Source organism: Myotis daubentonii, chromosome X (genome assembly GCF_963259705.1).
Source record: "Myotis daubentonii chromosome X, mMyoDau2.1, whole genome shotgun sequence".
NCBI classification, from domain to species: domain Eukaryota; kingdom Metazoa; phylum Chordata; class Mammalia; order Chiroptera; family Vespertilionidae; genus Myotis; species Myotis daubentonii.
The window spans coordinates 4,139,750-4,203,518 of record NC_081861.1 but is presented as its reverse complement, the minus strand read 5'-3'; the positions used below and the strand labels follow the sequence as shown (position 1 = coordinate 4,203,518).

General features: G+C 43.6%; 3 protein-coding genes and 1 pseudogene across 6 annotated transcripts in view; 1 reads left to right on the top strand and 3 right to left on the bottom strand.

Moving 5' to 3' along the window:
• Positions 1–3,304: 3,304 nt before the first annotated feature.
• On the bottom strand, positions 3,305–18,506 carry RGN (regucalcin). 4 transcript variants are annotated; one of them, XM_059678894.1, is made up of 7 exons: positions 18,262–18,506; positions 15,311–15,568; positions 13,673–13,855; positions 8,946–9,161; positions 7,203–7,334; positions 5,810–5,997; positions 3,305–4,878 (listed from the first exon to the last, which is right to left on the bottom strand). In XM_059678894.1, exons 2-7 carry the CDS (start codon positions 15,516–15,518, stop codon positions 4,828–4,830), a joined length of 978 nt encoding a protein of 325 aa, XP_059534877.1. In that variant the 5' UTR covers positions 15,519–15,568; positions 18,262–18,506; the 3' UTR covers positions 3,305–4,827. The 4 variants fall into 4 exon arrangements, with proteins under 4 accessions (XP_059534877.1, XP_059534879.1, XP_059534880.1 ...); XM_059678896.1 differs by having other exon boundaries at positions 15,311–15,489; XM_059678897.1 differs by having other exon boundaries at positions 15,311–15,486.
• On the bottom strand, positions 16,586–16,692 carry LOC132225467 (U2 spliceosomal RNA; annotated as a pseudogene).
• A 1,556-nt stretch (positions 18,507–20,062) lies between the features above and the next one.
• Positions 20,063–32,680, top strand: LOC132223865 (F-box/WD repeat-containing protein 12-like). Its single transcript, XM_059678902.1, has 10 exons — positions 20,063–20,500; positions 21,111–21,148; positions 21,395–21,546; positions 24,539–24,654; positions 25,750–25,959; positions 27,696–27,854; positions 29,441–29,651; positions 30,341–30,519; positions 30,602–30,735; positions 32,520–32,680. The coding sequence occupies exons 1-10, from the start codon at positions 20,411–20,413 to the stop codon at positions 32,617–32,619; spliced, it is 1,389 nt and encodes a 462-aa protein (XP_059534885.1). The 5' UTR covers positions 20,063–20,410; the 3' UTR covers positions 32,620–32,680.
• An 11,429-nt stretch (positions 32,681–44,109) lies between these two features.
• JADE3 (jade family PHD finger 3) overlaps positions 44,110–63,769 on the bottom strand; it is a 103,252-nt gene continuing 83,592 nt past the window's right edge. The window contains exons 5-11 of the mRNA XM_059678943.1: positions 63,366–63,556; positions 59,601–59,812; positions 54,442–54,609; positions 51,576–51,692; positions 48,662–49,132; positions 47,025–47,142; positions 44,110–45,152 (exon numbers count right to left, since the gene is read on the bottom strand). Coding sequence (XP_059534926.1) covers positions 44,239–45,152; positions 47,025–47,142; positions 48,662–49,132; positions 51,576–51,692; positions 54,442–54,609; positions 59,601–59,812; positions 63,366–63,556 — 2,191 coding nt within the window. The 3' untranslated portion in view covers positions 44,110–44,238. The remainder of the gene's footprint in view (positions 45,153–47,024; positions 47,143–48,661; positions 49,133–51,575; positions 51,693–54,441; positions 54,610–59,600; positions 59,813–63,365; positions 63,557–63,769) is intronic.

The window sequence follows — 63,769 nt, the reverse complement described above, 5'->3', positions numbered from 1 at the left end:
AGTACAACGATTGAAATTTCTTTGGAGAGCCACATTTTTAAAACTTAAACTATATAGGTAGGTACATTGTTATTAACTTAATTAGGGTACTCCTAAGGCTTAGGAAGAGCCACACTCAAGGGGCCAAAGAGCCGCATGTGGCTCGCGAGCCGCAGTTTGCCAACCACTGCCCTAGATTGAGCACTACATCCTGATAAAAAAATCATATGGTCTCCCAGAGTCAAGCAGCAGGTGCGGCCTGCAGTCTGACCTGAATATAGGTTGGTCATCACTTCTTTGGAATGAAAACCACAGAAAAACTCATGTGAACGTGGCAGACATAAAATATTCTGCTGTGCCTGATGCCATACATGTCAGCTCCTGAACACGGACCTCCCTCATGCCTGTACAAACACATGGGCCAGCATGACCTTGTTTAGATCTGACTGATATAACTCATCTGCTTCTGACACCTGAATGGCCTCGGATTATGGCATGTTTAGCAATTGGGCTACAAGCCTTGGTGAAACCACCCATGGGATTTAACCAAACCAAGTAATGATGATCCTAGTCAAGTTGAACAACAAATTCTGAAATGAAATGAATCAGGTCGCTTTGGGTTACATATTTGTATATGGGGAAAGACTGATGAACAAAACGTCTCTCTATTGGGGAAGGGTTTGCTTGTGGACCCACGTATTGCTCCTTGTCATTACTGACAGTGACACCAAATATTTGCAAGTCAGTCTAAATTATTTTGTGTGGGTTGCAGTATAATAGCCTGGCCTTAGACTACTTTCTGGCTAAGAATACATAGTCCTGACCCTACATTACCTTGGCCACTTCTCAGGGTTGTGTGGACAGCAAGCAACCTTAAGGGATGAGATAATGCTTCCCTCTAGGACAAAGAGCAGGCTGAATTTCTCAAGCTCAGCATTTCTTGGCTGTGATGTAAACCGACTGCATGTCCAGCATTCATCATGGCCCCTCTGTGTCATCCCTGTGGGACTTAAAGGACATGGGGAGTCAACATGCTGTACATGTTGCTGCTGTGCCGTGAGAGACACATCCTTTGTCTCTGCTCCCAGAGTCTTGTGTCTTCTATCAGCATCTATAACACTTGTTAGCTTCTAAGAGGGTAATAGCTCAGACCCTTCACAGACCCTGACAATCAAGAATTAAGGGATTAAAAAAAAAGAATTAAGGGATTGCCCAGCCGGCATGGCTCAGTGGTTGAGTGTTGACCTATGAATCAGGAGGTCAAGGTTAGGAGACTAGCCAGCTGTAGTGGTGGGAGTGTGTGTATGGTGGGGGGGAGGGGGGGAAGGTGCCCTATAGTGTGCCTTAGAGCATCCCTGGGTGAAAAAAATATTCATGAGATCACATATGCAGGCTGTATAAGAGGACCAGTCATCCAAGATTGGGGGTTCCCTGAAATGTGGGACTTTTAAAAAAGCAGACTGAATTTTTTAAAAAAGAAACTCACTTCAAATATAATTATACTAGAGGCTTGGTGCACAGATTCGTGCACTGGTGGGATCCCTTGCCCTGGCTTACACCCTCTCACAATCCGGGACCCCTTGGGGAATGTCAAACTGCCAGTTTCGGCTCGATCCCCGCAGACCAGACAGAGGGACCCCACCGGTGGATGGAATTCATGCACCGGGCCTCTAGTATGCATATAAGATCTTTGGTTAGTCTCTTCCGCCCCCCCGCCCCATTCCTCTGAGATTCATCAGTCTGTTCCATGTTTCCATGCCTGTGCATTGAGTGTCTGCCCTCTGGTGGTCAGTGCATGTCATAGCTACCAGTCAAACGGTTGAATGGTTGAACGGTTGCTTAGGCCAGTGGTCGGCAAACTGCGGCTCACGAGCCACATGCGGCTCTTTGGCCCCTTGAGTGTGGCTCTTCCACAAAATACCGACTTCTGTGCATGGGCCACGAAGTTTCAATCACACTGTACGTGCGCGCCCGCACGTGGTATTTTGTGGAAGAGCCACACTCAAGGGGCCAAAGAGCCGCATGTGGCTCGCCAGCTGCAGTTTTCCAACCACCGGCTTAGGCTTTTATATATAGATAGGTACTTTAAAAGTAAGGGGATGAAAAAAGATATACCATACAAACATGAACTAAAAGAAAACTGGACAAACTAGACTTTAGAGCAGCGGTTCTCAACCTGTGGGTCAAGACCCCTTTGGGGGTCGAACGACCCTTTCACAGGGGTCGCCTAAGACCATCGGAAAACACATATATAATTACGTATTGTTTTGTGATTAATCACTATGCTTTAATTATGTTCAATTTGTAACAATGAAATTGGGGGTCACCACAACATAAGGACCTGTATTAAAGGATCGCGGCATCAGGAAGGTTGAGAACCACTGCTTTAGAGTAAAAATATAACCTGAGTAGCCCCATAATTACTAAGGAAAGTTTTAAAACTTTCTGAAAAAGAAATATCTAGGTCCAAATGGTTTCACTGGTGAATTTTGCCAAATATTTAAAGAATAAATAACAATAAATATACATTATCTTTTCCAGAGAATAGAAGAGGAGGAAAAACTTCCTAACTCATATTATACTGATGTCAACACCAAAGATAATAGAAATAAACAAAACTAGACACCAATATCTCTGATAAACATAGATGCAAAAACCCTCAACAAAAATGTTAGAAGTCTGAATCCAGAAATATATAAAAAGAGTAATATACCATCACCAAGGGGGGTTTATTCCAGGAATGCAAAAATCTATCATAATAACACCTAAAGAAGAAAAACCACAAAACCATATCAATAAATAAAGAAAAAAGCATTTAAAAGACATCCAAAATAATAATTAAAAAAAACTCAGCAAATTAGACTAGAGGAGAACTTTCCCAACCTTAGAAAGGGCATCTACAAACAGACTTACAGCTAACATCATATTTTTTTTTTGTTTTGTTTTTTTTGTTTTTTTTTTTTAATATATTTTATTGATTTTTTACAGAGAGGAAAGGAGAGAGACAGAGAGTCAGAAACATCGATGAAAGAGAACCATCGATCAGTCGCCTCCTGCACATCCCCCACTGGGGATGTGCCCGCAACCCAGGTACATGCCCTTGACCAGAATCGAACCCGGGACCCCTCAGTCCGCAGGCCGACGCTCCATCCACTGATCCAAACCGGCTTCGGCCAGCTAACATCATATTTAATGAAGAAAGACTGCATGCTTTTCTCCTAAGATTAGGAACAAGGCAAGGATATCTACTTTTACTATTCATATTCAACATAGTACTAACAGTCTTAGCACAATAAGGCAAGAAAAAGAAATAAAAATATACAAGTTTTAAAGGAAGAAATATAGCTGTCTTTATTCACATAAGACAAATTTATAGAGCCAAAGAATTCCAGAGAAGCTACAGAAATACTCTTAGAACTAATGAGTTTAGCAAAGTCAGATACTAGGTCAATTTACAAACACCAATCATACATTCATAAATGAGCAATGAACAATTGGAAACAATTTTTAAATAATCATATCTACAATAGTTCCAAATAATGAAATATTTGGATATAAATCTAACAAAACATGTCTAAGATCTGCATGTTGAAACTTACAAAATGCTGATGAAAGAAATCGAAGAATGTATGTCAACTATAGCTAAAAAAAAATCAAAGAAAACTAAATCATTGGAAAGACATGTTGTGTCAAAATAGTAAAGATGCCAATTCTCTCCAAATTATTCTACAGATTTAAAACAATTTCAATTAAAATTGCAGCAGAATATTTTGTGTAGTCAAGCTGATTCTAAAATTTATATGGAATGCTAAAAGAACTAAAATATCTAAAACATTTTTTAAAAAGAACAAATAAGCCCTAACCGGTTTGGCTCAGTGGATAGAGCACTGGCCTGCAGACTGAAGGATCCCAGGTTTGATTCCGGTCAAGGTTATGTACCTTGGTTGCAGGCACATCCCCAATAGGGGGTGTGCAGGAGGCAGCTGTTCGATGTTTCTCTCTCATCGATGTTTCTAACTCTCTATCCTTCTCCCTTCCTCTATGTAAAGAATCAATAAAATATATTTTTTAAAAAAGAAATAAATTTTAAGGCTAATGTATAGTGACATAGATCAGATCAATGATTTCTTTGGGATGGGAGCAGGCATACAGAGGAACCAAAGGAAAGGGGGTAGTGGATAGATTCATTATCTTGCTTGTGGGAATGAACTTATCAAATTGTGTACTTTAAGTATGTATAGGTCAATTATAACTCAATAAAGCTATTTTAAAAATATTCTTTCCAAAGTAATATATTACTTTTATATCTATGAGGTGGCAGTTGGGACCATGGATGTTGCCAAAGTATTTAATTCACATCCTCTAGCATTATTTAATTTTTAAAATAATATATAGGAAGAGTAAAATGAAGGTAGGTTACCATTGCAGCACATTTTATAAGATTATGATGAAAATAAAAAGAAACATAATTGTGGTAGATCTTTAGCAGATTGCTATTTATTAGTTCGAAGCTTTAGGCATAGTAAGTATGAACTGCAGAATAAAGAACAGGTACAGTTTCTTCCCTCTGCCCCTGTCCACCAGCAATTTGTAAAGAATCAAGAGGCTGGTTGACAGTTGAACAATTCTTGACATTTTTGTAGTACCTTTGCAGAAGGCCTTATAGTATGTTATCAAACCCACCTGCCACTCCTTGTTAACAATCTCTACATTTAAAAAATAGTAAATAAAAATGTAATTCTCTTATAACATCATTGCTTCAGTTTTTGGTAACTAGATAGAAATTTCAGCTCCAGCATTTTCTAGCTGTCTGCAAAGTTTCCCCCAGTAGGAAAGAAGGCCTGTCACTTAGCCTACAAAAGGATAGGGAGGAATTCCTTTGACCCCCAGGCCAGTTATCTGTTAAAAAAAGAAAAGAGAGAAACTGTGATAAAAAGTAATCCACAGGCATTTTTCAAAAGCACTTTTATGATTCACATTATATATTTAACCACCTATTATTCTTATTTTATTCCCTATCATAAAAAGGAATTACTTGATTAGGTATTTATGATCTAACCCAATTTTTCACACAGATAATAATCTAAACAGCAACCATTTACAACTAACTGGGATTTAAAGCTGAATTTATTTCTATAATTTCACAACTATTAAAGGGATTTGAACCAAATGATTTCTAAATTTCTTTTCAGCTCAAAAAGTCTATACTTTTTATCAGTATTTGTTTTGTTGTAAAAAATTAAAAACCTGAAAATATTCTTGTGACATCAAAACAATCAACTAATCTTATTTATTTATTCATTATATATTTTTATTGATTTCAGAGAGGAAGGGAGAGGGAGAGATAGAAACATCAATGATGCAAGAGAATCATTGATTGGTTGCCTCCTGCACGCCCCACCCCCACCGGGGTTTGAGCCCATGAGCTGGGTTTGTGCCCTGAGGGCATGTGCCCTGACTGGGAATCAAACCCTGAATCAAACTGGGAATCCAACCGTGACCTCCTGGTTCATAGGTTGACGCTCAACCACTGAGTCACGCTGGCCGGGCCAATCAACTGATCTTATAAACATGTTTCAAATACTGGTTTTCCAAGCCCATTCTACTGATTTATAGAATTTCAGCCAACACTACTGAAGTAAAAATTATTTTTAAGAACTGTAAAAGGCATCTAAAAATGTCCCGGACTTCAGATAACTTTCAGTCTAGAGAATCTAAGTAAAACGTTTTTAAGTGTAGCATGCTGAGCTTAAAATGCTAACTGGAATAATGTCTTGGAAGTATGAAAAAGCACCGATCACTTGATTATACTTAACTGAGGATCTCCCACCTCATCCTCAATGAAAAGAAATAGCCAGATCACCTTGAAAATTCCACCCGCTTTAGGTTGCCGCAAAAGATCCTCAGGGCCTATTCCATCCCGGGCACAGGTCACGTACATTTCAGAGTAATCCTTCCCTCCAAAGCAACAGGAGGTGGTATTATCCACAGGCAACTTCACAGTTTGTAGTCTTTTCCCTAGAGCAGTGGTCGGCAAACTCATTAGTCAACAGAGCCAAATATCAACAGTACAACGATTGAAATTTCTTTTGAGAGCCACATTTTTTAAACTTAAACTATATAGGCAGGTACATTGTTAGTAACTTCATTAGGGTGCTCCTAAGCTGGCCTTTGCTAAAAACGTCCTCAGTCTGATTCTGAGGTCAACCCCTTCCACCTCTCCCATCCTCAACTCCTGCACATGAATCGCGCGCTGCGTACCCCGGGTCCTCCCGCGCAGCGTCTCCGGTCGCCCAACCAACCAACACCCCCCTACTTCTTCTAACGCCACTTCTTCAAAATAGACTCGCCCAGGCCGAAAACCGACTTCTGCGCATGGGCCACGAAGTTTCAATCGCACTGTACGTGTGCGCCCGCATGTGGTATTTTGTGGAAGAGCCACACTCAAGGGGCCAACGGGCCGCATGTGGCTCGTGAGCCGCGGTTTGCTGACCACTGCCCTAGAGCACCAAATACTTTATTTAAAGTCTATTTCTAGCAAATTCCCAACCTGCAAAAGCTTTCAGGACCCTTTCCAGAATAATCAAAAAGTTTAAAGAAGATGGTGGAGGTCACATTTCAACCACGTATAGCACCTACCTTCCCTGACAATTTATTTGTTTTGAACAAAAAGACTTATCTGCAAAGGAAAAGAAGTTTTGACTATAAATTGGAGGCTATCTATTTGGCCTTGATTTCTAAAATCATCCAATTGACACCTTTGAATATAGGGTGCCCCCCCAAAATGTATACACACACTTTGAATAATTATAAAGGCAGTGTTTATTAAAATGTATTTTATTTTCAAAATTGAGCTATCAGGCCCTAGCTGGTTTTTCTCAGTGGATAGAGCGTTGGCCTGCGGACTGAAGGGTCCCAGGTTCGATTCCGGTCAAGGGCACATGCCCGGGTTGCAGGCTCAATCCCCAGTAGGGGGCATGCAGGAGGCAACCAACCAATGATTCTCTTTCATCACTGATGTTTCTATTTTTCTCTCCCTCCCTTTCTGAAATTAATAAAAATATATTTTAAAAAACTGAGCTATCAGCTGTTATAGTATGTATTCATTTGGAGGGATACCCTGTATATTGCTGTCTAACTTTATTAATAATGAATTTTCTCCAGTCCCTAGTGTCTGGTGTTTCTAGACATGACAGGGATTTTCCATTGTGTTGTGAGCCTACCTGTCTCAGGATCTAAACGAATCACTCTTCCTCCATTGTAACAGGCCACCCAGAGCTTCCCCTCGGCATCGACACACATTCCATCTGGGATTTGTTCGTCTTTCTCCAGCTTGTAAACACTTCTGCGGTTGGCTACGGTTTGAAAAAAAGCACCCCCCCCCCCAAACAACAAGCTACTCAATACTAAGCACCAAACAATGAGCAATCAAATGATTATAAATACTGACCACTTCTGCTTATCTGGGTTCTGGTGTATGGGAACCACAGGCGGGATGGTTCAAAAGGATTCCTAACTCTAAACAATGACCACAAATCTGATGGGTACCCCTCAACAAAGGATTTTCACCACATGATTTGGGGTGGATTCATCCTTTAGGTTGGGTACACACATGTCTGTCGAAGCTTTCAGAGGAGCAGAATTCTTTTTAAAAAATTGATTTCAGAGAGGAAGGGAGAGGGAGAGAGATAGAAACATCCATGATGAGAGAGAATCATTGATCAGCTGCCTCCTGCACGCCCCCTACTGTGGATCGAGCCCTCAACCCAGGCATTTGCCCTTGACCAGGAATCAAACCGTGACCTCCTGGTTCATGGGTCAATGCTCAACCACTGAGCCACATCAGCCAGGCAGGAAGTAGAATTCTTAATAAAATACCAATAGGCCCTGGCCAGTTTTGCTCAATGGATAGAGCATCGGCCTGTGGACTGAAGGGTCCTAGGTTTGATTCCAGTCAAGGGCACATGCCCGGGTTGCTGGCTTGATCCCCAGTAGGGGGCTTGCAGGAGGCAGCCAGTCAATGATTCTCTCTCATCATTGATGTTTCTATCTCTCTCTCCCTCTCCCTTCCTCTCTGAAATCAATAAAAAAATATAAAATAAAATAAAATACCAATATATCTTTTTGAGGCTGAACTGAATTCCCTCATGACCACCTCAGATATATAGGGTGTCCCAAAAAATGTATACAGGCACTCTGAATAATTATAAAGGCAGTGTTTATTAAAATACAATTCATTTACAAAATTGAGCGATTAGCTAGCTGTTTAAATGTGTATACATTTTTTTGGGACACCCTGTACTTCAGCCTGTGGTTAGACCTTTGTAGTTTTACTTACAAAAATGCCTACTTTTGATTAACCTCAAGATCTAGAAGACAACTCAATGGTGCCATGTGACCAATTCATTCACAAAAACTAGTACAATGTATGAGTTCTGTTTCTGCCTAATGCTTCATAATCACCTTATCAAAATGAAATATTACAAGAGTTTCTTTCGCCCTAACTGGTTTGGCTCAGTGGATAGAGCATCGGCCTGCGGACTGAAAGGTCCCAGATTCGATTCCGGTCAAGGGCATGTACCTTGGCTGCGGGCACATCCCCAGTAGGAGATGTGCAGGAGGCAGCTGATCAATGTTTCTCTCTCATCAATATTTCTAACTCTATCCATCTCTCTTCCTCTCTGTAAAAAATCAATAAAATATATTTTTTTTGAAAAGAAAGAGGATTAAAGATCTATCCATATTATGCCACCTGTGGCCACATTTAGTTGTGTTAAGAGCCATGATCAACTGCATTATAGTCAAGTGTGTGTAATCATTACCATACTAGGATAATATCATTGGACAGCTCTCTATTTGACGAAGTAAGGATCTTTACACATGGGTGGAGGGACAGGCAGCTTACTAATGATATACATAAGAAAAAATATGAGCAGTATTAAGAAAAATAATGAAAAAGTACGTACAGATCTTTCCTGTGTGCAAGTCATAGTCAAAAGCATCCACGGAGTAGGACAGGCTGTCTATGTAATAGAAGATTTTGTGGTCCAGGGACCAATCCAAGCCATTGGAGATGTCCACCTGGTCAAAGTACTTTTCCACATGGTGGTCAGGAAAGAGGCAGTACAGGGACCCTTGGTGCCGCTCCAGAACTCCTGGGGCTGTTTCTTCAGCCATGGTGCCTACAAAAACCAAAGACCACTTAGCTCAGCCCCACAGCATCTTGCCCATGGTGGCACTATCTTTCTTACCAGGGTTCCTTCTCACAATTAAATCAAGGAATTTATACAATCCCAATCTGGGTCCTATATTTTTAAAAAATGACAACTACTGCCCAGCTGGCGTGGCTCAGTGGTTGAGCGTTGACCTATGAACCAGAAGGTCACGGTCAGGGCACATGCCCATGCTGCAGGCTCAATGCCCAGTAGGGAGTGTGCAGAAAGCAGCTGAACTGCGATTCTCATCATTGATGTTTCTCTGTCTCCCTCTCCCTTCCTCTCTGAAATCAATAGAAATATATGAAAATAAAAATGACAACTACCTTGCTTGTAATGCAAATCAAAACTACACAGGTTCTAGTTCCAGATAACAAGGAGTCCATGTGCACCAATATCATTTTCTCCCACTGAGCACAGCTATACAACTTGGTCAAAATGCAAGGCATAGCTGTTTGGGAACTCAGAAAGTAAATGTCAGGAAGTTCAGAGAAGAACACCATTTTGAAGTACCACTTAGTTGGTGTTGAGTTTTCCATTTTATCCTCCAGGATGCCCCAGCATCCTGCAACTGAACTTAGCACAGCCTGAACTTGAAGTGAGTACTGCGGTGCAGACAGAGATCCAAGAGAAACCCTCAAGTTGTGGCTCCAGGAGCAGAAAAGAAAACTCCTGAGGTTCAGAGGAGTAGAAGAAATACCCTGGTTATTTTTCCAATTGGATTTATTGGGGTGACATTGGCTAATACAATCATACAGGTTTCATGTATACAATTCTGCAACACATCATGTGTATATTGTACTGTGTGTTCACCACCCCAAGTCAAGTCTCCTTCCATCACCATTTATCCCCACTTTCCCTTCTTCTAGCTCCTCCTCCTCCTCTCCTTCTGGCAATTTCCACTCCCTTTTCTCCATTCTCTCACGCATCGGTCCCCAGGCAATTCTGCAGCAAGGGTAGCAACAGTAGAGTGTGTCCAGCAACAGAAAACTACAGGAATCAAATCTCTGAGGGGAAGGAACATTCTGGTCCATTTGGTGAAGTCACAGCTCCAAAGGGCAGAGCCGAACACGGTTGCTTTTATGTTCGCTCTCTCTGTCCTCCTGCCATTTGACCTTGGAGGGAGCACAATCATAGATATGGGTGGTTTCAGGCTGGAGGAATGAAAGGAGAGTTCTAGCAAGCTGAACGTACCCAGAGAGTGAAGAGGGTGTTGCACAGGAATGCAACCCCATAAAATGATCTGTGATCTGGACTCATTCTACTTGTACATGCATGGATATGATTCCAATTAGCATATCAAACAGACAGCGGTGCTGTGGATAGAATTCATTCTAAGTCTCAGACTGACTACCAAGTGGCATGCATGTGGGACAAAATCTAATGGCACCTAAGAGAAAGCAGGTTGGAACTTGTGGTCTGAGGTCTGAGCCTAAACATACAGATTACTTACTAAAACTAATATATAAACATTCTTCATAGGATTTAAACAAGACTCAGGGTCTCGTAACATAATAGTAAAAATGGTCAGGATACTGTTCAAAATTACTTGGCAACACAAAGAAGCATACAATCTCAATTTGTATAGGAAAAGCAGCAACAGACGCAGAGAGCAAAATGGCACAGATGTTGGAATTATTTAATAAAGATTAAAACAGCTCTTATGAGCAATTTGTAAACCATCTTGAAATAAAACTCAAAATAGAAAATATCAGCAAAGAAATAGAAGATATAAAGGATAATCAAATGAAAATTTTAGAAGTGAAAAAATAACTGAACTTAAAAAATCTTACTGGATGGACCTGACAGAAGAAAAAAGATGACAGAGGAAAGAGTCGGCATACATATGTTAGGTCAATAGAAATTTATTTGAATCTGACCAACAGAGATAATAAATGAACAGAGCTTTAGGGACCTGTAGGACAACAATAAAAGAGATAACATACTGGATTCCTAGAGAAGAGGAAAAAGAATACCAGGCCAAAAAATATTTTAAGAAGTAATGGCTCAAAACTCCTCAAATTTGGTGAAAAGCACAAAACTATAGATCCAAGGAGCTGAGCAAACCCAAAACAGGATAAGCCCAAAGAAACCTATACCTAGATACATCATAGTCAAATTTCTGAAAACTAAAGTAAAATAGAAATTCTTGAGATTAATGAAAGAAAAATCACATATTAAATATGGGGGAATAATGAGTTCAATGACCATAAATTTTTCATGAGAATCCATGGAGGTCAGAAGGAAGTGACACATTTTAAATTTGCTGAAAGAAAAAAAAGTGTCAACCTGAAATTCTATCTTCACTGAAAATATCCTTTAAGAATGAGTGTGAAAGTTTGTTCTAGGTCTGTGAAATATGCCAAACTTTCCAAAAATTCATCTGGAATAAAAAAAAGACCCCGAATAGCTGCAGCGATCCTGAGAAAGAAGAACGAAGTGGGAGAGATCTCAATACCAGATATCAAGCTGTATTACAAAGCCACTGTTCTCAAAACTGCCTGGTACTAGCACAAGAACAGACATATAGATCAATGGAATGGAATAGGGAACCCAGAAATTGACCCAAGCCACTATGCTCAATTAATATTTGATAAAGGAGGCATGAACATACAATGGAGTCAAGACAGTCTCTTCAATAAATGGTGTTGGGAAAATTGGACAGATACATGCAAAATAATGAAATTAGACCACCAACTTATACCATACACAAAAATAAACTTAAAATGGATAAAGGACTTAAACGTAAGAGGGGAAACCATAAAAATACTAGAGGAATCCACAGGCAGCAAAATCTCAGACATATGCCGAAGCAATTTCTTCACCGATACAGCTCCTAGGGCAATGGAAACTAAAGCGTTAATAAACAAATGGGACTACATCAAAATAAAAAGTTTTTGCATAGCAAAAGAAACTATCAACAAAACAACGAGAAAGCCCACTGCCTGGGAAAACATATTTGCCAATGTTATCACCGATAAGGGTTTAATCTCCAACATTTACAGGGAACTCATACAACTTAACAAAAGGAAGATAAACAATCCAATCAAAAAATGGGCAAAGGACCTAAATAGACACTTCTCCAAATAGTACATACAGAAGGCCAAGAGACATATGAAAACATGCTCAAAGTTACTAATCATCTGAGAGATGCAAATCAAAATAGCAATGAGGTATCATCTCCCACCTGTCAGACTGGCTATCATCAACAAATCAACAAACGACAAGTGCTGGAGAGGATGCAGAGAAAAAGGAACCCTTGTGCACTGCTGGTGGGAATGCAGACTGGTGCAGCCACTGTGGAGAACAGTATGGAGTTTCCTCAAAAAACTAAAAACGGAACTCCCATTTGACCCAGTGATCCCACTTCTAGGAATATATCCCAAGAAACTAGAAACACCAATCAGAAAGGATATATGCATCCCTATGTTCATAGCAGCACAATTCACCATAGCTAAGATTTGGAAACAGCCTAAATGCCCATCAGCAGATGAGTGGATTAGAAAACAGTGGTACATCTACACGATGGAATACTATACTGCAGTAAAAAAGAAGGAATTCTTACCATTTGCAACAGCATGGATGGAACCGGAGAGCATTATGCTAAGTGAAATAAGCCAGTCAGAGAAAGATAAATACCACATGATCTCACTCATTTATGGAAAATAATGAACAACATAAACCGATGAACAAAAACAGACCCAGAGACAGAGAAGCACCGATCAGACCATCAAACCTCAGAGGGAAGGTAGGGGAGGGTGGGGGGAAGGGGGAAAGATCAACCAAAGGACTTGTATGCATGCATATAAGCCTAACCAATGGACACAGACACCAGGGGGGTGAGGACATGAGTGGGGGGGTGGGGGAGCAATGGGGAGATAAGGACACATATATAATACCTTAATCAATAAAGAAATTTAAAAAAAGAATGAGGGTGAAATAAAGACATTCTCACTTAAAGTAAAACTAAGAGAATGCATAGCCAGTAGACCCGCTAAAGGAACTTCTTTAGACAGAAGGGAAATGATACCAAAAGGAAGCATGAAACACAAGAGGTATTTTAGTAGTAAAGGCACATGATATATGCAACTTACTTTCAAGTGATTCTGGAGAAAAATTTATACATGTAGAGAGATAAATGGAGCAAAGTGTTGACAATAGGTACATTCAGATAAAGGGTACACAGGTGTTCGTACAATTCTTACTTCTTTCTGTAAATTTGAAATTATTTCTAATGTAAACATCAACAACAAAGCTTATATATTTAAAACTTATTTAAATTTGGTCTCGTCAGAGACAGAAGCTGAAAGAACATCTGAAGTTTTTCTCATGGGATTTTTTTTTTTTTTAGTGGTACAAATTACTCAAGTTAATAACAAAGAACCCAAGACATTTTTACCACTAAAGCAGTGAGACTTTTATCAGTGTTGTGTGTTTTTTGCCAAGCTCAGTAAGTAGGTGCTAAAGATAAACCATACCAGCAAAGTATCTCCCAGCGGGATCCACCTTCCCATCATTGAATCGATTGTTTTTCTTGTCTTGATCTATGGTGGCCAGGACAATGGCTGACTGATCTTCCCAGTCCAAAGCACAAAACTTTGTTCCAATGGTGGCGACATAGCCTCCCAACTGGCGGAGGGCCACGGAGCTGACTGGGGCGTCTGCAGAGGCAAAAGCCACAATCAGGATGCAGCACGCAGCCCAGGGGCCGAGCAGCGCGCTGAGCCTATCATGCCACCTGCCGTCGCCAAGAGGATTGCAGCCCTTTCGACAATGGTGTGCTTGCTTCCTTCTGTTGTCGAATGAAGGCTAGAATTAAGGCTACATAAGCCGAGGATACTTGATAATAAACTCCAGGCACTGTTCTGGACAGCAGGCACAGAAAGGTGAGTGAAATCCAACCCTATTGGAAGCTCCCAGTCTAGCAGAGAAGTAGAACCCCAGCAGCCACCACACACTGGGGCAGGCGCCACATCAAGTTCTCTGGGATTCCTAAGTGTGTGTGTGTGTGTGTGTGTGTGTGTGTGTGTGTGTGTGTGTGTGTGTGTGTGTGTGTGTGTGTGATGGTGGTGGTGGTGGTGGTGGTGGTGGTGGGTGGGCACCAAAGCAGTTGTCACAGAACAAGAGATGCTAAATTTGTCTGCTCTCCAGGAAATTCAGAGACACGCTGTTTAGTTTCAGCAACTAGGCTTTGTGACATTCTCTCCCTCCAGTACAGGACTGTCCTTTTTAAGCGGCCCTATTTAATTAAAAATTACATAAAAATTTAAAATTTATTTCAGCCCTAGCTGGTTTGGCTCAATGGATAGAGCGTCAGCCTGTGGACTGAAGGATCCTGGGTTTGATTCTGGTCAAGGGCACATGCCTGGGTTGTGGGCTCCATCCCTAGTAGGGGGTGTGCAGGAGGCGGCCGGTCAATGATTCTCTGTCATCATGGATGTTTCTATCTCTCTCTCCCTCTCTCTTCCTCTCTGAAATAAATAAAATATATTAAAAAATTCTTTAAAAATAAAATTTATTTCAATTACATAATTTAGATAGCAGTCTCCAGCTTCCAATGCTCTGAAGGTGTGAAGGAAAGATCCGATAGCACGTCATTATTGGAACAAAATGGGGAATGCTGCCCCTCCTTCACAGAGGAAGAGGGAAGTACTGACCATCCAGAATGTACTCCTGGCTCAAAGGGGGAGAACGACAGCCCTGGCTGGTGTTTCCCAGTGGGTAGAGCATCGCCCCTCTCACTGAAGGGTCACGGGTTCGATTCCTGGTCTAGGGCATGAACCTGGGTTGCGGGTTTGATCCCTAGCTCTGGTCAGGGTCTGTGCGGGAGGCAACTAATTGATGTGTCTCACACTGATGCTTCATCCTCCCTCCCTCCCTCCCTCCCTCCCTCCCTTCCTTCCTTCTTTCCTTCCTTCCTTTCCTTCCTCTCTCTCTAGAAAGCAATGGTGAGGATTAACAAAAGTGGAGGACACAGACAGCTTGACAATCCCAAAGTTTTACAGCATATTCAGCTTTCACATGAAGGTCCCAGGGGAATGACACTTGAGGTGACCTCCCTTCCCCAGAGAAAAGATGGCTGCCTGGGTGGATCTGAGCCCCGCTTTCATCCTTACCCACAGTCACTCGATGAACTTGCTTGCTGAGCGAATCCCACCGGCAAACCTTCTTTGAAGGAATATCTACGAAGAGCAGAGAGTTGGTCGCTTCCTCCCACACTGGAGACTCCCCACACCGGCAGTTCTCCGGCAGGACACACTCAATCTTAATGGAACACATGGTCATGGGGGATCTACTGAAGGCGACAGAGACAACATGCAACATGATCTCATGGCGCGAATTCAGTGCGGCATCTGGCTTGAGACCCCGGTAAGCTGCCAATACAGACTGAGTTGTTGTTTTTTTATTTATTTTTTATTTTTTATTTATTTATTTTTAATATATTCCATTGATTTTTTACAGAGAGGAAGGGAGAGAGATAGAGAGTCAGAAACATCGATGAGAGAGAAACATCGATCAGCTGCCTCCTGCACATCTCCCACTGGGGATGTGCCCACAACCCAGGTACATGCCCTTGACCGGAATCGAACCTGGGACCCTTCAGTCTGCAGGCTGACGCTCTATCCACTGAGCCAAACCGGTTTCAGCCAGACTGAGTTGTTTTTATTAGAACTAGAAAGGCTGGGCACACTTTCCCCAAATCAGAACAAAATATGTAATGTGGCAGGAGGAGATGTGTCTGAAAAAGAACTAAGAGCAGATAGGCGATAGCATGAGACATCTTTAATCAACTTGCCAGGGCTTTTTTCCAAGCTAGCTTCTATTTTTTAAAAAATATATTTTTATTGATTTCAGGGAGGAAGAGAGAGGGACAGAGAGATAGAAACATCAATGATGAGAGAGAATCATCAATTGGCTGCCTCCTACCATTCCCCCCCGCCCTCACTGGGGATCGCGCCCACACCTGGGCATGTGCCCTGATCGGGAATTGAATCATGACCTCTTGGTTCATAGGTTAATGCTCAACCACTGAGCAAACACCGGCCAGGCCAAGCTATCTTTGTGTGTGTGTGTGAGAGAGAGAGAGAGAGAGAGAGAGAGAGAGAGAGAGAGAGAGAGTCCAACATCCACACCTAGGTGTTGGTGACCCTCAGAGAGCCAGCTCAGAGGTGGCAAGGTTGCTCTTCATGCCAGACCCCAGCCGCTAAGGCAGACGGGGTTGGGGGGAGGGGGAGACGAAGCGGGGGGGGGGGGGGGGCGCAGGAGGGGCGGAGCACCCTCACTGCTGGCTGCTCTGGGAGTCTGAGGTCACCTTCTCTTGCTGCTGTCCCCATGCATTGATGTTGATTCACTTCCCTGACCACTCAAAGGCCAGCACCTCCCCACTTTGCATTTTTTCTGAGCTGCATTTTAAAGTACAGTGGGGCCTTGACTTACGAGTTTAAACTGATAAGAACAGATACTACACTTGATCTTAGCCAAAAGGCCAAGAAGCGATGACTTACGAGTTTAATTCGTTCCGTGACGGAGCTCGTAATTCAAATTACTCGTATGTCAAATCATAAAGTGAACGAGTGAGACACGTGATGCTGGGCTGATGTTGTGGCGTTCACTGTGACGTTCGCTGCGCCAACTAGCGGTGGGGTATCTGAAGCTGGCTCGTCACCCGAATTTTAGCTCGCAACTCAAAGCAAAAAAAATCGGCTCGTATCTCGAAAAACTCGTTAGTCGGGACACTTGTAAGTCAAGGCCCCACTGTATGTTCTTCAGCGATAATACACTAAATCAGAAGTAACATCCATTTTCAGATTCGGACAATGGGAGGGGTGGGAAAGAGGGCACCGTCTGGCACCCTTGTGGGAACTGGCAGCCCTCAGCTGGTTCTCGCCACCCAGGCAGGCAGCACGCCAGGGTGGCAAGGAGTCTTGAAGTCCGTGGGCAGGGACATTCTATGCTGGGACTTCAGGCCGGAGACTTTGACTGACACTCAGGGAGAAGAAAAGTCAGAAAAGTCAAAACATTACCTAAGAAACCCAGTGGGAGAGGAAAAACAGGCAACTTTCAAGAAACTTCTCTTCCCCAAACTCTGCCCTGCTGACCCAAATGGCCTGCTCTTCCTCCTTCTCCCGGGCACCTACCTGCTTTGAAGTAAGTGGTCTCACACATGGATGGGCACATGAATGGGGGGGGGGAATGGAAGAAATGATCTTTGGTTTAATATTTCCTTCAGTAAACTGCATTAAAAGCATTTTTGGCTCTAGCTGGTTTGGCTCAGTGGATAGAGCATTGGCCTGCGGACTGAAGGGTCCTGGGTTCGATTCCAGTCAAGGGCACATGCCTGGGTTGCGGGCTCGATCCCCAGTGTGGGGCGAGCAAGAGGCAGCCGATCAATGATTTTCTCTCATCATTGATGTTTCTATCTCTCCCTTCCTCTCTGAAATCAATAAAAATATGTTTGAAAAAACAAACAAAACATTTTTGTTGTTGTTAATCCTCACCCAAGGATATTTTTCCATTGATTCTTAGAGTGGAAGGGAGCGGGGAGACACAGAGAGAGAAACTTCCATGTGAGAGACACATTGACTGGCTGCCTCCCCAGGGGGACTGAGATTGCAACTGAGGTACATGCCCTTGACCAGAATTGAACCCAGGGCCCTTCAGTCCTTGGGCTGACACTCTAGCCACTGAGCCAAACCAGCCAGGGAAAACCATTATTTTTTTTTTAAAGAAACAGCACAGCTCAGATAGGCCTCCATACCACCTGCCGGCTCAGCATTTGCAATCCTCCTTGACTGTGAGAGCTGGCCGGGCTCCCAGGCCCCCTGTGTCTGCGATACAGCCCGCGATCAGACACGGGCCTTGCACAACAGCAGCTTTTAACCCCACACTCGCTCCTGCCAGCCGGGGGCTGCCACGTGTCCCCTCTCTGCCCTGGTTCCCGAGAGCTGGGCCCCAGGCAGGGGTCGTGGCTGGAAGTGGTGGCCGGCGGGGTGGGGGCGGGGAGCCGGGAAGCGGCTCCGCTGCACGTGGGTCCCGCTCAGGCCTGGGAGCTGAAGGTCGTGCCCACCTGTTGTCTCCGTGCAGGTCGCGGTGGTCGGAGGACGGTGCGGTCGGTGCCCTTCCTGCCGCCCTGGTGGGAGGCCGGCCGGAGCGGGCTTAGCTCGGCCGCCGCCAGCCCTTCCTTCTCCGGCGAGGGGGTGGGGAGGCGGGCGGGTGGCTGCTGGGCGTCTCAAAGGTCAGGCAGGGGAGGGGTGGGGAGCTGCGACTCGGAGGGAGGAGTGGAGGGGATGGGACCTGCGGGACCCAGAGCTGTCCGCCTTCTGTCCTCCTCCGCCATCGCGGGGTGGGAGGGGGGAGGGGGTGGGGGCGGGGGGAGGGGGAAGGAGAGAGTCCGTGGGGGCAGGAGGTAGGCGGAGGTGTGGAGCACAGGGAGCCTAAGCTTTGGAGTTTGGATGAAAGCTCAAGTTTCTCTCTTGGACAGAACGTTGTTAAAATGCCTAACAGATGGGGTGGAGGGTCAGGTCCAACACACAGGTCAGTAAGGAAAGAACGAAGCAGTTAAATCCTCTCTTCCTAGTGGAGAATGATGGCTGAAGGCCAACTCTTCTTTAAAAATGTATTTTAAAATATATTTTTATTGATTTCAGAGAGGAACGAAGTGAGAGAAAGAGAAGCATCAAAGATAAGAGAGAATCATGGATCCTACCCGCCCCCTACTGGGGATGGAGCCTGCAACCCGGGCTCGTGACCCTGACCGGAATCCAACTTGGGACCCTTCAGTCTGCAGGCCAAGGCTCTATCCACTGAGCAAACCGGCTAGGGCAATTATTTGATTTTTGACAAAGATATCAGTGAAATCTAGTAAAGAAACAACTAGCTCTTATTTATTTTAATTTTTTCAGTTAAATCTACATTCAATATCATTTTATATTGGTTTCAGGTGTACGGCATAGTGGTTAGACAATCATATACTTTCCAGAGTGTTCCCCCTGATTTTCCAGTCCCCACCTGGCCCCATACACTTACTTCAATATCACTGACTATTCCCTACGCTGTACTGTATGTCCCAACAACTGTTTTGTAACTACCCACCTGTACTTTAAAAAAATATACATATTTTATTGATTTTTCACAGAGGAAGGGAGAGGGATACTTAGAAACATCGATGAGAGAGAAACATCGATCAGCCGCCTCCTGCACACTCCCTACTGGGGATGTGCCCGCAACCAAGGTACATGCCCTTGACGGGAATCGAACCTGGGACCCTTGAGTCCACAGGCCGACGCTCCATCCACTGAGCCAAACCGGTCAGGGCCCAGCTGTACTTCTCAATCCCTAAACGACCTTTTCAGTATGTGCTGCTATGTCAGCTGGAAATCCATACAGAAAAGTTAATTCACAAGAAACCAGAAACACCCATCAGAAAGGATATATGCAGCACAATTCACCAAAGCTAAGATTTGGAAACAGCTTAAGTGCCCATCAGCAGATGAGTAGATTAAAAACTGATACATCTACACAATGGAATACTACGCTGCTATAAAAAAGAAGGAGTTCTTCCCATTTGCAGCAGCATGGACGGAACTGGAGAGCATTATGCTAAGTGAAATAAGCCAGTCAGAGAAAGATAAGTATCACATGACCTCACTCATTTATGGAAAATAATGAACCACATAAACTGATGAACAAAAACAGATCCAGAGACGAATGGCAGGGGAGGGTGGGGCGGGGGTTAGAGAGCAACCAAAGGACTTGTATGCATGCATATTAGCATAACCAAGGGACACAGACACTGGGGCAGTGGGGGCTTGCCCGGGGTGGGAGTGGCTGCGGGGGGTCAATCGGAGAAAAAGGAGACATATGTCAAACTTTAGACAATAAAAAAAAGAGAGAGAAAAGTTAATTCACAGCTTTAAATAGGAAAGGTCAAAAATCACGAGTCAAGCAAAAAAGTGACTTTGCGGTAGGCAAACATACCTGGGAAAGTTGCGGCCACTAAAGAACGAACTGGTAACTTGAACTTCCTTGAAGTAAGAACGCCTGCTCATCAGAAGGTGGAAGTGGAGGCCGCTGCTGGCCGGCACACCTGCAGCCTGTTCCTCTCCAGGCCCCATGGGCTGCGGGTGGGAATCCTCCCAGGGCAGGTGGCTGCACTGTTAAATGCAGAGCAGCCTGCAAAGCAGAGAGGAGCCTGGCTGTGGGCTCGGCCACGGGAGATGGAGATGCAGTTGCCTGACGTGCTGATGCGGCACATCTTCTCCTTCCTGGATGCCGCCAGCTTGCTGCGGGCGGGCCAGGTGAGCAGGGTGAGTGCTCCCCGCCTCCCCTCCCTCTCCTCCTGCCCCCTCTGTGGTTCTGTCTGAAATGACCACACTAAGACCCCCCCCCTCCCCTCGCTCCCCGGGCCTTGGGATCTTGGCTTCCCCAGCATCACACAAACACGGCCTTCCTTCCTTCCTTACCTTGACCTTGTTCAGGCCTGGCATGCCCGTCCGTGGCCTTGGGAGTCAGATGAGTCTCTTGGCCACTTTGAGTGCCAATTAGCAAAAGAACAGAGCGGCACATGGAGTGTTGGGGGGGGGGGGAGGGGCCGTTAGCATCCTTCACTCTGACAGCCTCCTATTTTGTTCAATGAAAACGACAACAGGATGCACAGGAATCCTTGTGCTGACGGATGGTCCTCGAAGCCCCATGTCCAGCCCAGGAGTCCCTCTGAACCTCCCAGGAGGGCCCTGTCCCGGCAGTGACTGCTTCTGCTGCCACCACGTCCCATGGGCCCCGCCTGGGAGGCTTTGAGACCCGGGATGGTGGCCTGTTACCTCCCAGTGGGCCTTGCTCCGGGGACAAATGATAGTGAAGAAGGGGCCCACATTTGGGTACCAATTGACTGCTTCTCTCCCCCTTCTCTCTCTCAAGTACTGGAAGAACATTGCGGATGAGGAGCACCTGTGGAGGTGAGGGCAGGCAGGGGAGGGTGGGGGCAGGCAGGGGAAGGTGGGGGCAGGCAGGGGAGGGTGGGGGCAGGCAGGGGAGGGTGGGGGCAGGCAGGGGGGGGCGGATAGGTGTCCCTGGGGTTTGAGCGGAGGCCTAGGGGCGGGTGGCTGGGCAGGGAGAGGCCTGAGAGGAGGCTGCAGCCGGTAAAGGTGGTGCCAGTGAGGCTCAGGGGCCAGGCCACCTGACAGTGCTATGACTCTTTCCAGAAACCTGTGTCAGAGGAGATGGAGCATCTCCTGGGAGGGCCTGCAGGTGCCCTCGTGGAAGCAGCTCTTCCTCACCCAGGCCAGGCGCGAGCGCTGCATGATGGGGGCCCAGCCGCAGGACTTTGCCTACAGAGAGGCCACGGGCGGCCTTGGTACGGGGATGGGCAACACAGTTCACTTGTTGGAGGAAATGCACTGGTTCTGGGGTGTGTGTGTGTGTGTTCTCATTCAGTGAAGAGAAAGGGAATGAAGACGTAGAGAAGCCAGAGTGATCTTTGTACAACATCAAACTGAGTCCGTGATTCCCTTTTCCCAAAGGCTTCCCACCCCTCCTTAGAATACACATTTTAAAGGAAAAGGAAACATTTATTTTTCATTGATTTCATAAAGGAAGGGAGAGAGAGCGAGAGAAACATCAATGATGAGAGAAAATCATCGATTGGCTGCCTCCTGCACGCCCCATGCTGGGGATCGAGCCCATAACCTGGGCATGTGCCCTTGACCGGGAATCGAACCAGGGACCCTTCAATCTGCAAGCCAGTGCTCTATCCACTGAGCCAAGCCATCTAGGGCTAAAGGAAAAGGAAACGTTTTTTTAAGTTAAATCTTTATTCAGATTATTACATTTGTTCCCCTTTTTTGCCCCCATAGCTCCCCTCCACCTGGTTCCTACCCCACCCTCTGCCCTCACTCCCCACCCACTGTCGTCATCCATTGGTGCACGATTTTTGTCCAATCTCTTCCCTCACCCCCACACCCCTTTCCCCCCCAAGAATAGTCAGTCCACTCCCTTTCTATGTCCCTGATTCTATTATAATCACCAGTTCATTCTGTTCATCAGATTATTTATTCACTTGATTTTTAGATTCACTTGTTGATAGATGCATATTTGTTGTTCATAATTTGTATCTTTACCTCTTTCTTCTTCTTCCTCTTCTTAAAGGATACCTTTCAGCATTTCATATAATACTGGTTTGGTGGTGATGAACTCCTTTAGCTTTTTCTTATCTGTGAAGCTCTTTATCTGACCTTCAATTCTGAATGATAGCTTTGCTGGATAAAGTAGTCTTGGTTGTAGGTTCTTGGTATTCATCACTTTGAATATTTCTTGCCATTCCCTTCTGGCCTGCAAAGTTTCTGTTGAGAAATCAGCTGACAGTCGTATGGGTACTCCCTTGTAGGTAACTGACTGTCTTTCTCTTGCTGCTTTTAAGATTCTCTCTTTGTCTTTTGCTCTTGGCATTTTAATTATGATGTGTCTTGGTGTGGTCCTCTTTGGATTCCTTTTGTTTGGGGTTCTCTGCACTTCATGGACTTGGAAGTCTATTTCATTCAGCAGGTAGGGGAAGTTTTCTGTCATTATTTCTTCAAATAGGTTTTCAATATCTTGCTCTCTCTCTTCTTCTGGCACCCCTATAGTTCGGATGTTGGTACGCTTGAAGCTGTCCCAGAGGCTCCTTACACTATCTTTGTATTTTTGGATTCTTTTTTCATTTTGCTTTTCTGGTTGGGTGTTTTTTGCTTCTTCGTATTTCAAATCTTTGACTTGATTGTTGCTATCCTCTGGTCTGCTGTTGGGAGTCTGTATAATATTCTTTATTTCAGTCAGTGTATGCTTAATTTCTAGTTGGTCCTTTATCACAACATCGAGGGTCTCACTAGATTTCTTGAGGATCTCACTACATTTATCGGCGGTTTCTAGAAAATTCTTGAAAAACCTAAAGAGTGTGGTTTTGAACTCTATATCCAGTAGTTTGCTTTCCTCCATTTCTGTCATTTGTCTCGGCATTTTTTATGCTTCGCTGTATCAATAGAGTGGCTTTCTGTGCTAAGTGTCCCAGTTACCTGAGGAGGACACTCTTGGTGCACCCCCTTGTGGGTTTTGTGCACAGTCTTGTTGTAGTTAAGCCTTGATTGTTGTAGGTAACACTGGGAGGATTTGACCTCCAGGCCAATTGGCTGTGAGAATCAGCTGTGTCTACAGTGGGAGAACTTCTGTGCTGAAGACACCCTTATGGGGCAAGACTTGCTTCAGTGGGGCTTTGGTGCTCAGAGTCTGCCCCCTGAGTGTGTCCCTTATGGATCTGCTGAGTTATAATTGGATGGTCCCACTCTGACCACTGGGTACACTGGCTCTTGGATCTAAGGAGGTGCTAATCTAGCCTCTGCCTGAGGCTACCCAGCAGAAGCCAGCTGTAAAGCAATGCAAGTTGCCCTGGGGCCTTGGGGCAGCTGCAGTTTAAGTTATTTTCAGATTACAAGGGCCGAGCCTTTCATATGCAAAAGTCTCTGTGCACAGCTTGGGCAGGGCGGGTCCCAGGGGATCAACAGGGCAGGCGGAGCGAGCAGTAGGGCTGCTCTCAGTCCTGCCTTCAGAGGTCCCGGCAATCACTGCGAGTGCCTCCGAGAGAAAGCTGCCCTCGAGTTCCGACCGATGCCAAACAGTCCTGTTTCTCCCATATGAGTCTGGGTCCCCAGAGACTCGCCCGGAACTGGAGCTCAGAGCCTGAGACTCCCTCCCGATTGAAAAAGACAATCGTGTCCTCAGCCACCAGCCCTCTCCGCATGCACCTCCGCACCTTTGTACTTTACTTCCGCACCGCACCTCCTCTGAGTCTCGGTATGCTTTTCTCTTTCGGAAAAGGAAACATTTAAATAAGTTATTTAAACAGTTCTCTACTGGAGTGGTTTTTTTTAAAAAAAATATTTTAAAATTAATTTCAGAGAGGGAGAGAAAGGGAGAGAGAGAAACATCAATGATGAGAGAGAATAACTGATCAGCTGCCTCCTGCTCCCCACAGTGGGGACTGAGCCCCCTCCCTGAGCACGTGCCCTTGACTGGGAATCAAGTTGTAATCTCCTGGTTCATAGGTCGATGCTCAAACACTGAGCCACACCATCCGGGCATCTGATGGAGTGATTTTTATCCCCATTTATATCTGTGGAAACTGAGATTAACCAGGAGAAACACATCGGCCAACATCTCCCCAGTGGCCCTGTTTGAATGACTCTGAAGCCCAATTTCCATCCTATTCTCCATTAAGGTTGCAAGAAACTTAAAATTATTGTTCCAGAATTCTCTTTATTCAGTTGGATCATTCCTCAAGTATCTGGTGGCCAAGTATTGTCTGTGTTGCCTTCCAGGAATCTTGGGACCTTTGGCTTATTTCTCAGGAAGTGACCCCTCCATGAGTGGACAGAAGCCAGTCATTTGCACGGTGTCTTCAAGGTACATGCTCTATGCCTGGGATGTGCAGGAGGTGAGTCTGGCAATGAGCACACAGGTGACGCCTACCTGTGGCCACCCTGTCCCACAGGCAAAGCCAGTGCTGGGAGGAAGGTGCTACTCAATTGGTAACAGAAACGATTTCCAATTAGGTCTTCTAACCAGTAACCTGCGACTTTTTCATTTAGACTATAGCATGTAGAGAATTCACTTTTTAATTTTTTTATCCTCACCCAAGGATATTTTTTCCAAATGATTTTTCTTAAAAGAGAATGGAAGGGGAGGGAAGAAAGGGGGGGAGAGAGAAAGAAACATCAATGTGAGAGAGACACATCAATTGTTTGCCCTCTGCAAGGGCCCAGGGCTGGGGAAGAGCCTGCAACTGATGTATGTGCCCTTGACCAGAATCGAACCTGGGACCCTTCAGTCTGCAGGCCAGAGCACTATCCACTTAGCCACACCGGCTAGGGCTACATAATTCCTTTTTTTTTAAATATATTTTTTTATTGATTTTTCACAGAGAGGAAGGGAGAGAGATAGAGAGCCAGAAACATCGATGGGAGAGAAACATAGATCAGCCGCCTCCTGCACATCTCCCACTGGGGATGTGCCCGCAACCCAGGTACATGCCCTTGACCGGAATCGAACCCGGGACCCCTCAGTCCGCAGGCCGACGCTCTATCCACTGAGCCAAACCGGTTTCGGCCATAATTCCTTTTTTTTTTTAAAAAAAAATATATTTTATTGATTTTTCACAGAGAGGAAGGGAGAGGAATAGAGAGTTAGAAACATCAATGAGAGAGAAGCATCGATCAGCTGCCTCCTGCACACCCCCTACTGGGGATGTGCCCGCAACCAAGGTACATGTCCCTGATCAGAATCGAACCTGGGACCCTTTAGTCCACAAGCTGATGCTCTATCCACTGAGCCAAACTGGTTAGGACCATAATTCCTTTTTAATGTTCACTACCCCTCAAAGAGCTGAGATGTGTAGCAGATTTTTCTTAATTCTATTCCCAGAAATAAATACACCTGGTTTGGAGGAAGCTTCCACATAAGCCCTGGCAGGATGCACGCCCCGCACGTGGGAGAGTCCCCTGAATGCAGACAGCGTTACTCTCGTTTCCAGGGCGTTATGATCTGGTCCAGCCCCGTCCAGCAGTGCAAGATCAAATGTCTGGCGACCCTGCCGCAGAGATCGCTTGCAGTCACCGTGGATGCATGGAACACCATCAAAGTGTGGAACTGTCGGGATGTGAACCCTCTAGCGACGCTCACCATGACCACGTGCTGCCTTTCCTTGGAAGTCTTCCTCACGGATGACGGCCCCTTTCTGATGGTGAGCGAGCCCTGCGTCTGGAGGGGCCACAGTGCCCACAGTGCCCACAGCGCCCACTGTCTTGGCAAGTGGTGGGTCCCCATGATGGTCACCTTTCAACCTGCCCTCTTCTTTCTTTCTTTCTTTCTTTCTTTCTTTCTTTCTTTCTTTCTTTCTTTCTTTCTTTCTTTCTTTCTTTCTTTCTTTCTTTCTTTCTTTCTTTCTTTCTTTCTTTCTTTCTTTCTTTCTTTCTTTCTTTCTTTCTTTCTTTCTTTCTTTCCCTTTCCTTTCCCTTTCCTTTCCCTTTCCTTTCCCTTTCCTTTCCCTTTCCTTTCCCTTTCCCTTCCCTTTCCCTTCCCTTTCCCTTCCCTTTCCCTTCCCTTTCCCTTCCCTTTCCCTTCCCTTTCCCTTCCCTTTCCCTTCCCTTCCCTTCCCTTAGTTTTATATATGTCTCTTTTTTTCCCATTGATCCCCCCCAGCCACTCACACCCCCAAGGGCAAGCCCCCACCGCCCCAGTGTCCATTGGTTATGCTAATATGCATGCATACAAGTCCTTTGGTTGCTCTCTAACCCCTCTTCCCCTACCATTTGTCTCTGGATCTATTTTTGTTCATCAAATTATGTTAATCATTATATCCCCACAAATGAGTAAGATCATGTGATATTTATCTTTCTCCGTCTGGCTTATTTCGCTTAGCATAATGCTCTCCAGGTCCATCCATGCTGCTGCAAATGGTAGGATTTCCTTCTTTTTTACAGCGGCGTAGTATTCCATCGTGTACACCACAGTTTTCTAATCCACTCATCTGCTGATGGGCACTTAGGCTGATTCCAAATATTGGCTATGGTGAATTGTTCTGCTATGGACGTAGGGGTGAAATCAGAAACGCCAATCAGAAAGGACATATCGATTGGTTTCTGCCTGCATGCACCCCAACCAGGGCACCTGCAACTGAAGTACGTGCCTTTGATCAGAATTGAACCCAGGAGCTTTTGGTCCTCAGGCCGATGCTCTATCCACTGAGCCACACCAGCTAGGGCTCAACCTGTCTTCTTGCAGCATCTCTATTATCACATCCTCTGAGAGTCACAACATGCCAATGAATATTGGCCATACAAATCTTTATACTATCTTGGCCTTTACTTTACCTCAGGTACATTTCCTCAGTAATTCTTCTCAAAGAAAAACACCAACCTTCTTGAATTATTTTATATCTAGTTTCTTCTTTCAAGTGTGTCTTATTGTGGAGGACATGAACTTGGACAGGGATATCGTGTAGGGAGAGACGTGGGTTTGGGGAGACATGGAGAAAAAAGTAGAGTGTTGATGTGCAAATGAGTCAGTAGCCTGGGGTGGCTTCAGGGCTTAGAACATTTTATTCCTTAGGATCATCCCAGTGACCTTGTGGGGCAGGCTGGTCACATGATTGAAGAAATGGTAGTACCGACCTAACCGGTTTGGCTCAGTGGATAGAGCCGTGGCCTGCAGACTGAAGGGTCCCAGGTTCGATTCCCAAGGGCACATGCCCAGGTTGCGGGCTCAATCCCCAGTGTGGGGCATGCAGGAGGCAGCCGATCAATGATTCTCTCTCATCATTGATGTTTCTACCTCTCTCCCTCTCTCTTCCTCTCTAAAATCAATAAAAACATATTTAAAAAAAAGAAAGAAAGAAAAATTGTGGATTGGTTGCCTCCCGTAGCTAGGGTTTCACGTCTCCTTCTATTGACGTGGTGGTGGGCGGTGCTTTGGTTTCAGATCGGTGACTATGAAGGGGACATCTACACACTGACGGTGCCTGAGTTAAACAGCATTTCTCAAGTGAATGCATTTGAGTACCCTGTGGACCATCTGCACTGCTCTCCCAACAGGAAATGGATCTTCGCCTACGGGACCCACCAACACGTATTGCCAAAGGTAGGGGTTGCCTGGTGTGCCTCGGCCTCAGGAGAAAGGGGTCAGGGTTCGGAGGCTGGAGGCAGGAAGCATTAGCCAACAGGCAGAGCTCAGCGAGGACTGGTCAGACCGCCCCCCTCCTCTCAAGGCCACAGAACAGGTGGCATTCATTCCTAGACCCAGAAACACTGTCCTTGGGAGCAACAGCGTCCATTCACAGAGTCAGGTGTTTGTGAGTGAAACTTTGCGCATGGGGCCTGAGTCGGCCAAAGGGATGGAAGAAGGTGAGAGAGAGACCAAGAAGTAGGACCTGGGTCACGTTGGCTCTCCTTACATGACGGTTATCTGCCTGGACTGGAGAGTACCAAGCCCAGAAGGAAATAGAAGTGCACCGGCCTCTGAGCAGGCCTTATTTTCATTTTCTTTTTTAATTCTCACCTGAGGATATTTTTCCCACTGATTTTTAGAGAGAGTGGAAGAGAGAGGGAAAGACAGAGAGAAATATCAATGTGACAGAAACACATGGATTGGTTGCCTCCTGCTCAAGCCCCCATCAGGGCCCAGGCCAGGGAGGAGCCCACAACTGAGGTACATGCCCTTGGCCAGAATCAAACCCAGGACTCTTCAGTCCACAGGCTCTATTCACTGAGCCAACCTGGCCAGGGTGAGCAGGCCCTTTTACATGGTGCATGTGCATGGGCACCAGAGGGCAAAGAACTCAGGGAGGCAGCAGCAAAGGCGGATCAGCCCTTGACAAGTCCTCCAAGAAGGGAGAGGAAGGGAGAGAGAGAGAGAAACATCCATGAGGAGAGAGAATCGTGGATTGGCTGCCTCCTGCACGCCCCCTACTGGGGATCAAGCCTACAACCTGGGCATGTGCCCTGATCGGGAATCAAACCGTGACCTCCTGGTTCATAGGTGGTCGCTCAACCCTAAGCCACGCCGGCCGGGCGTGCAGGAGGTAGCCGATTAGTGATTCTCTCTCATCATGGATGTTTGTATCTCTCTCTCTCCCTCTCCCTCTCCCTTCCTCTCTGAAATCAATTTTTTAAAAATCCTCCACTGTGGCCAAAGCTTTATTCTGAATCTCAGGAAGCCTTGCATAGTCACTGCTTGTCACTCACTGTCTTTCTATCCTGCCCATCATGGTCACACACAGAGCAGAGTCCCCAAAGCTCCCCCACTGGGGATGGAGCCCGCAGCCCTGGCATGTGCCCTTGATCTGAATCAAACCAGGGACCCTTCAGTCCACAGGCCGATGCTCTATCCACTGAGCAAAACTGGCTAGGGCAGTGGTTCTCAACCCCTTTGGGGGTCGAACGGCCCTTTCACAGGGGTCGCCTAAGACCATCGGAAAACACATATATAATTACATATTGTTTTTGTGATGAATCACTATGCTTTAATGATGTTCAATGTGAACAATGAAATTGGGGTCACCACAACATGAGGACCTGTATTAAAGGGTCGCGGCATTAGGAAGGCGGAGAACCGCTGGGCTAGGGCCACCGTGGAGGATTTTTAAGGAGGATTTCCTGGTGTGGCTCCTGTACTGACGCTGTAACCTCTCCCTGCTCCTGAACGCACGTGCACTGCTCTCTCCTCAGGTGTTTCTGATGGAGAGCTTACTGAGACCGGCCGTAGGCAGGGCCCCTCTGTTCGTCTCTCTGCCATTTGCATTTTGCAGCCAAGCCTGCTGGGCCCTGAAGTGCATAAACAGGCTGACAATTATGTTCCAAAGAGACGTTTTCAGAAGGACAGGGTTCACCACCTTTGATCTGACAGCCGAGAGCACTGGGGACAGCACTGTCATCGAAGGTAAGCCAAGCTGCCTTGTCTCTCCTGCCAATCACACTCGCACTCATGTTAAGCCAGTGATGGCGAACCTATGACACGCATGTCAGAGGTGACACGCGGACTCATTTTTTTGGTTGATTTTTCTTTGTTAAATGGCATTTAAATATATAAAATAAATATCAAAAATATAAGTCTTTGTTTTACTGTGGTTGCAAAGATCAAAACATTTCTATAAGTGACACGGCACCAGAGTTAAGTTAGGGTTTTTCAAAATGCTGACACGCCGAGCTCAAAAGGTTCGCCATCACTGTTTAAGCTACAGACGTCTGTAAATAGGCCAATCTCTGTGCAGGGGCAAGGGCTTTCTTAACTGGAGGCTACCCCGTGCCTGTCTGACTGTTAAAAAAAACCCCACATTTTTATGATTTCGGAGAGGAAGGGAGAGAGAGAGAGAGAGAAACATCCATGAGGAGAGAGAATCGTGGATCGGCTGCCTCCTGCACGCCCCCTACTGGGGATCAAGCCTACAACCTGGGCTTGTGCCCTGATAGGGAATCAAACGTGACCTCCTGGTTCATAGGTCGTCGCTCAACCCTGAGCCACGCCAGCCGGACGAGAGTCTAATTTTTCATTCAGGGTAAGGATGTGGTTCTGACTACAGGACCCAAAATCTGCCTGATCGTGTGTGCATATGTTTTACATGAAAATAGCCCGTGAGATTGCAAGCTTCATGCTGCCAGGTGGTATGGACGTTCCTGTTTGGATGGGAGTCCAGGATGGAACCACAGTTGTCTTTGAAAGCGGGCCACGCCTGTTTCTCTTCACCATCCATGGCCTCCTGCTGAAAGAATTTCATGACCATGAGAACACCATCTGCTACTTATGGACTGTATGTATGCCCTTCTCCCGGCACTCCGTCTCCAACGTGGACGCTGGGCACGTTGGGCACTCACCCTGGGTCTCCTTTGCAGGACTCTGTCCACGTCCTCACCACGTCCAGGGATAACTACCTGCACCTGTACATGTGGGAAGAGGAAGGCTGGCATCCACGCCTTCAGAGCTGCTGTCACCTGGAGCACAGAAAGGGTGACATTAGGCCAAGCTGGTAAGCCCTGCTTTGTAACTTAAACTCTTCCTAACGATTTTAAATGTCTACATTAAACAAATTAATAAAGGGTTACTGCCGAAACCGATTTGGCTCAGTGGATAGAGCGTTGGCCTGCGGACTAAAAGGTCCCAGGTTCGATTCCGGTCAAGGGCATGTACCTTGGTTGCGGGCACATCCCTGGTAGGAGATGTGCAGGAGGCAGCTGATCGATGTTTCTCTCTCATCGATATTTCTAACTCTCTATCTCTCTTCCTTCCTCTCTGTAAAAAATCAATAAAAAATATATTTTTTTAAAAAATAAAGGGTTACTAGGATTAAAAAAAAAAAAATTTCTTTGCCCTAGCCCAGCGGTTCTCAACCTGTGGGTCGCAAGCCCTTTGGCAGTCGAACGACCCTTTCACAGGGGTCACCTAAGACCATCCTGCATATCAGATATTTACATGACGATTCATAACACTAGCAACATTACAGTTATGAAGTAGCAATGAAAATAATTTTATGGGTGGGTCACACCATGAGGAACTGTATTTAAAGGGCCAGAAGGTTGAGAACCACTGCCCTAGCCGGTTTGGTTCAGTGGATAGAACGTCAGCCTGGGGACTGAAGGGCCCCGGATTTGATTCCGGTCAAGGGCACATGCCCGAGTTGCAGTCTCGATCCCAGTAGTGGGGGCGTGCAGGAGGCAGCTGATCAGTGATTCTGTCTCATCATGGATCTTTCTATCTCCCTCCCTCTCTTTTCCTCTCTGAAGTCAATAAAATATATTTTAAAAAAGATTCTTTGAGGGTATATATGACTAGACTTAAGCCCTCAAAGAGAATTGCTTATTCTTTTTTTAAAAATATATTTTATTGATTTTTCACAGAGAGGAAGGGAGAGAGAGAGTTAGAAACATCGATGAGAGAAACATCCATCAGCTGCCTCCCGCACATCTCCCACTGGGGATGTGCCCGCAACCCAGGCACATGCCCTTGACCGGAATGGAACCTGGGACCCTTCAGTCCGCAGGCCGACGCTCTAGCCACTGAGCCAAACCGGTTTCCGCGAGAATTGCTTATTCTTGGAGTCCACAGCTTTTGCAATAGATTTCAAAGCACTTTCCAAAATGGCTCTCAGTTTATGTTCCTACAAGTGCTGTGTGAAGATTCAGCCTTGATGTCCCATCTTTACTTGTAAGGTTCTTGTTTGTTTTAGTTCATTAGTCATTTGAGTTGCTTCTTTCATGAACTGCCTTTATCTTTATTTTACTTATTTTTTTCTAGATTGCTTGCCTTCATCTACATTGTTTTTCTTTTTTCCTTTTCAGAGAGAGAGTAAGGGAAGGAGGGAGGTGGGGGTGAGAGAGAGAGAGAGAGAGAGAGAGAGAGAGAGAGAGAGAGAAAGGGAGAGAAAGAAATATCGATATGAAAGAGACACATCCTGTCTATATGTCTCTCAATTTATTTAGGTCTACTTTGGTTGCCTCTTGGAGGTGCTCTGATCCAGGCCAGGGATGGAACCTGCAACCCAATTACCTACCCTTGACTGGGAATCAAACCCATGACCCTTTGGTGTGTGGGCTGATGCTCTAACCACGGAGCACACCGGCTGGGCAGTAATCGGCATAAGTTTGCCAGGTCTACAGTTACTCAAAACCAAATCCAAAAGTGACTTCTAAGATCAAAGGGGTAGTTGATTTGAAGAGAAGATTTATGTCTTTGTCAAATTCAAATTTAGTATCGTCAACAATAGACCTACTTCCCCTTTTGTCCACTTGAGGATGTTGTTTTGTCTTTTGGCAGCTATGACCCCATAGCGATCTGTGACAACACGAGCATAGTGTGTGTGGTGTCAAAGTGCGGTGGAGCCAGCGTCCTGGTGATGTATTCTTTGAATATGTGATACGGAAACTAATGCAGTTCACCTGGCATCGACTTCCTCATTGTAGTAAAGAGAATTCTATTTGCAAACCCAGAATGATTATTTTAGTGATATTAAAAAGAAAACCCCAGCAGTAATTTATAACGAATCAGACACTGTGACAGAATACCACAGATCACACACTAGTAAGACAGAGGATGGGGAAACGTGTCCTTTGCCCGTGCAATCAGGGAGAGAGGAAAATACTAAGGTAGCAGAATGTGAATGGTCACACAAACACACAATTCCAGACAATTCCACAGAAGCAACTTATAGGGCAGCGGTTCTCAACCTGTGGGTTGCGACCCCTTTGGGGGTCGAGCGACCCCTTCACAGGGGTCACCTGAAGACCATCGGAAAACACATCTATAATTACATATTGTTTTTGTGATGAATCAGTATGCTTTCATTATGTTCAATTTGTAACAATGAAATTGGGGGTCACCACAACATGAGGAACTGTATTACAGGGTCGTGGCATGAGGAAGGTTGAGAACCACTGTTCTAGGGGAAAGCGCGGGTTTAGGTTGAGGCTGGTTTCAAAGGGAAGGCATCTGTGTCAGGTAGTCAGTGTTCTTGCCTGTAAGGAAACCAACTAAATCCTGTAAAACTTAAGCCAAAGGAGATGTATTAGAAAAATATAGAGGTTCACATCGAAACATAGCTGGAAGAGACTCAGGATATACATGGCAATAAAAATGCTCAAAAAGACCGAGAAATAGAAAATACATCAAAGCCTCGATCACATGAATGTGCATATCCCCAGAGCCATTTTAATGGATATGATAAAGAACTGGACCCCTTCCTCATATCACTAGCTCAGGATTCCGAGTTCTGGGAGCGAGTCCTAACAAATCAAGCCTAAAACACAAGGGCCTACTCTCCTGACTTTGTGGGGAGGGGAGGGTTGGAAGAAAGATGATCTGAGGGGTTATAGATAGTAGTCTAACGGAAATGTAATCTCCATGGGAGATTTCTCCAAAGAGCCATGTGGGTGTCTAAGTGAAGTGCCTACCTGCCGGGGTCCGGCCCCAGCGGGTCCAGGGGTCCCCAAAGGTGTGGACGGAGTCGGCGAAGAAGGAAGGGCATGGAGACAGTGTTCAGTTGATCTCTTGCCAGGCTCCGCCTCCAGGCTCCGAGGCCAGTCCCTGTCCAGGATCCTCCAGCATGCTCTCGCCAGCGAAGTTCTTCTGTCTCTAGAGAACGTTCTGTGTAGGTTCTGTGCCTAGGCTCTGTCTCTCTTGGTCCTGTCTTCCAAGCCCTGTGTCCTTAGTTCTGTGTTCTGAGTTCTGTCTTCTTGATTCTGTTCTAAGTTCTGAGTTCTAAATTCTGTGTGTTTCTGTCTTGTTACAACTGTATTTATACCAGTTGATTCAATCCTATCAATCTCTATTACAAAGGTTAGGGCGTTTCTTATCTCCATTCCAGGGAGAAAAGATTATGTAGTTTAAGCATGATTGTTCCTAGTTAAAGGGATTAATTACCCGCCTGGCACTTAGTTGAGGGGTTTTATTCCCTCCCTAACTTCAGGGGAAAATCCCTACCTGGGGATTCAACCTTTCTCGGAGAGGTGACCTTGGTTAAAACACAGCGCCAAGAAGGTGAGCAAACATATTAAGAACCGTATGCCATATATGCCAGGTCCCTTGAAACAGCAAGGATGGACCGGCTCCCGGCACCTACCCCTCTCTGTAGAAACAAATTTGAAGCTGTGACCAGGAAGATAGGGGAAGGAAAGCTCACTGAAGGGTCTATGCCAGCGGTTCTCAACCTGTGGGTCACAACCCCTTTGGGGGTCGAACGACCCTTTCACAGGGGTCGCCTAAGACCATTGGAAAACACATATAGAATTACATATTGTTTTTGTGATTAATCACTATGCTTTATGTTCAATTTGTAACAATGAAATTGGGGGTCACCACAACATGAGGACCTGTATTAAAGGGTCGCGGCAGTAGGAAGGTTCAGAACCACTGGGCTGTGCAGAAGGGCCAGGTTGGGCAGAGAAGATGACCTGAGATGCATTATAATCAGTCCCCTTTCTGATTGATTCAAAATCAAAGGAAGTCTATGTGGGTGGAGTCAGTGCTGGCGAACCTTTTGAGCTCAGCGTGTCAGCATTTTGAAAAACCCTAACTTAACTCTGGTGCCGTGTCACATATAGAAATGTTTTGATATTTGCCACCATAGTAAAACAAAGATATTTTTGATATTTATTTTATATATTTAAATGCCGTTTAACAAAGAAATATCAACCAAAAATTGAGTTCGCGTGTCACCTCTGACACGCGTGTTATAGGTTCGCCATCACTGCACTAAGACAATGTGGAAAGTCAAAGTGTCAACTCAGAAATTTGCAGGATGTAACTCAAATATTTAACATATTAAGTTCAATGTAAGATTATTTTGTTTTCTTTTGTGTTTTGTAGCAAAGGAGAAAAAAGACCTATATTTTTTAGACCTGTTTTTTAAAGAAGTCTTTTTCGTTGCCATTTAGAAAATTATTTAAAAGTAGCCATAGAGTCCTGGCCTGTGTGGCTCAGTTGGTTGAGTGTTGTCCCATGTACTGAAAGGTCGCCAATGCAATCCCCAGTCAGGGCACATGCCTGGGTTGTGAGCTCCATCGTTGTTCAGGGTGTGTGTGGTAGGCAGCCGATTGATGTTTCTCTCCCCCTCCCTTCTTCTCCCTCTAAAATCAATGAAAACATATTTAAAAAAAATAAAAGTAAAAAATAAAAGTATCCATAGTGACTAAAGAGAGCCAGTTGAGCCATTTTCTTTCTTCTTCTTTTAAAAAATATTTTTATTGACTTCAGAGAGGAAGGGAGAGGGGGAGAGAGATAGAAACATCAATGATGAAAGAGAATCATTCATCCTGCACGCCCCCTACTGGGAATGGAGCCTGCAACCCAGGCATGCACCCTGACTGGGAATCAAACCGTGACCTCCTGGTTCATAGGTTGAAGCTCAACCCCTGAGCCACGCCGGCCGGGCGAGATTTGTGCATTTTATTGAATGCATCGAATCCAAGGCCAGGATTCCTCATTCTTTATATCTCTTAATCTAGTTTCCCATTCCTTGCCATCTGCACTCTCCTGAAACCCCTTAGTACACATGCAAATCACAGTCATTATGGCATCCTAATTCCCCTTTAATTTTTTGAAAATATATTTTATTGATTTTTTTACAGCGAGGAAGGGAGAGGGATAGAGAGTTAGAGACATCGATGGGAGAGAAACATTGATCAGCTGCCTCCTGCACACCCCCCACTGAGGATGTGCCGCATTGATCAGCTGCCTCCTGCACACCCCCCACTGAGGATGTGCCGCAACTGAGGTACATGCCCTTGACCAGAATCGAACCACTGCCTTAGACTGAAGGGTCTCAGGTTCGATTCCGGTCAAGGGCATGTACCTTGGTTGTGGGCACATCCCCAGTAGGGGGTGTGCAGGAGGCAGCTGATCGATGTTTCTCGCTCATCAATGTTGCTAACTCTCTATCCCTCTCCCTTCCTCTCTGTAAAAAATCAATAAAATATATTTTAAAAAAACTGCCCAGGCATCCAAAGATTACTTATTAATTAACCGAATTTATCTAAGGTCTGAAAGTTATTCTAGTTATGAGAAAAGAAGAAAAGAACTTAATTCCAAGATAAAGAGCTTTTGCTATGACTGAATCTTTAAAAATTAGTTTACCATTAGGACCTTCAAATTTCAATTTTAACTAACATGTGAATCCGTGTGATTTGTAGCAATTTAAAAATTTCATAAAATTAAAGTCTTCACAAAAGATGTTATTCCATTTAGCTGTTCATATGTATATGTATTCATATATATTCATACACACACATGAAGTTATGGAAACAATGGTAACTTAACTCACAAAACCAGTGTGGGAAATTCAATTTAAATAATTAAACCAAAATATTGTGCTGACAGTATTTTTAAATGGGGATCGAGCTGAGCCTGCAACCCAGGTACCTGCCCTTGACCAGGAATCAAACCTGAGACCCTTCAGTCTAAGGCAGTGGTTCTCAACCTTCCTAATGCTGCGACCCTTTCATACAGTTCCTCATGTTGTGGTGACCCCCACCCATAAAATTATTTTCATTGCTACTTCATAACTGTAATGTTGCTATTGTTATGAATCATAATGTAAATATCTGATATGCAGGATGTATTTTCCGATGGTCGCGACCCACAGGTTGAGAACTGCTGGTCTAAGGGCTGACATTCTATCCACTGAGCCAAAGCGGCTAGGGCAGGACTTGTATTTTAGACAAAACCAATCTCCAAGGTTGTGTTGGTGGTATATTGGTGAGCATAGCTGCCTTCCAAAACCAATCTCCTCATGTGGGTTTCTTCCCTTTTAGTTCTAAGGTACCTCTTAAAGTAACAATCTCATTCATGTCAAACATTCTCCAATGTGGCCATGGTAACTTCAAAGTGACCCTACAGAAATTATGCCAGGTAGAGACACGGGAACAGGAAAATATGAGGGAAGCAGGTGTTTAGTAGAGGAGAGTTGCAGTTTTAGATTCAGAAAACCCTGTGAGAACTTCCATGGGCCGTAAGGATGGTGCTTGTGCAATCTTGTGTCTCTAGAGCAGGGGTGGGCAAACTTTTTGACTCGAGGGCCACAATGGGTTCTTAAACTGGACCGGAGGGCCGGAACAAAAGCATGGATGGAGTGTTTGTGTGAACTAATATAAATTCAAAGTAAACATCATTACATAAAAGAGTACGGTCTTTTTTTTTTTTTTTTTTTTTTTTTTTAGTTTTATTCATTTCAAACGGGCCGGATCCGGCCCGCTGGCCGTAGTTTGCCCACGGCCGCTCTAGAGGCTGCCTGAAGGCCATTACCTATCAGAGGCTGCATGGAACCTCCTGAGTCTGGGCTGATGAAACAAAGTTCTTAAGGACACAAAGACATAACTGAAGAAGTCGTTTTAAGGTTTTATTTTAATAGCTTTATTGATTCATAATAGACATACAATAAACCAACATACATAGAATAATAAGGTAATAGTTTTGACATATGCACACATTCCTGAAACCATTTCCACCATCAAGATAATGAATATATCCCAAGATTTTCTCCTGACTTTAAAAAAATTTTTTTATTGATTTCAGAGAGGAAGGGAGAGGAAAAGAGAAAAACATCAATGATGAGAAAGAATCATTGATCGGCTGCCTCCCGCATACCCGCTACTGGGGATTGAGCTTGCAATCCAGGCATGTGCCCTTGACCAGGATTTACCGTGACCTCCTGGTTCATAGGTTGGCACTCAATCACCAAGCCACACTGGCCAGGCATTCTTGGCCTTTTTTAAAATCCCTTTATTCAGCTCTTCCATGCTACTTTGAGGCAACCACTGATCTGTCACTCTAGATTTTCATTTCCTAGATTCTTCTACACATGGAATTATACAGTAGGCTGTTTTGTCTGGCTTTCACTCAGCATAATTATTTTGAGATTCATCTATGTTGCTGTGTGTAGTTTATTCCTTTTTATTACTAAGAGGTATGTTTATTACTTGTGGTATGTAAATACTTATATAAAGAGTAGCACATGAATATTCATAATAGCTTTGTTTGTGATAGCTGAAACTGAAAACAACACAAATGCCTAACACTTGGATGTGATAAGTTATGGTCTGGTCTTTTAATTTCAGCGATTCTAATAGGTGTGTAGTAGTGTCTCAAAGGTGGTTTTAATTTGCATTTCCCTAATGATTAATGGTATTGAGCATCTTTTCATGTATTTGCCATTTGTAGGTCTTCACCAACATGCCTATTGAAATTGCTCATTTTAAAAATTATTTTCTTAAATTGTGAGTCTTGATATATTCTGGATACCAGTCCTTTAGCAGATAAATGACTTGCGAATCTTTCCCCCCCATTCTGTGACTCCTCCTTCATCCCATTTGCAATGTCTTTTAAAAAGTAGCAGGTTTTTTAAAAAAATATATTTTATTGATTTTTTACAGAGAGGAAGGGAGAGGGATAGAGAGCCAGAAACATCGATGAGAGAGAAACATCGATCAGCTGCCTCCTGCACGCCCCCCACTGGGGATGTGCCCGCAACCAAGGTACATGCCCCTGACCGGAATTGAACCCGGGACCCTTGAGTCTGCAGGCCGAAGCTCTATCCACTGAGCCAAACTGGTTCTGGCTAAAAAGTAGAAGGTTTTTTTTTAAAAAAAATATATTTCTTTATTGATTTCAGAGAGGAAGGGAGGAGAGAGAGAGACAGAAACATCGACGATGAGAGAGAATCATGGATCAGCTGCCTCCTGCACACCCCACACTGGGGATCGAGCCCACAACCCAGGCATGTGCCCTTGGCCAGAATCGAACCTGGGACCCTTCAGTCTGCAGGCTGGTGCTCTATCCACTGAGCCAAGCTGGCTAGGGCAAAGTAGCAGTTTTTAATTTTGATGAAGTTCCATTTATTAATATGTGCTGTTATGGAAAGTACTTTTGGTGTATATGTAAGAAATGTTTGCCTAACCAAGGTCCTAAAGGTTTTCTTCTTTTTGTCTAGAATTTTTATATAGTTTTAGGTTTTAAATTTAGGTCTTTGATCCATTTTTTAAAATTTTTAAAAATATATTTATTGATTTCAGAGAGGAAGGGAGAAGGAGAGAGATAGAAACATCAATGATGACAGAGAATCATTGATCAGCTGCCTCCTGCACACCCCCTACTGGGGTTCGAGCCTGCGACCCAGGCATGTGCCCCTGGCTGGAATTGAACCTGGGACCCTTCAGTCCACAGGCTGATGCTCTATCTACTGAGCCAAGCTGGCTAGGGCTTTGATCCATTTTTAATTAATTTTATATATGATGTAAGGTATGAATTGAAGTTTATTTTTTACACATGGGTATCCAATTGTTCCACCAGCTTTTGGAAGACAACCCTCTTTTCACTAAATTGCTGTGCACTTTTGTTGAAAATCAGTGGCCCATATATGTGTGAATCTACTGAATTCATTCTGTTCCATTGATCTGTATGTCTATCATTACAACAATTCTACAGTTTTTATTACTGATTGTAGCTTTATAGTAAGTCTTGAATTCATTCTCATTCTAAACATGTTTGCCCACCTTAAGTCCTTTGCCTACCTTAGGTCATGAATTTTAAAATGTTCGCCAATCAACCTCCTCCCCCCCCCCAAACCCTCCATAAATCTGGTGTGATTGGAATTGCATGAATCTATAGACCAATTTGGGGATAATTGACTTCTTAATAATACTGAGCCTATGATCCATGGACATGGTATATTTGCCCACTTATTTAGGTCTTCTATTTCTCTCAGCAAAGTTTTAAAGATGTCACGATACAGATCTTTCACATATCTCATAAGAACCTCACATGTTTTGGTACTATAATAAATGGTATTTTTTTAAAAATTTCAATTTGATTGCTACTTTCCAGCATAAAAATACAACAGACTTTTGTAAATTGACCTTTTATCCTGAGCCTTGCTAGACTCATTTATTAGTTCAAGTAGCTTTTCTTGAGGATTCCATTTGATTTTCTACATTGACAACCAAGTCATGATAATAAATTAAATTTTATTCTTTTCTAATCAGGATGCCTTTCATTTCTTTTTCTTGCCTATTAGACTGGCTAGAAATTCCAGTATGTCGAAGAGAAGTAGTGAGTGTAGACATTCTTGCCTTATTCCTGATCTTAAGGGAAAAGTACTGCCTTTCACCCTTACATATGTTCGCTGTAGGTTTTCCATAGACGTTCTTTATTGCGTTCAGGAAGTTCTAAGTTTGCTGAGCATTGTTATCAGGAATGAATATTGAATTTTGTCAAATGCTTTTTTAAAAGAATATTTTTTATTGATTTCAGAGAGGGAGAGGGAGAGAGATAGAAACATCAATGATGATAGAGAATCATTGATCGGCTGCCTCCTACACGTCCTACACTGGGGACCAAGCCCAAAACCCAAGCATATGCCCTGACCGGGAATAGAACCATGACCTCCTGGTTCATAGGTCGACACTCAATCACTGAGCCACGCCGGCCGGGCTATCTATTTCTTCTTGAATGTGCTTTGGTATTTTGTGTCTCTGAGAAATTTACCCATTTCATCTTTATTGTCAAATTCACTTGGATAAGGTTGTTCATATTCCTATTCCCCTATCTTTTTAAAATATATGTTATGCCCCCCACTGCATGCCCCCTACTGGGGATTGAGTCCGCAACCCGGGCATGCGCCTTGGACTGGAATCAAACCTGGGACCCCCAGTCCACAGGCTGAAGCTCCATTCACCGAGCTAAACCGACTAGGGCTCCCATATATTTTTAATATTTGTAGAATCTGTAGCCGTGTTATTTCTCTCATTTGTAATATTGGTAATTTGCTCTATGCCTAGTTATATAAGTTTCCTATTTCTGCTGTAACAAATTACCACAAATTTAGTGGTTTAAAACAGCACAAATTTATTCCCTTATAATCCTAGAAGTCAGAAGTGTAAAATCATGGTGCAGGCAGGGCTGGGTTCCTTCTGGATACTCTAAAGAATTAGTTTTCTTGACTTGTTTAGTTTCTAGAAGCCACCTGCATTCCTTGACTTATGCCCCTCTTAGCACCACTCAAACCTCCCACTGGAAAAATAGACATCAGTATAAACCCAAAGCTCTTGTTGGCTATGACCTGGTATATGACAGGGTCTGTTGTCCAACATTTTACCTAATGACTTACTGGATCAAAAGCTATCTATGAATGGAAGGGGGAGGGAGTGAGGGAGAAAGGGGGAGAGAAACACTCTATCTTTGTATTATCATTAGTGATTTATCAAATGATCTTTAGCAAGTATAGTTTTTAAACATAATGAAAATGTTTACAATGGCCTCAAAGTCCCCCCATGATACTACACAACCCCTATAACATTAATATACTCACATGACTCCAAATAGAATGAATATTGTAAAGTTGTATATTCAAGTGATGCCTGATCTAAGCCTGCTGAACTTCAGGACTGTAGACAGGATGCATTTCCCTGGTGCCTTTTGTTTTTATTAATTTTATTTAAAATTTTTTAATTTTATTTTTTCCATCACCATTTATCCACTCTATGCCCTCTTCCACCTCCACCCACTCCCTGATGATTTTTTTTCCCCTGATGATTTTTAAATGATGACCCTAAGGTTTTGTCTTATCAGCCTAATGAACCCGTGATTTCTGGTAGAGTCCAAGTCCCCAGAATTCTCTCTGGTCCCTGGTATTGACATGAATCATGAATTTGTACTTCTAAACATGAAATCCCTCTTTCCTTTCCCCCCACCATCTGTTTTATTTAATGAATAAGATTATTTAAATATAACAAGCACATATGTAAGATTTTCTAGAACCCATACATGAACATAAAAAATTACCACACTGACAGTATTTAGCAGTTTTCATAATTTAATGAAAAAGTATTGGTAAAAAGGTGACATTTGAAAAAAGACTGAGTTTATCTTGGAAAGCTGAACTATATAAGACAAAATGAAAAAAATTAACAAAGAAGGTTAAGAGGTAATACTTCAAACAACAGCAAAATGTAGCAAATACATTTTGGGGCAATTGAAATTTATAAAACTGAAGGCTCCTTCATTTGTTTAGGAAAGTCCTGCAAAAATATTACAACTATATTTCCCTGCCTGAAATGATTTTAGTTAATACTCTCCCAATGGCATTATGTATGGAATTTTGGCTGAAGCACTTTTTCAATGTTTGCTTTTCCTTCCACTCATAATGAAAAGGCATGACGAGATATAGGCTGCTGTACTGGCCTCTAACAGAAGTAGTTTATGACATAGCTCCATTATCATTTCATTGCCCTGAAAGGGTCAAATTGATGTCTATCCAGGAGAACTGAAGAAAAAAAGCGCGCAGAAACCTAGTGCATAAATAGGAGAAATTCTGTTCCTCCTTTGGATAATTCATAGCTCTTTCCATTCAAACAAAATACAGGACACCTCCCATACATGCTAGGGCATGTTCATACATGTACACAGGCATGAAAGAAACATGTTGAAGGTATGACCAAAGATTGGGCAAAATATAGTTTTCAGAAAACGAGGCAAAGACAAAAGCAAAGAAATCCATTAACAAGGCTACAAGAACAAAGGTGGGGAGAGGAAACAGGAATTTCCCACATTGAGGGGATCTGCCTTACTGACTGGCACCTACTACAGCTGGACTCCTTGACCGTTGAAACTCTAAAGCGGCCTCTTTTGTCTGAAAATCCCCATTATACTTCCCCAAACTAGAAGAAAGAGAATATTAAGTTAAGGCTAAGAAGAAAAGAGAGCAGAGAATTATAGTTGGCTTCACATTTTAAAAATTGTAATGTTTTCTCTTTCTTCAGATGGGAAGCAGACATGCTCATCTCTCCCCCAAATGCAATTATTCTCTTTCTCCCAGAAATTAATCTAGGCTGATAGTTTGGGAACAGGATATATATAAGCAACTTCTGAAAAATGGCTCCGGCCTTTTTGTTTAGAAAACTGATTCGGATTCAAAGTTGGTACAAAGCTAAATTATATCCATGTGTTAAACACATGCTTTCAAATTGTTTGACAATAAAAATCTGTTTCAAAGTTAAAGCAGGTAAGAATACTTAACCTCTGTGCATCTTATTATATTTTAATTATACCTCAATAAAATTTTTATAAACATTAAAGCAGGTATACAAAGACTGTCAGCCAAACTTATTTAAGTCAAATTCACTTGAAAATAGTAACACGAAACCCCTGACCTGGTACAAACCCCCCAGAAATGGTCTCACTTAGGGAAAGGCTCCGGGATCTTCACACTGAGAGAGTCAGAGCGCTTTCCCTGGAAGTAGTACTTTTGTAAACACTATCCACAAGTTAGCTTTTTATGCTTGTTAGCTGGGTGAGATAGTTACAAGTGTGTCCCCGACAAGCACGTCTAGGGACAGGCACTGGACACGTAGAAGCATTAGTAGTATTGAACTGGTATAGTAAGGGCCCCTGGAAGGAACTCCACCTTGTGCAGCGCAAAGGAAGAGGGCAGCGGGTTTGACAGTATCTGAGATGTTGGTCCCTGGTCTTTCCCTGAGGGTTTTCAGATGCCAGTCTTGTTAGAAACTTGCTACAGACAGGCGCTCTAGGAGCCACATGCTGTAGCTTCAAAGGATAAGTAGTTTTAGTGTCTGATCATTGTGGTCTCTTGCAAACTTATTAACAACGCAAGAATTCTTAACACATATGCACATCAATGTGTTGCGTAACTGGAAAGCCGCCTTCAAGTATTTACTGAATAAATACTCTGGGCCCAGCTGTTCTCAATGGTCTCTTGCAAAAAAAGCAAAAAAAAAAAAAAAGCAAAAAAAAAAAAACCACCCCCAAACAAAACCAAAAACCAAAACCCACCTTTGGGGCAATCTGCAATTCTAATAACGTGCTTATGAAAACTAGACTTGAAACTGGTTCAGAAACAATGAACTGTGGAAACATTTTATTCTTTTCACCAAAATGCCTCCCCAACATGTGCCAGAATCCTTTTGGTGTGTGGGGTTTCTACAACACACGAGGCAAAGGCAAAGGTTGAGTTGTTCTTGGAAGTTGGAAATCACCTTTGCATTGAACTGTGGGAGAGGGAATGTGTCTTCTTGCGTTTACCACGGCAATCCCGTCTAGAGGCGCGGGGAGGCTTCTCCCTGCCTGAGCCCTCTCTCTTTACCCTGACTTTCTCTTTATTCCCATCACTTTCTGCTTCTGAATCACTCAGCTCCAAATCTGGGCAATACCCATCGTTTTCCTGATAGGGAGCTTTCCCTGCAGAATGCCTGGCAAGCTGCTTGCCCCAGAGCTGCTCCCTGGGGTTAACATTCTTGGTTGGCTTCCCATGGCACTGGAGGCCGCCTGTGGTCCTCATCCACTTGTTGGTGGACTCCTTACAGGACCGGCTGAAGTGTTCCACGGTAGGTTTTCTAAAGCTGCCCTGACTGGCCAGGTGGGAGCTGAGCATGGTATCCTGGCCACATGACATTTCACTCGAGCTGTCTTTTGGGGTGCTATCCCCAGACCAGCTGCCCTCCAGGCCATTGGATTTGGCAAACTTGGAGCGAGAACGTTTTTTCCCATTTCCAATTAAGGACTGTCCATGCAGGGCAGCTTGGAGGACCAGGGGTTTCCCCAGTGACTGCCCTTGATAGGACTCCGGAGATGGAGTCGTCCAAGCCGGACTGGGATCCTTTGATTCACTCCTAGAAAGGCCCAGACTGGTCAGGAAACAGTGATTGTTGCTCTCTAATGGATGCCTCGGGTGGGATTTCGCTCTCATTTCTAATGATTCCTGAGGCACTTGTGCGCTCCCCATACTGTGAACAGGGGAGTTGCTGCCAGGAGAGAGGGGTCCATGATCAGTCTCTGCGGAGCTGTTTCGGCAGTCTTCCGGGGCTGATCTGGGCATTTTTAACTTTAAGGTAATTCTCGGTGGTGGGTAAAACAATGAGTTTTCTAGTGCACTTGTCAAAGGAGGTCCTGAGATCAAAAAGAAAGATTCATTTTAACAACTGATTCAAATAATGACGTACATGCTGACGGCAGAGTGCATTCACATATCCATTTTTCACATGTTGAACAAGAACCTGACTTTGATGTGGATGTACATCATGGCATAGCAGCGGGGGGTGGGAGGGGGAGCGGACCTAGAGCTCGGGGCAGGGGAACCTCAGCAACCTCCTCACCTCTGCTCTCGCAGTCTGTAAATGATCACAAGGACTAGTGTGCTGCCTCCTACATCCCATCTGTGCCCTCTCCATTTCTGAAAAGAATGTCACTAGCAATGACACACAAACAGGCTCTCCCTATTTGTCGATCTGTATGTATGTGCCTGTGTGTGGGTACTGCACAGAACTTAGCATGTGCCTTAAACATTTCAGATCTCATCCTCCAATCTCTCCTTGGGAACATAGCACAGGCTTTGGTGGGTGAAGAATACATGAGTGTAGAATGGTAATGGGTGGGTCCTATGCATTTTCTGTCCTGGCAGGAGAGAATCATGACATCCCTGCCAGCGGCCTGCAATCAGCTTAGTCTGGGGAGTGCTGGATAGGTGTTCCTCTCGCTCCGATTCTGAGTGCTCTGAAATGAAGAGTACTGCCAGACAATTCTCCTTGTGTAGGGACTTGACCTTTGCCTATGACCATCTTAATGTGGCCTCACAAAAATGTCAGATAGAGAGGGCAGCTATTAGGTGCCCCAATGGATAGAATTTTTCCCCTAAGGGTCCATGTTGAACACTCACAGGCCCCTTCTCTATCAGGGGCTGCCACCTGCTGATGCCACAAGCAGTTATGGCGCTGGCTCCCACCAATCAGAAGCCACATGGTCTAGGGACCAATAGTATCTAGTATGCAGGGGCTCCTCCCTGCTGTCTTTTGGTTCTTCTTGTCTTGTCTGTCATGGTGCTCTGGTGGCCAAGCAGCTCTGCTGCTTCCTGCTACACCATTCTGTTGTGACCCATGATACTAAAAAATACCCCTGAGCCCTCGTTTCTGGGTGTCTCTCTTGCTCTATGGCTGGCCCTCGGCAGGAGCTGGATTCTGCACACTCTGCTCAGTGACCCCTGCTTGCCCAAGCTCTGCCACCAACTTCTGTGTTAAATGAGGTCAGGGAGGCTACACATGTCACTGAGCATGACTCATCATTCCAGCCAAGCTCCCAGGTCTAGGGCACTGTCATTATGTTCACCAATCTCTCTTGTTAATGGGCAGCGTACCCTGCAGGCAGGGATTCTGTCTCACTGATTATCTTCTAGCTCAGTTCTTAGTCCATAGTAGGTGCTCAACAACTACAGGGGTTGGCAAAAGTAGGTTTACCATTGTGAGTAAGCAAAACAGAATTTATTCTTACATTATTTATTAATTATTGTATTATTTATTATTAACCTACTTTTGTCTACCCCTGTATCAACGAATAAATAAAGAGATAGGAATCCAGATCTCCTAACTTCTAGCTAAGGATTTGTTTTACTGGTAACAGACTATTGTTATGATGTCTAACACTGGAATGAAATGTTTTCTGGAAACTAGGATTAGATATTGTCCTCTTGATTTCTAAATAAATCCAATAATTACAAGATAATTTCATGGCTCCACCTAATGGCTCCTAATATCTGTCTGGGATCTAGATTACCTGCCTTAGATATGCAACTCCTTCAACCCGACCCTGGGATTTTTTTGTCATGAGGTGATAGCTAAATGGGCCATGTTATATCAGAACAAATGAGATACTGGACAAGAATTTTAAAATATTTTTTAAGTGAAACAACTGACATACAGTTTAAACTGTTGAACTGGAATGCAACCAGAATCTGTGCATTTTCTAGAATATCTTTGATTTAGACGTTACCTTCGGCTGCTTCCTCGTTAAGCAGCTGGACTTGCAAACCAAAGATCTGTTCCTGTGCTTTGTTGTAGGACAGTTTCAGCTTCTCTCGTCTGGTTATCATGTAGCACAGGTTTCGAACCTGAAAGCCCAGCCCCCAGCAAACAGAGATTTTTGTTACGTTATGCAAATCTGACCATTACAATTGTTTAGCTAAAATTTAGACAACGAAAGCCAGGTGGGCTGGCAGTGGGGCGGGGTGGGGGGAGAAGATGGTGAGGAGAGAAGACGCAACCCAAAAGCTGCATGAGTCACTCCACAGCAGTTCACACAGCACGGTCAGTCAAGGATCACGGTCCCCACATCAATCAGAGCACAAGCAAAATGTTTCAAAGCCGCTCCTGAAACCTATTCTCCCTGCCGTGTCCTGGGCTGGATGTTTATCTGCACAATCAGGTGGGAAGCCTGAATGATGATTGAACATTTCAGCCTTCCCTTTCGGTGCCTGGGTAAACAATGGCAATGCTGGATCCAGCACAACTTTTCTAATGAGCGCTGGACCATCAGGAGAGGTCTGCTAGGAAACTGGAAGTGACCTTTTTGCTCACAGCTATAAGGTGAAGTCCTCATTCTGTCATGCTCCCACCTGGACAGATTACTCAACCTTTCTGCACCCCAATTCATCAGTAAGTAGGGATAATAATAACACTTTCTCCATAGGCATGTTAGGGCTAAACGACTTAATATTTACACACAGTAAGTGCTATATATGTGAGTGAAAATTTAAAGTGAGCCAACTATATTAGTTTCCTTCCAAATTCTGGTAGCAGAGAAAAAAACCAAGCCATCTCTATAATTATACTTGACTAGAGGCCTGATGCACGAAATTCGTGCAAGAGTAGGCCTTCCTGCCCCCGGCTGCCTGCACCGGCTTCCCTCTGGCGCAGCGATCCGGGCTTCCCTCACACCCTGGCTTCATCTGGAAGGACGTCTGGTCTAATTAGCATATTACACTTTTATTATTATAGATTATAAAATTCTCTAGGGTAAACACAGAGCCTATCTTATGTTTGAACCCCTGTAGTACCAATTTAGTAGATCCCTGATATATATACATCATGAGTTAAATGGAATTATGTGGACACATTTTTGGTTGTCACAGCTGGGTATGGGGGGGGGGATGTTGCTACTAGTGGAGAGCAGGGCTTCTGCTGAGCATCTTACAGTGTCTTCTACAACACAGGACAGTCCCCTGCAACGAAGAATTATCCAGTACAAATGTCAACAGTGCTGAGTTTGAGAAACTCTGATCTAGTGCTTTCCTGACCAAAATTCCTTCTTTCTTAGGCAGCCTTCAGTCTTCTTCAGTGTGTCAGTACAACAGAACTGAGCCAATTGAGGCTCAATGGTGAATAGATGTGAACCAAATGAGAATGTATTTCAGATTTCACAGAGGATATAAATATAAGTTGAGGACTAATTCCCTGATTATGCCTGCCAAAATTTAAACAGAGTCCACTGTCGGGGACCACAGCGAAATCAGAATATCAGAACACAGAAACCCACACCATAAATGAGGTGACCTTAGCAAAGCCTGGAAGTGGGACCTCCATTTCTATGCAGACCGAGGCCTACACACTAGTCACAGCTGGTCACCTTACCCGCTCCAGGTCCTGCCGTAGATGCATAAACATGCTCATGCGAGTGTGAATACTTTCCGCTTTCGGCTGCACTAAGCCCTTTTCTTCATCCTCCCTCGGAGGGAATAATGGCTTATTGAAGTTACTCTTCCGTTTTAGTTTCCAGTAGTTGTAGATTAAGTCCACAGTTAGCAGGGGCAGCTTCAGCTCTGAGGACACATCTTTCACGTTGACCAGGCTATAGAATTCCTCCTCCAGCTCCTGCAGTTTCTGCGCTCGTGGGCTGGTCTTGTTGCCTTTGGCTGGGCTCTGCTCTTTGGCCCTGTACAGGGGGTACTCGGTCTCGCCGAGTTTCTGCCGGCTTTGGCCGTGTTTGAGGCAGAAAGACTTAAATCTCACTTCATCATCCTCGTCGAGGATGGTCTTCATCTCCAGGTTGTGCTCAAAGGCGCAGGTGACATGGAAGGCGGTGGTGCAGGTCTTCACCGAGCACTACAGGGAGAGAAGGGGTGTTAAGGCAGTGGGGCTGGGAGGGAAGGGGAAGCCCTGTATCCCTGGGCCTACACCGAGACTCCACGGGAAGCAAAGGGAAGACAGGGGGAAAGCTGGTCCTAAATTGATCATGACAGAGGCTTTGTTAAGTATCCCAGGAAATCTGCTCTTATAGAAAATGGCAAAAACAGGCAAACGACCAAAACCCCCAAATTTCAAACTCCTCTTTAAGGCTTAACACAGCACTAAGTTTGTCTGACACGTCTTCCTTGGCCCCTGTAAAGAGTCATGCTGTACCTAGTCTGCCTCCCACATTACCATATGCTATGCTTCCATAATGGTACTTTTGCCTGGCTGGCATGGCTCAGTGGTTGAGCATTTACCTATGAACCAGGAGGTCACGATTCGATTCCCAGTCAGGGCACCTGCCTGGGTTGCAGGTGCGGGCTTGATGCCCAGTGTTGGGCCTGAAGGAGGCAGCCGATCAATGATTCTCTCTCATTGTTGATGTTTCTATCTCTCTCTCCCTTCTTCTCTGAAAAAAAAAAAAAAAAAATATATATATATATATATATATATATATATATATATATATATATATATATATATATATATAATAATGGTACTTTCCACACTGTACCTATAGTATAATTGGAGTCAAATCCCTGGCCATAGCGCTTAAGGACAGAAGCTGTACCATTCCTTATGCATTGCCATCAACTACTGAACAAGTAGGTACTCAAAAAAAATGCGTCTAAATAAGTGAAAGAAAACAAGAAACAAATGTCTGGTTCAACTAAAATGAGCTAATTTGTGGAGGAAGTTAGTTATTTGAACCCCTCAGGTTAGTAATAACTAAACAGATACATGTGGTTTTTAAACGTCAATGTGCATTATTAATAATCTCCAAATAATCTCCACATTTCTTTATTCATGAGGTATTCACGAGATGATACCTGCCTGGAACACCAAGGGCCTGGTGCACATGTCCTCAGAAATTCTTGCCCTTAATCCCCAATAATCCATGAGCAGACAAATGGGTGGTACCAGAGCAATTTTCTCAAAACTTGATCACCGAATCAATGTCAGAAACAGCTCAAGCCAGCCTATAAAACCTACTGCAGCCACCGTGTGCTAAACTCTAGCTCCAACAGCAGCCACCAGTTCTTCTGAGCGTTGACCTATGAACCAGGAGGTTATGGTTCGATTCCTGGTCAGGACACATGCACAGGCCCTCCTGGGGGCGGGTCTTTAATGCAGCCTGGCACTGACACTGACTATAAAACTATTTTACACTTTTCTCCTCATACTTCTAGGCCCACACACATCCCCATTCTCACCTGATGCTCCTGCTTCCTGCCTGAGGAAATGAATCAGGAGCACTTCTGCAGCCTCCCACCAGCACATCTACCTACACACTTTGCCTTCAGGCCTGTTACCTGGGAAGAACTACCTGCTCTTGCCTAAAGCCACCACTCCATCGCTCACCCCCACCCCCCGCCATCTCTCAACAACTGAAAAACCTTGCTCCAGTAGTTTTTCCTCTCCACTGGATCACTTCCTTTGCATGTATACTGTTATGTTCTATGTTAACAAGTATGCACACACATTTTTTACTTCTTCCATCTTAAAGAAAAGACCTCTTTCCCCCACTTTTCTGGACTATTCCTAGTCCATTTCTTAGCCCTGACTCACAGCAATGTAGCTCTTGCTCTCACCACTCCACCTAAACTCATCCAGATTGCCAATAGTCACTCTACTAAGTCCAGGAGTCAATTTGTGTCCCTCTTCTTACTTCAGCAGCATTTTACACAACAAACTTTTCTTTCTCCTTGAAATGTTTTTCCTTACTGCCAGTCATGCTGCCAGTTACTAATTGTTGTAAAAAAAATCATTCTTTTAAACAGCAAAAATAATGGAAACATGCAGGCATTGCATTAAGAAAAATAAGTTAATCAATGGATATAAATTCAATGTGCTAGTACAGAATGACTAATAACATTTATTTTAACTACAGCACGTTAGGGGGAATTCAAAGAATAATATACAACCTTGGCTCTCAAGGGGCTCACATATGAGGAGCAACCAGGAGAGAACTTAGAAGACATAAACAGGCAATGTGTTAAGGTAGTAGACCCGGTGGGAATAGTTTTCCTTAATTTTGTTTTCTTTTATAGTTGCTAACGTGCTGTAGTTAAAATAAATGTTATCAGTAGGAAAAAATTTTAAAAAAGCAAGATGAAATAACTAGTTCTGCCAGATATAAAAATACATTTTAAAAATTAAAAGGGCCTTTGGGGTCCAGATTGTGTTTGTTAAACACCGTTTCCCAGGACAAGACCCAGCATTGCTTGTTGGAGTGGCTGACCGCAGATCTGTGACTGGGAGGGAGAGTCTGGCAGTTTGGCGTTTGCCTGCTCCACCACTTCTCATGGGGACTTACCTGAATGCATGCTCCTGTCTTCACTTTGCATAAGTAGCAGACTAAGGCCCAGCGACTGGGTGGGATATGGGAGATCTTTGTGATTGGTTCCATCCTTTCAGGACAACCAATGCTGACCTGCAAATAAAATACACCATAAGGCAGACGCACCGAGGTATTCCCACAGTACCTTTCACAAAGCATAAATGATGTTACATGAAGCTCAGAACATCAAACAATGGGGCGTGCGATGTCTCTTAAGGTTACTATGGAACTAAGAATAAATAAAACTTGTCTGTAGTCACTGCTCAGACCTTCCATCATTTCCAGAATGTAAGGGGTTTATATATAGGGTGAAAGACCAGGCGTGAAGACTAGGCTTGGTTACCTTAGGGAATCAAAGGTGTCTATACTTTACTTAGGAACCAAAGAAAGTTACCAAGGAAAGGAGTAAACATTCACAAAATCTAGCACCTATCATGTTAGAGACGGCGCCAAAGGCTTTACTTTTTTTCCTTTTTCTTTTTTCATTTAATCAACTAAGGATGAAAACCAGAGGCAGCAACAGGCCTTTCAGTTTGGCTTACAAAGAAGCATGACACTGTTGGAAAGTAGCAGTAATCTGTATAATGAAGAGACTGTAGTACAAAAGTAGAAAGGATAAGGAGAATAACATCTGCAGACTAAAGTCTATAGAATCACTTTCTATCATTAGCTTACTTTACTCCCTCAGCCCAAATAGCTTCGAAGTGAAATTGGTCTTTTAAAAGATGGAAAATAAGAAAAAAAAAAGAAAAATAAATAAAAAGATGGAATTTCCCTGCCCCGCCCCCCCACCCCCCATATGAAAATAAGAAGCCAAGCAACTTCTGGTAATAAAGTATTTTCTCTTTCTTCTTTTTTTAAAGTTCAAATATGTATACGAGTTTCTAAGGCAGATACAACTTTAAAAAGTGAAAGAATGTTGAATAAGGATGGTTAAACTAGTACAAATTCTGCCCACATCAAGAAACCAACAGCAGGGCGATCAGAGAGGTCTTTGACAGCCCCAAAGGCACTGGAAACCTGGAACTAGAAACCATAAGACAGGGGTGGGGAACATCTGGCCCGCGGGCAGCATAAAGCCTGCCAAATCATTTGGGTGAGTAAATTAAATGTTTGACCAAATACAGCAGGCTAATTTTTAAGTTGATAATTTTGTGTGGCCCGAGAATGATATTATAACTATCCAAATAGCCCTTGGCAGAAAAAAGGTTCCCCACCCCTGTTCTAAGAGAATGTCAATAGGTGAGAAGGCTTCTTTTACTTTTTTGTTTTTTTTAAAATATATTTTATTGATTTTTCACAGAGAGGAAGGGAGAGAGACAGAGAGAGTTAGAAACATCAATGAGAGAGAAACATCGATCAGCTGCCTCTTCACATCCTGTGCCCGCAACCCAGGTACATGCCCTTGACCGGAATTGAACCCGGGACCTCTCAGTCCACAGGCTGATGCTCTATCCACTGAGCCAAACCAGTCTCGGCTTCTTTTACTTTTAAAGAACTCTTCCTGAGTCATGTTCCAGACTTCCGTATGCTGAGGGAGCTGCTCTATTCTTCGGGGGATTTGCTGCTGGAAAATAGTCACTCTCAGAAACCTGAGGGTTCATTTCATATGTCTACAAGATGGGATATTCTTAGTAAGAAAAAGGAGCCACTACTCAAATATCTTTGAAAATACTGACTTCTACATCCTTAAGAATATTACAGTACGTATGCAGAACTTTCAGTTTAACTCTGTGAGCTCCATTGTTGACTAACTCCACCTGGAACTGACACAAGAATAAAGCCAGGAAGGATTTAAAGGAGAATGAATTGCTGATATAGAGTCATCAGCTCCACCATGAACTAAATTCTGCAGTCTATCTTGTCCTACAGTTAAAACTGACAAGTTTGCTGGCTTGGATAGGGGTTGGGGAAAGAGGATGTGAGTGGGATGTCCAAACAGGTTAATAAAAAGGGCAGCCCTAGGAAGTAAGTTATGTCTGAAAGCCCCTTTTAATCAACTTAGTATGCACATAACCCATCAGGGAATATTAGAAACTAAAAAACAAGATGAAATGAGGGATGGAGTTTTGAATAAAGAATGTCTAAAACAAATGTTGAGTCCAAGTACAGAAAAGAGCTTCAAAAATCAAAGGGCACCATCACAATGGTGAACAGAGCTGTTGCTCACTTAATAGCTTAAAACTGGAAACAACGCAAATGTCTATGAAAGGAGATTGGATAAATAAATCACGGTGTAGCCATACAGTGGGATACTCCTCAGGAATAGAAGGGAATGAATGCTGATGCTACAACACAGAGTGCTAGGCAGACAGAAAAAGAGCATACTGTGTGATGATTCTATATACTAGTATATGAAGTTTGGGAACAGACAAAACTACTAGTTAACACAGCAGAAATCACTCTTGGGTAATAGGGACCCAGACAGGCCTGGAAGGTAGGTATGAGGAACCCTTCTGGAGTGTTCCACAACTTGATCTGGGTTATGGTTCCAGATGCACATTTATAAAAATTCATGAAACCCTACCCTTAAGATTTGGTATTTTAAGGTAAGTTTTACCTTATATATAAAAAACACAACACCTGCTGCTTATAACCTGGTGTTGTGTGCTTCTTTCATACAAATTTATCCAATACCATTGGCAGTGTCACCTGCAAATTAACCATCACGGGCTTACATACTCACTTGCATCCAAGGATATGAGGGAGTTCAAGTGAAAGCAGTATTGCCTCAGCAACATGGGCAGACATAAAGCATCTCCATGAGGCTGTCAGTGTGAATGCTGTGGGAAATGGGGGCTCTCTGGCGCAGATGACCTCACAGGCCCGGATGAGTTCTTACCTCTGGAATCCATAGGGCACAGCTGACATGAGCCCATTTAGTCCCCGTCCTGGTGGTCTTCATGGCTCCACCTTTCTTTGGACATAACACACATTGTGCAGGAACGCCCACGACACAGGAGCGACACAGCCAGCTACCTTCTGGGATCTTGAGGATGCCATAACAAGCCTGGAGAGCGGAGGAGAGGGGAGAGTGGTTAGCGTCTTCTCACCAGGGTCTGTGTCTGCTCTCTGGCACAGTTACAAAGGACCCTCTACCTTTACGAAGAAGAGGCAAATAAGACCAAACAAGCTCTTAACCAGCGTTCAGTTATTTTAAAACACTCAGGGGGAAAAGGCAACTTCTATCATCTGTTCTAAGAGCAGCATGTCTGTGTATGAGAACTGACTTTAAGGACAACAGAAAAAGACTCGAAGGAAACACAAGCAAGGCTAGCCCAACTGCTATCTGAGTTTGGGAATTACCTATTTTTTTCTTTTTTTGCCCCAGTTTTCTACAGCTTCTTCAATGATTATTATAACTAGTCAGTCATATATTTATGGAATAACTTCTACATGCCATGCAGTGTTGTGATCAAGAAAAAATTTTTTAAAAATAATTACAGTGAAAGTTCTGAGGAGTAAATGAGCTGATGTTTAAAGAGCCAACAGTGCCTGGTGCATAAAAACACTCAGCAAATTGTAGCAATTACTTGCTTGGGTTGAAGAAAAAGGGCCCTGTGACTAAATCCTGAATTGAATATAATATTAGACTTATCACAATACTCCATAATGAGTTCTGGAAGCTGCTTCAAATCCTTTATGGAATGAAGTCAGACAAATAAATAGATGAATTACTGGGGAGAGGAGGGAGATTAGTTTGGAAATTCTAGATTTCCCTTTGCTACCTGTGATTTTGCCCGTCCTTCCGCTCTTACTGCTCTACTCTCACCATTAGAAACCAAACCTGGGGCCACCTGGCTTCCCGAGTGGTCTGGCACAGCCTCCACTACTGACTGAGTCACCATGGCAGCTTCCAATTCTGTGCCTGATCCAGGAGGTTCACCCACAGCTCAGAGAGAAGTTACAATAGTTACCATTGCGCCACACTCCCACCAAATGGGCCCTTTTCCAGACTCTCTCTATCCATATCACTGTGCTTCCCACCTCCCAGATCCAAATTCTTGGAATCATATTATCCACTTTCCTTCATCTACTGTCCCTGGGGCTTGCTAGGCTGCCCTATTGAGTGACCCCTAAACTCTGACCTTCCTTGCCATCCCCACCATAATTGCGCCATCCAAGTCATCATATCATGCATGTCTAGATTGATTGACTTCTGAATTCTCTTCTCCTCCCTTCACACCTTCACTCCTTCCTCTATTTGTCTGTCATATTACTCTTTTTAAAAAATATATATTTTATTGACTTTTTTTTTTACAGAGAGGAAGGGAGAGGGATAGAGAGTTAGAAACACCAATCAGCTGCTTCCTGCACACTACCTACTGGGGATGTGCCCGCAACCAAGATACATGCCCTTGACCGGAATCGAACCTGGGACTCTTCAGTCCGCAGGCCAACGGTCTATCCACTGAGCCAAACCGGCTAGGGCTGTCATATTATTCTTATTAAAACAACGATTTCATACCGTTGCACAGCAACAAACCCTCTAGAAATTCCTTCTGCTCTCACCCTCACCCCCTCTAAACCAGAGGTTGGGCAAACTATTCAGCCTGCTGCTCCTCGCCTCACTTCTCAGGTCACTTCTTGATCCCCGCCCCTACTCTGTAGTTTCCCTCACCAGGTACATAGTCTGTGTCACGTAGTCTTCTCTACTTAGGCTATTATGCTTCATCTCCTCAGTGAGATTTTAAGGTCACTGGAGGTAGGTCCTTTATCATCAATTTATCTCAAATGCTCTCTCTCTATGCAAAGCCCGAGTTGGTGGTTTGGTAGAACAAATTAATTTAGCTCAAGAACTGAAGCTGGACTCCCAACCAGGCTGCTCTCACCACAGCACAGCATATAGGGTTCTTAACTTTCAAATATTTTCTTTCTCTGAGGCCTGGAAAGATCACCAGGAAAGTAAAGAAAGCTTCCTTCCTTCAGCAGAGCCTCTTCCAGCAGAAGAAAGACCAAAACCAATGCTGGTTCTAGGAACACCTTTATCTGCTGGCCATTCTATTGGGTAGAAAATCATTTACTGAACCTTGTGCACACTTACTCATGGTCACAGGGTCATAGAAGCTTTTATTTCAGAGCAGTGCTTCTCAACTTTCTCTAGACCACAAATGATGAAAAGCTGTGGACTCTTTTGAGAACACTGCACACATACATGAACATATGCTTTCAAGATAATTCCAGGGGCATAAACTCTGCCAAACATGATATACACAACAGATATAGAAACTATGAGTATGTACCTTCAGGAAAATTAATTTAGGTCTCAATTTGAGTGTTCAAAACCTGGGCTGAGAAGCAGACAATAGAACATATAAAGGGACTTGGAATGATCTCAATTTTCATATTTTTAATGAAAAAATTTCAAGTTCATTGCTAAAATCTGAAGTCATAAGTCTCCCTTCTAAAGTACTGACCATAAGTACAAAGGAACAAACACTTGACATAATATGGTGGCAGTAAAGAGGCAAAATTATGTTTACTAAATATAGATGTTCATGATTCTGTTGAGTAACCAAATCTTCCAAATCATTTTAAGTTACTTTTCCGTCAACAGAGGGAGCTCTAACCTAAGTAGCTCTTCAGAACTCTCACTATGGAAGAACCTTCTTTATATGAAACTTTATGTGGCACAACATCCAGCGTCAATACATACCAGCTTACACTCTGCAAAGCCTGGTCGGGTGTTACTGCCATCTTTTTCTATGTGATGAAAGGGCATCATTTATAGTCATTACTGGATATGTTTTCAAAACAAACAAAATACTCTCGAGGAGAATTACTATGCTACATTTCATTGTTAGTCAAAAAACCTGAAAACAATTCCTTAACATTTTATCCTAACTGTGAAGCACAAACAGAAAATATGTACAGATGACCTCTGCACTATTCCCTTCAAGCTTACTACAGATCCACAATCATTTATCTGAAAACCCTAAGGTGAGAAACATTAGGAAATGCAGGACTGCTCAGATCTTAGGAAAGTAATAGAGAACACACATGGTATATTAGCTAACTCCCCAATGGGACCAAGGCAGTACCATATAACCAAATACATAAACATTTCTCTAAAAATAGATGGCTGCACGAAATAAGATAAAGGCTATAAAAAGCCTCATATTGGGTGACTTCTACTATTGCCCCTATCTAAATTAGTTTTGGTGCCAAACTTAAGCAAAAATTTAGTTTCAGAGCTTTAAAATTTTGGAAATACAGAGAAGGGACTGTGAATTTGTATGGTCAGATACTTAAATTCATACTTATATGGTAAAGATTTTCTCTCTAAGGGTGTAATATAAATAACAATAACTGGTAGAGTGAAGAGGAATTTTAAAATTCAGTATTCAGAGGACACGAACAAAATGAAGAAAAAGACCCCATTGGTCACAGAATAATTTTGAGTACCTTTTAACACAGAAGGTTAGATTAGGTGGCCCTGTAGCCAGAATGATCTAAAATACAAATCCTATCCTTCAGCGTTGAGAGGACAAAACTGAGGCTGCTTAGTTTGTGAGAGAAGGCCCTTGACGTGTCCTTTGTGTCCCTCTCTACCCTCACTCTCCATGCTTTCCCTGCTCCACCCACCATGCTACGCAGTTCTGAACTGCTCAGAGTTGCCTCCAACGAGCTTTGCCCACTCTCACTATCCCGTCTGCACATGTCCCCTCTCGGCCTGAACATGTGCTGCTGTTTTATCTGGCATCTCCTTTTGGCCATTAAGATTCAGCTTGGATGCCACCACCTGGAACTTGTCCCTGACTCCCATCCCTCCCATACACAGCAGCACAGACTTCTATCTAGAGGGCATTTTCCTTGTAGTCCCTACACCAGACTCTGATCTTCCTGGGGGTAAAGACCATGTCTGCCTCTTCATCACTGACTGTTTTTTTAAAAAATGTTTTTACTGATTTTTCAGGAGAGAGAGAGAGAAACAATGAAGAGAGAGAAATATTGATCAGTTGCCTCTTGTATGCCTCCTACTGGGGATCGAGCCCGCAACCTGGGCATGTGCCCTGACCGGGAATCGAACTGTGACCTCCTAGTTCATGGGTCAATGCTCAAACACTGGGCCACCTCGGCTGGGCTGATTGTGTCTTCAGTATGCAGCCCAGCACATGGATGGTGCCGTGTACCTATATGCTAGACAACCTAATGAAATTAATGAAACACACAAGAGTGAACAATCACTTAGGATAGGCGAGTTCAAGAAAGAATTTGAACTAGATCTTGGAAGATATGTAGATTTCTTTGATAGCTGGAAGTGGGAGAAGGCATTTGAAATTGGGGTGTGGCTGAAACGTGGAGACAGGACAGTGTCAGGAATAAGGGTTTGTAGGGGAAGAAAAGGAAAAGCTGAAAAGAATGCTAATATCATCATATCATCATTAATTGAAAAGGCAGTGTGGTAGAAAGAATGACAAATAACTAGCTATATGAGCTTGGGTAAAGTCACTTCCTTCTGGTATTACTTGTAAAATTGAGGAGTGGGACAGTCTTCTACAGCCCGTAGATTCTATGATCTTTAAAAGTGGAGTGGACCTAGCTTCCTGGGAGTGGCATTTCTGGGAGAGGGAGGAGGGCTCTGGGTTCCAGGATAAGGAGTTTGGATTTCCAACTGTCAGAAGTGTAAACCCCCAAGGTTACTGACCATGGGGTGTACCTGGGGATGTAGTAGGGATGTGAAGGCAGAGGAGAGAGTCCCAGGCAGTCAGCAGAAAGACTCCCCGGGAGGACTGTGAAAGTATCGAACAAGGCAATCTCAATGGCGTGGGCATGAAGCGACATAATAAAGACCTGGGTTTAAACCCCTGGGGTAAAATTTTAAGTCACCTTGGGATCATAATAAGTGTTGTTTCTAAAGGAATTGTTGAAGAATGGCCAGGCCAAATCTTCATTTTCCCCCTTAAATGCCAGCTGCTACCCAGGTATGGCTGCTGGAGATGGTGACTGAGCTCCAGCAAGGCTGAGCATGGGGCGGTGGTGGCCTCCACTCGCACTGACCTGGTGCACACAGATGTTACACTTATCACAGAACACCATGTCATTCCCATCTTCACTCTCTGGGGACCGGCACACATCACAGACCACATCTTCATCATACTCAATGCCTAGCCCTTCCTCTGTCGCAATAGCATGTTTCATATTTTCATGGCATCGGCGTTCCAGGACTTCTACTGTCTTTTCCATTAGGTTTTCATCAACTTGCTCACAACCTGCACAGAAGTACAAGCAGTCAATCAACTCATCAGCCAGCTGTCATTCCCAAGTCACCTACTGTGAGCCTGGTGCAGGGGTGAGGAGATGTCAAAGAATCACTTATTAGAGCTACTCTAATACTTACCTCTCTTCACATATTAGTGTTTAGCACATGAAAAACTATATTTCACCATATTCCTTGTAAGAAATATTACCGACCCTTCTAATTTTCTATTGAAATCCTAGCCAGTCTCTTCCTAAATCTCTCTGCGTTTTCTCTTATTTCCAATGAGGGAGGACTTTCACTGAGCTTTGTAATTTTGAATACGTTAACTCATAGCATAAGAAAATAATTAGAATCACATAACTATTTAGATATAAATCAGCCCTAGCAAATTAGTCCCAATGAGCACATCTAATGACTAAATAAGGACATTTTCATAAGAAAGGTATTAAGTCAGAAAAGAAAATCCTAGGTACTGTATATATGATTATACATAAGAAATATTTTGTTTCTCAAACCTGATTTTTTAAAAAATCCAATAATATTTTCCAATGGCAAACTCCAATATGAAACAAACCTATTAGCATTTACAAAGGTCTAAGGCAGTGGTTCTCAACCTTCTGGCCCTTTAAATACAGCTCCTCATGTTGTGACCCAAACATAAAATTATTTTCGTTGCTACTTCGTAACTGTAATGTTGCTACTGTTATGAATCGTAATGTAAATATCTGATATGCAGGATGGTCTTAGGTGACCCCTATGAAAGGGTCGTTCGACTGCCAAAGGGGTCGCGACCCACAGGTTGAGAACCATTGGTCTAAGTGCAAATTCTGATGTTACTTTTTTTTGCCTCTGGATTCCATTTCCTTCTGTACTTTTAATTTTTCTTAGTCTTTGAATACTTCATAACCCAACATAAAAAAATCACATGGTGGATACTGATGAAAACAAAATATTTTTTATGTTGGGGGGGAACTAATGATTCTATAGAGCACATTTATATTTCTCTAACAGCTTGTAAACTAGAAATAATTCTCAAAATGATCCGAATAAATTTACCCAAGTATACTTCATTTGTAATATAAAATATCCTAAAAACTCTGAAATTCCACATAAACTACCTTTTAATGTTATAACTACTTATAAAATAAAAAATATACCCAAGACAAATTACACATTTTTTTTTATAGAGTGAAAGAGTTACAGTGTCTGGCTATAAGAGCACTTGAATTCAAATTCCAACTTGACCTCATATTGGTTATGTAAACTTTGACAAGTTATGTATCCTCTTAGGGCTTAGTTTTCTTATCTGTAGGATAAAAATTATGCCAAACTCACTGATTTCTTGTGAGGCTGAGATGAGGCAATACTAATACCCTGCTTAGTACAGTGCCTGGTGGTCTGTAGTAAGCACTCAATTTTTAAAATTCCTTAATCTGAGCCAAAAAATGCTTAATTTAATGTTGTTTTTGAAAGTTTGTTTTAAGCTCTTATTAGCCTCACTACAATATCATTCACCCTAAAGGAATGCTCGAGATAAAGCAATTCTCCTTTAAAACTCATCCAAGAATAATTAGTGTGGTGTCCTGGATGGGATGGATCCTGGAACAGAAGAAGGTCATTAGTAAAAAAACTGATGGAATCCCAACAAAGCCTGGAATTTAGTTAATAGTAATGTACCTGTGCTAGTTTCTCAGCTTTGACAAACATGCCATGTTAAAGTGAGATATTAACATTAGGGGAAACGGAAACTGTGAGGGGTACACAGTAACTGTATGAAATGTACAACCTTTCTGTAAATCTAAAACTATACCTAAATAAAAAAGCTTATTTAAATAAACTCATCCAAAGGGGATTAACTGCAAAATCCCAAAGGGACCTTGTTATAGGGTGACATCATGGCGAAGGCAGCACTGCAATGGCTGTAATGTACATGGATGTTATACGGTTCATAAACACCACGCATCGAGCTGTCAATCCAGTTGATTACGCCCCCACACTCTGATTTCCCCTCTGTCAGTCTTTTATTCTCTTCTCTTCATGGTCCCTGCTCTAAATTACACTCCCCTCCTCTCAGAAGGCAGAGTAAGAGAAGACATAAAACGAAAAGTTTTAAGAAGCAAGGAGTTAAGTATTGGTTACTGGTAGAATAAGTAACACCATTATGCCAAACTGGGTTAATAGAATTTTAATTTATTGTTCACATGCATTCAGAAGAAAGGAAGGAAGAAAGAAAAAAGGAGGACGGAGGGAAGACAATGAGCAAATGTGATGCAAACGAAAATGAAATCAAATGTATCCTTCACTGTATCTCATACGGAGGAATGAAAAAGCACCCACAGTTCCACAGGAACACTTGGACCTTAACACTGCTCAGATTGAAGATAGGTAAAAAAGAGTTGTGTGGGGGGAAAAAAAAGAGTTGTGTGGCCCTGACCGGTTTGGCTCAGTGAATAGAGCATCAGCCTGAAGACTGAAGGGTCCCGGGTTTGGTCACATCCCCAGTAGGGGGTGTGCAGAAGGCAGCTGATCGATGTTTCTCTCTCATTGATGTTTCTAACTCTCTAACTCTCTCCCTTCCTTTCTGTAAAAAATCAATAAAATATATTAAAAAAATAAAAAAGAGCAGTGTGTAAGTATGAAGTGAGTTTCCTTTCAGCCTAGGATTTCCCAGAATTGCTGGTATGGCACAGTATGGTAGACAGTCTCTTTAAAATTATTTTTATGCTTCCTTCCAAGTTTTATTTTTGCTTCATTTTATTTTTGAGAATTGCATGAGAACTCTAGAACTCACAGGGGATGCTTTGCCTTAGGCCTGTCATTCTTATTCTGAGCAGCAAAATGACAAGACTTGTATTAAGGTGTCCTGGTCACATCAAACTGTCAGTTGTAGTGGTGCTCACGCTGAAGCTGGAGCTTCTCTCCATTGGAAGGAGATGGGAGAGGGGCCACTACCTCAGCCCCGTTCAGTGATCTGAGTGCTTTTCAGGGTTGAGTGAGGAACCAGTCTTAGAATCCTTCTCAACCAGAAATCCAATCACCAGTCCAGTGGTTCTCAACCTTCTGGCCCTTTAAATACAGTTCCTCATGTTGTGACCCAACCATAAAATTATTTCCGTTGCTACTTCATAACTGTCATGTTGCTACTGTGATGAATCGTCATGTAAATATCTGATATGCAGGATGGTCTTAGGCGACCCCTGTGACAGGGTCGTTCGACCGCCAAAGGGGTCGCGACCCACAGGTTGAGAACCGCTGCACCAATCAGCCAGGATCCCTCTCACTCAGAATTGGGAAACAGCCTTGTGAAACCTACATGCCATCCCTGATCTGCGCTATTCACCATGAATAAGGGAAGAAAAGGTCCAATTTAAATGTTATTGCTCGATTTCAATATATTTATGCATTTCTAGTTATGCCTCATGAAGACAAAAATCAAGGAGAAAATAAACAGAGGCTAGAAAAGAAAGGAAGCCACAAGATGAAAGCAATTTAAATGGTTCTGACAACTTTGAAAAAATCACATGTGAATCAAGGGACAACTCAGTTGTGAGAAAACAACTTACCCATTTCTCTAAGGTCTTCATTGACGGACTGGAGCCAAAACATGTCCATGTCGTCTAGGTCATATCGGCACACAGATGCCGCCTGCTCCCTGATGTTGACATAGCCAAGCTCCGAGTTCCCTGGCGTGGAGCAATGGATGTACTTCCGGGGGCGGGTAAACAGAACATCCTTTACCCGATCGGCGATAATCCTAGAAAAGCAAAAGAAAGACACTAATAACAATCAACAAATGACCGATTGCAGGCACTGACTGGATGGGCCCAAAGGGACTCAGGCCATGAGTGGAGCTCAATGCTCTCCCTTTCTGCCCCATGGAAATCTCCTGCTCTGAACACTGACTGCTGATGAAATGCTTCATTTATCCGCATGGCTCCCTGGTCCCAAGTACCATTCATTCTGATAA

What these genes read in the sequence shown, in the direction of transcription:
- RGN (XM_059678894.1), bottom strand. Translation starts at nt 15,518, where the DNA reads ATGTTGCATGTTGTCTCTGTCGCCTTCAGTAGATCCCCCATGACCATG. An exon ending in AGTTCATCGAGTGACTGTGG is followed by an intron (nt 13,856 to 15,310) that starts GTAAGGATGAAA and finishes TTGCCTCTGCAG; the next exon opens with ACGCCCCAGTCAGCTCCGTG. An exon ending in TCGTTTAGATCCTGAGACAG is followed by an intron (nt 5,998 to 7,202) that starts GTAGGCTCACAA and finishes CCACTGCTCTAG; the next exon opens with GGAAAAGACTACAAACTGTG.
- LOC132223865 (XM_059678902.1), top strand. Translation starts at nt 20,411, where the DNA reads ATGGAGATGCAGTTGCCTGACGTGCTGATGCGGCACATCTTCTCCTTC. An exon ending in GATGAGGAGCACCTGTGGAG is followed by an intron (nt 21,149 to 21,394) that starts GTGAGGGCAGGC and finishes GACTCTTTCCAG; the next exon opens with AAACCTGTGTCAGAGGAGAT. An exon ending in ATGACGGCCCCTTTCTGATG is followed by an intron (nt 25,960 to 27,695) that starts GTGAGCGAGCCC and finishes CTTTGGTTTCAG; the next exon opens with ATCGGTGACTATGAAGGGGA.